Source organism: Nilaparvata lugens, chromosome 5, assembly GCF_014356525.2.
Source record: "Nilaparvata lugens isolate BPH chromosome 5, ASM1435652v1, whole genome shotgun sequence".
Lineage (NCBI taxonomy): Eukaryota > Metazoa > Arthropoda > Insecta > Hemiptera > Delphacidae > Nilaparvata > Nilaparvata lugens.
In genome coordinates, this window is record NC_052508.1 from 52,825,004 (window position 1) to 52,897,092 (window position 72,089).

The 72,089-nt window shown below is 35.0% G+C and overlaps 3 protein-coding genes across 3 annotated transcripts; 1 reads left to right on the forward strand and 2 right to left on the reverse strand.

Annotated features, from left to right (window-relative positions):
• Window positions 1-22,596: 22,596 nt before the first annotated feature.
• On the reverse strand, window positions 22,597-29,901 carry LOC111057490 (protein extra-macrochaetae). Its single transcript, XM_022344919.2, has 2 exons — window positions 29,338-29,901; window positions 22,597-23,814 (listed from the first exon to the last, which is right to left on the reverse strand). Exons 1-2 carry the CDS (start codon window positions 29,734-29,736, stop codon window positions 23,749-23,751), a joined length of 465 nt encoding a protein of 154 aa, XP_022200611.2. The 5' UTR covers window positions 29,737-29,901; the 3' UTR covers window positions 22,597-23,748.
• Window positions 29,902-38,780: 8,879 nt separating this feature from the next.
• Window positions 38,781-39,449, forward strand: LOC120351638 (putative uncharacterized protein DDB_G0279653). Its single transcript, XM_039429536.1, has one exon. It carries the CDS (start codon window positions 38,781-38,783, stop codon window positions 39,447-39,449), a length of 669 nt encoding a protein of 222 aa, XP_039285470.1.
• A 2,297-nt stretch (window positions 39,450-41,746) lies between these two features.
• On the reverse strand, window positions 41,747-45,373 carry LOC120351424. The gene is made up of 4 exons (XM_039428705.1): window positions 45,222-45,373; window positions 43,751-43,907; window positions 42,671-42,916; window positions 41,747-42,078 (listed from the first exon to the last, which is right to left on the reverse strand). The coding sequence occupies exons 2-4, from the start codon at window positions 43,824-43,826 to the stop codon at window positions 41,972-41,974; spliced, it is 429 nt and encodes a 142-aa protein (XP_039284639.1). The 5' UTR covers window positions 43,827-43,907; window positions 45,222-45,373; the 3' UTR covers window positions 41,747-41,971.
• Between the last annotated feature and the right edge of the window lie 26,716 nt (window positions 45,374-72,089).

Genomic DNA, 72,089 nt, shown 5'->3' on the forward strand with positions numbered 1-72,089 from the left:
GTTTCGAATGAAATTCCGCTTAGTTAAAGAGTTTTTTTAGTGAAGGAGACAGAATAAATTCATGTTTGGAAAAACACAATTTAAATTAAAAAAGATGACTCTGTTTTTTTTTGAAGAATGAATGATTATTCCAGAACAGTAGAGAAGTTAAAATTTAATTGAATGTGATTTCATATTACTTTATAAATCATGGAATTCAGCCCTGAAAATGTTAGTTGAGGCGTTTTTCTCTAGTAAAGGAGACAGAATCGGTGTGGAATAAATACATGTTGGAAGAATGCGATCCAAGTAAAAAATGCTGTCTCTGTTCTCTACTAGAAGAATTATAGATTGATTATTCCGAATCAGTGGAGAAGTTCAATTTTAATTGAATGTGATTTCATATTATCTTATAAATTATTCAAGTAGATTGTGTGATCAGATACCTGATGACAATGAACTGGTATAATTGGCTAGTTGGCAAGTCGACCCAGAAATATTTCAAGTTTCTCTTCATTATCAGAGCTGTGTCTTGTGTGGGAGTCAGTCTTTCGTCGCATTTAACGTGGTACAGTATCATTTGTGTTCATTGCCCCACAGTTAGTGAGAGGAGAAAGACTGTCAAAATGTAAGGGAGAAAGAAGGAGTGATACAGAGAGGTGATGAGAGAATAAAAGAGTGTGAAAAAATGAGAGAGTGATTGCAAGCCAAGAGCCAAGCCCAACAGGTGTTAAACCGGACGGATGGACAAATAAGTGACTCATCCGTGATTCCAATTCCAACAGATGTCCGTCCGTCAGGTAGAAGGCGTTTCCGCCCACCAATGGATTAGAAGTCGTCATCAAATTCCTGATTGCGACGTTCACTGATTACCTGGAAGAGCCCGAAATTCGGTCACTCCTATTAGTTGACTGCTTTCTGGTACATGTTATTAATAATAGCTTGGTATGGGTTCCATCAGTTTTATCCTCATTCGAAAAATTATTTTCTGTTGAAGATTGAACAACTTGATGACCAAATTAATGAGCACGATAGCATAGAGTATGTTGTTGTATTAATACTCCTGTTGATAATCAAATAAAAATCTTATGCGAATTGCCCAATAGGTAAGAAATCTTGGAAGTTGAGAAGAGTGGAGAGTTGGAAACATTTGCTTATTATAATAAGAAAACAAATATATTGTCAAACTTCACTAAAAATTTTTTAGTGAAAAAAGATTTTTAGTGAAATTTGACAATATATTTGTTTTCTTATTATGGAGAGATTTCACAACATCACCATCAATTCTACTAATTTTATTTGCTTATTAGTTGTAAACATTTAAAAATTAGTTGACTGTAGTATAAATTAGAAATGGAACTGTTTTGAGCTGAAGCCTGTGGTACTATCCTGAAAGCTGTGTTATAATACTGAATAATTGAATAGATGAAACGACAGGTTTTTCAAGCAACTTAGAAAAAAATAGTGATTTGATGATAATGTATTCAAATCGATTCATTGAATCAACATTCTTTCAAATTTTTATCGCTAGAACTGGAATTGGACAATACAATTCTACATTTTTTCACTTCACGATTTTTAACATGAATTATTGTCAGTTTCAATCTAAACGTCTGCAACTCCGATAAAAAAGTATATTTGATTGCAGCCCTACGCTTTAAATTGAAATAATATGAGATATCTCACTGCAATAACAATATTACAGGTTAGAAAATATTATTCGATTTTGAGTAGCTTCACAGGAATTTAATGTGAATGATACACAATGTCGGGATTCAGGTACTAGTTTACTTGGTACAGACCTACTTAGTATTTTGAATCTTGATCATAGTAGGTACTTCTAGACTAATACTGAATTTACTACATATTTTATACTACCATACAAATACACACCAAATCTAATAGATACTGGGAAATTAGTAAATGCTTGTAGATAAATAGTACAATCTTGTCGAAGATGGTCCTCGGACACTTTTTATCCAGCTCATCGCACACAAGTAAGTACTCTACCACTTTTCAGATTTGATTGAGATTTTGTTCAATGACTCGTGTGAAGGGCGCGGTCACAGAAGGGCGTGCCCCTGGCCCCAGGAAGTCAAATCCCGGATTCAGTCTCTCGAGCATGACCATCAACCCAAGCGTCTGCCCTTCACCCTTTCTGTCTGTCATCCTCCGGAATCGTAGCACTTTTTCAAACTAGTACGCATGCGCAAGCCTCAGCCCGTGAAATGAACCCAATCTGACAGTCATTCATCAAAAGGTGATACACAAATGCCAAAAAAATATTCCGTCAATGCTTCGATGAACAGCGGCTTTCTCACTGGATGTCACAAGCCTTTGACTAAATTACTCAACAAATCTCATTCACATGTCACAGGGTTTGTCCAAATTACTCAACAAGTTTCATTCACATAACACAGGGTTTGCTTTTATTACTCAACGAATTTCATTCACATGTTGAGAGTCACCCTTATTATAGCGGAAACAAGCTCCGAGTTATTAAAAGTTATTTCATTCATTGGTTGAGTAATTATAGTAATGTAGTGTGAACGCTACTCCATTACGAATCAATTACTCCCTGTCATCATGAATAGAGATAATTATAGAATGATTGTTATGCGTGGGATTCCTAGATTGTATCCCATTGGTTTTCATTATTGATATAAAATCTTATAATAATAATCAATTACAAGAATCCTCTCAGTGTTATGGAAATTTAACTTATTTATTGGGATGTTTCATGATAACTTCCATTCAATATTTCTCTCGTGATATTGTGAGTTTTGTAATTGATGAATATACTGTTCAATTCTAAATTGCAATAACTCTGATTTGAGCTCTTTCAAAGTCGATTGCTATCGCGCGTTTGCGCCTAAAGCATGGATTTATTTTTTCCCAGTGTTTCTCACTGATAAAAGGTTTGGTGTTTTCCTTAACTCAAATTTTTTTTGTTTGTATTATATTATATATTTCTTTATTATATACTTATTAGCATTTATATAAATGCAATATTTATTTTCTTTTCATCTTTTTTTTTTTTAAGATTACGTCCTAAAGACTCCAGTCATGGAGTATAAGACAAGTCATGTTATTACATAATAATTCTAACACTAAGTAGTTCAACCTAGTTTAGGTTTGAAAGGAATTCTTGTACACTATAAAAAGCTCTATCAACTAAATATTTTTTAATTTGTTTTTTGAAAATCTTCAAATCATCATTACTTTTCAAGATTTGAGGTAGCTTGTTATAAAATTTCCTACCAATATAATCTGGTTTTTGTTCAAATAACCTACTATTGTGACCCATTATATGATAATCTGCTCTGTTTCGCGTATTATACTCATGAACATCTGAATTCTGGATCACACCACTCGTTTTCACATGCATTACAACTTCATATACATACAAAGATGGCACAGTTAATAGACCAAGCTTTTTAAATAAAGGCCTACAAGAGTCTAACCTATTCACTTTCTCTATACATCTGAGTGCCTTCTTTTGAATCTTAAACACCCTGTCCATATTTTGTTGAGATGAATTACCCCATACTAAAATAGCATACCTAATATGAGATAGTATAAGTCCATGGTAAGCAGTTAACAGTAGTTTTTTATCATTCAGCCTAGCAAGCTGCCGCAGGACAAATACCCAGATGATATCTTATTACATATCCTCTCAATGTAAGGATGCCATGTTAATTTCCTGTCCAATAAAATTCCCAAGAATGCTACTTTCTCTTCTTGGTCTAATTCATTTTCCTCTACAAACACATTTATTTCTCTATCCTCTACTGAATTATATTTACTTTTGAATTGTAGGAATTGACATTTCTTACTATTTATTGTTAATTGCCTTTGCTTCAAGAATTGGACAATTGACTGTACTCCAGTAAAAGCATTTATTTCTAGACTATCTAATAAATAATTGTTAAAGATAAGCGATGTGTCATCAGCAAACAACAGAGCTCTGTGATCTTTTAACTCTTTTGGTAATTGGTTCACATACAACAGAAACAGTAAGGGACCCAGAATTGAGCCTTGAGGTACTCCAGCCTGGACCTCCAGTTTTTGAGATTTAATTTTTACTATTTCATTCCCATCCACCTTGGTAAGCTCAACACACTGGTTTCTACCTATGAGATATGATTCAAACCATTTTAGTTCTATACCATTCACACCTACAGTTTTTAGTATTTCCAATAATATTCTATGGTTCACACAATCAAAAGCTTTGGATAAATCAAGAAATATTGCGGCTGCCTTCTCACCTGAATCTATTATATCTATTAGTCTTTCAACAAGGGATACTATTGCAGTCTTAGTAGATTTCCCTTTCTGGAACCCATGCTGTTCATCACATATGAAATTAATTTCTTCCAGGTGCATCAATAGCCTATTTAAAACTACTCTTTCAAAAATTTTACTTATTACATTTAGAATACTAATGGGTCTATAATTTTCAACTCTTTCAGAATCACCGCTCTTGAAAATTGGCAAAATTTTTCCTTGTTTCAGATCATCAGGGAAAATACCCTGCTCTAGTGAAGTATTAAGGAGATGCAATAAAGGGTCCAGTAATTCATTTTCACATTCTTTTAAAATTTTGCTTGAGACCCCATCCAATCCTACTGTTTTTTTGTTATTCAAATTTTTTATTATTCTTGACAACTCATCTCTTGATAATGGATGAAATTTAAATACCTTTTCAATTGGCTCAGCATTTAATGTAGTTGTATTATAAGTATTAGTGTTCAGTGACTTTTGGAGATTATATGCAACCTGTTGATAATACTTATTGAAAAAGTTACAAATGTCTATACTATCATCCATATAATTTCCATGTTCATCGATTATCCTAGGGACATTAGTAACTGTATCTTTTTGAGCTGCTCTCCTATTTCTATTAATTACCTCCCAAACAGCAGAGTTAAAATTGGTACTAGTTGTTAATATTTCAGCTGTTTTCTTACACTTAGCTTTCCTCACTTCTTTTGCATAGTTTTTCTTTAGACATTTGTATTTGACTTCACTCGGAACATCCCTCACTAATTTAAATTCCTCATAAGCTTCCCTAACAATATTTCTTTGAGTAAGAATATCTTCAATTATCCATTCATCTACTTTGTTTAATTTACTTTTTACTTTGACTTTTTTTATTGGACAGCATACACTAATGTGAAATCTTAGAGTATCAATGAAGTGCTTATATTTGTAATTTAGGTTACAACTGTTATAAACACTACTCCAATTTTCTTGAAGCAGTTCCTGCTTCAAACAATTTATATTTCCTAGCTCATATTGCTGAATTTCTTTCACAAAGTTTTTTTTTCTGCTTGGATTCTGGCCCTGCAACTTAACATCTAAAATTTGATAGTTATGATCTGATAGATCTGAGCTACCTAACCTGACATTACAACCTTCTATATTTGTGAGGATATTATCAATAATTGTCTGTGAAGTTCGAGTTACTCTAAATTTCTAAATTATTCATATTAATAATATCTCTAATAACCTCTGTCACTTTATCCTGCCTGGCAAAATCGGTATTGAAATCTCCTACTACTATAACATTTGTGAAACGAGCGGTTGTAATTTCCAAAAGTGTATGGAGCAGCTCACAAAATTTTTGCCAGTCTCCATTTGGTGACCTATAGATACCTAACACTGCTAACACTGCTACCTCAAATCGATCATCAATTTTTAACCTTAGTCCCGTCACCTCTAAATCCATCTCAACAGAAAATCTCTTAACAAAATCCAGTTCATAAGTTTGGGTATGTTTGGCATTGCTAGTGAATATACATACACCACCACTTCTATGAGCTATTCTACAAAATTCTGATCTCAGTGAATAGCCTGGAATCCTAACTTGATTTATTTCCTTTATTTTTAAGCCATGCTCTGTGAAAATAACAATGTCAGGATCCTCCTGTTTAAGAAATACTTCTAATCTGTCAATTTTGTTGTGAAGATACTGAATATTTTGATGATAAATACTAAAAACCTTACCATCTTGTGCTACTCTATCTCTAGCATTTGTAGCTATTTCCCTTTCCCTGTTTTGAGCCAATTTACTAAAAAATCGTTATTTGTTTTGACGTGACAACGTCTTATAAATTGGTTTGCCGGGTGACACTTCAAGAAACTGCGTTACGTTCCCACGTTATGCGCTCACAATGAGAGCGAGTGAGAGCGTTCGTTTCGGTTCACGGTCGTCTGGAAAGAGCACGAATAGGAGCAGTGGCGAGCAACGCAGCAGCAACCACTGAACTCTATACTAACGTATAGAGTATTTAGTATAACGTAGTTAGTATAGAGCTCACTCACAGCAACCCGAAGGCATTCACCTGGAGAGAGAGTGAAACGGAGCAATCTCCTGCGACTGCGCCATTACTTAGTGAATAGGCTATGTGAATAAGTAGGCCTATTTAAGTGAATAGGTATAAGTGTAAGTATAATAGGTATAAGTGAATAGGTTATGTTGTAGTAATCACAATGTTGTGGTAGTTTTCAATCACAAAAGTAGTATAAATCGTTTCTCAGCCAATAATAATTTGTTTAACTTGAAAAAATGAGCGCTACTTGCTATGTAAAAAATTGAATCGAGCACAGTTAGCCCACCTAAGAGCGAGAGAGACAGAGTGATTTTGTTGAGGATGTGTGAAGGTGAAAATAAAATTTTGTTAATATGAAATTCAGTGAGAGATTCTTTGTATAAATTAATGTTTCAAATATAATTCTTTGTATAAATAAATGTTTTAAATTGTTACTATTATTTCATCCTTCTTCCTACTTTAGGAATGAATATTCACATTAAAATTATTTTACCACTCAAAGTCGTTGTCACGTAGAACTTTCGCCCGTATACCAACTTTACAGGCAACTATGCAATTTTTTTTTTGACTGTTTTTAAACCAGAGGATTGCAAACTGCTTTCAATCAGCTCTGCCAATCTATTACAAAAGATTACTTTGCAAGATCGATTTAGATGCAACCCATGATTAGTGAAGTTATGTCTTTTCAGCCTTTCATTTAGAAAACAAATCCCCAGTTGTTTAGAATTCTTATTTTTTAGGCTGTTGATTGTATTATGGATTGATTTGTTTGTCGAATTGATTGCTTCATTTAATTCTGGCCTATCAAACCTATTAGGAATAGTACTTATTATTAAGTTTGTTTTTTTGCTGAGTGGCACAATTTACTTGATTTTTTCTGTTACTTGAGGAAGATGATTCAAGTTAGGTTCATTTATATTATTTGAGCCACCCAGTACAATTAGATAGTCATTTTCATCAAAGTCTTTAGTTTGTTCCCTAGCTGACTCTACAACTGCATTAATTGATGCACTTGGCTTGAAAAAACATTGGACATCAAATTTATTTTTCAATCTTTTATCAAGGAGATCACTGCAATCACGTCCATGACTGGACATCAGTAGCAGAACTCTCCCTTCCCTATCTTTATTTCCCTCAGCTATATTTTTGGTTGCTGTCTTCAAAACCTCACTGTACGTTTTATTTCGACCATTTTCAGAGCATTTCCCATCATTTAGGTTAGATTCTATTTTTTTGCATTTGGACGGAGGTTCTATCATACATTTAGTATTATCAAATTTAGATTTTAGTTTCTTTATTTCCTCCGACATTAGACTACATTGATTTTTTAGATTTAGTATTTCTTTTTTATGGTCTTCATCTTGTAATTTTATAATCAGTTCCAAAGATTTAATTTCTTCTACCATCCCTAACCTTTCTTCCTCAGACGTTTTTAGAGTTACTTCTAATTGGTTTTTTAAATTAGTGTGGCTACTTTGTAATTGAGCAACTTTTTCGGCTAAAGTAGTTTGAGGAACTGGGGTTTTTGGTTTTGGCGTTTTTGAATTTTGGTTTTGGGAACGCGTAAGTACTCCCGCTATGTTTACATTTCTATTAATAACCTTCGGTGTTCTACTTGAGCTCATCTTCCTATCTATATTAATTATTATCTTCCTAATTATATTACTTGCAATAATAATAATTAATTTATAAATGATAGGATTTTAATTTGGTTATAATTTTAGTCAAGTAAACTATCTATGTTTATTTTTAAATCTCGAAAACCTAACCTCAAAATAACCTCTAAACGATGTTTGGCTTATAAAATAGAATTAAGAATTAAAATCTAAAACAAAATGATAAAACGTGATCAAGAAACAATTAATAATGAAATTAATACAAAATTTGTACTTATCCGTGACTATTTATAACACAAAATCTTCCAAAACCCAGGAGCGAAATTATGTATGACTTTCATTCACAACCTCAAGGTCAATCTGTATACTTGTATAGTCTTGTGTCGAATATATGTTATTACAGGTTATGATATTGAATTTTGTATTTGTTACAAGGAGCAGGTAACCGCTTCGCAAAGGTCCAATTAAAAACTTGATCAACTAAAATCTTGATGAATTAAAAACAGGCCTATAACCACCAGTATCGGTAAATTGAGAGTCTATGTGCAAAATTTCAATTATCGGTAAATTGCGAATCTATATGCAAAATTTCAAGTTATTCCATTCAGTAGTTCAGACGTGATGATGCGTCATACGTGAATTAGCTATCCCTCACGTGTATAAGTCAATTGTTTCCTTTATTATTATACATAATATAGGTCAAAGCACGTATTTGACGTGCGTCACGTCATCCATTGCTTGACATCAATAGCTTCAAATGGAAATACACCCTGTTTTCTACAGCTACACTATAACTATTGTAGATTTTATAAGTACTATTCTCACTAATATATAAAATAGAAACAGAGATACTGTCCCTCGACAACATTCCCACCATCGGTTATCGTCAGCAGATGATAATAATATCGCTGCGGTGGCAAAAGCTGCGGGCAGCGGGAAACGCTCGACCGGAATTGATAAGAATTGAACGCAGAACGGTGCGATGCGAGATCGGTGGGAAAATAATTCGTGAATGGAGCCGCGTTGCGTGAATGGCTACTAGTATACAGTAATATACTGTATATATTTGGTATATAGTAATGTATATGGGCTGTCTAGCGACGCGTGACGTTCGTGAATGAAAAGTGGAGGCAGCGAACAGTGATTGCAGGGCGGAAGAAGCTACATCCCGGAACATGATAATAGGCTGGGCCTGGGATGGGCATTCGCTTGGAAACACTCTCGTTCGTGCGTGCGTGCCTTACTGTGCTATATTGTTTCACTTGAATTGCATATCTACAAACTAGTATCATCAACAAAAGATAGAATGAGCTATTTTATGCTATCTTTAATGATAATATTATTCTCTCAAGTTTTTTTTCTCTATGCTGGTAGTATCAATCAAACTAGCTCATCAAAGAATGATTTAGGCCTATTAGCGTCGTTTTTTTGAGCAAGTGAATTGCTGATAGAATAACTACTGCTAGATGCTGTTGTACTTGATTGTGAATTGAAATAGTGTACTACATTACTTAATAAATTACTTATTCGCTCTCGTATCAATTGATGAGAAGTAATTTCAATTGATTGAATAACATTGATCAATAATATAAAATAATTTCCTTGGAGATGGATTGATTGTTCATATTTATTTTTCATTTATTTATTGAGAATACATTACATGAAAATAATAGTACAACTCAAAGATGTTTACAGCTTAACGCCAAAACAAACCTCATTTACATCAAAAGTAAGATACAAATATTATTAGTGAGTGCTACATGAAACGGCGAATGTATATCCTACTACGAGAATATTTAATAATGGTGAGAAAAAATATGATCAGTGATGAAGTGAAATGTCTGAATGTCTTCAGTTTTATGTATTTACTGTAATATACATACTATTCTAGTTCCTCTATGTAAAAATCGCCTACCTAAAAATCCAACAAGCCATGATGATGCAATAAAATGATGTGAAATAATATTTAAACTGAATAGATAGTTGCTCATATTGTTTTTTGTGGTAATTTTCTAATAATTTATTTATCTATTTGTTTCTTTATCGAATCAGCACTCAAATCAATAGAAAAAAGGAAACTGAATAATAATTGAGAAATATACTGGTTGAGTTCAAAGCCACTGATCAATTCCATCGGTTTTTTTACGTTCAGTAAAAACCTGATCACAGATTAGTGATCACAGATGAACCACAGAATGGAAAGTCGGCTAGTACCTTGACGCCATAATCCGTCATCTTGAAAGAAAGTGTAGCATTGTAATACAGAAGTAGTTTTAATTTCTACAAGATGATGCAGTCATGTGTCGTGGTCTTGGTGCACTCAAATCTTGGTTAGATTGATACCTTCCATTTTGTGTGTATTCTGTGGCTGAACGGTTGCTCATTAGTCATGACAGACAGATGTTTCCCCTGTTGATCATATTTTGTAAACAAAACTAGAACTTAGCCTATTTCATTGTAATCAATTAAAATGGAAAACCATCAGGTGATTGGAGCTGCTTTAAATGCTTTGTAATATATTTTAAATGTTATTGACTTTATGTAGTCATGCATTTCTCTGCTCTCAAATACATTATAATGAAGTTCATTATTTGTAAACATCCTCGTATTCAGCCATGTCTGTTTACGTTCAGCTAATCTATTTACGTTCTTTTCCATTGGATATGACGTATTTTTTCTTATCAGTTAGACCAAAGACCTTGAAGAGGTAAAAACGCACAATGGCCTTCCCATAGCTTTTACTTGAAATTAAAGGTTCCATTGAGGTATTTTAGCGCGAGATATTATATAATAATATATATTTTTGTAATATTATAGATCACAGAGCCACGTTCAATCACCGGTCTCATCGTTCACTCAGTGGCTTTGAACTCAACCATTGAGAGAACGGATAGTTGAAACGAACAAGAAGTTATGACGTAACATGGACGGAATTTACTCAACAAGAATTCTCTTCCCAATTTTCAACTTACAACACTAAACTACAACCTACACTAATGGAAACTCGCCGTTTTCCGTTAGGCAGGCTAGCTTTTGTTATGTAAAATCTGTAGAAATGATTGCTAGCTTCTTGTGGCGACCTCGAACGAACACCTGTGTCCGTGTCAAATCGTGGTTTTCGTTCGAACTGATAACAGAAACGAGAAAAGTCAGTCTTCACTCGTCGTATGACCTGAGAGATGCCATAAAAATGCCTCACTTCGCTCGCTCAGTGCGCGGCGCTCTTATCACAAGACTCTAGTTAATCACTGCAGAACGTAACCACGATACGAGAGAACATTAAAAGTGTGCAGGTGTTCAGATGTGTCTTGAATAATACCGGTAAAAACAGGCTTCTCTACTCAACTTACGTGACTGAGGATTTCTTCTGCGGCCGGCACGCAGAAACGTATAATCAACGATCGAAGTTCTGCCATATTTTTCTTCCATTCGTGGCCAAAAATATCTCGGTGTTCGTTAGTGGTAGATTGAAGCTTTCAAAATTTATGGAAAAGAATGTAGTGAGCCACAGCCAAAATAATTTACGTCCTATCGTTACAATGTATCAAATACTGTATTGGTTTGCAATATAATCAAATTTATAAGTCCCTAATGAAAAATAACAGAGGTGAGGACTGCATAACATGATTGTAACGTGTATAATTGGACACTTTCATCAACAAAATCAAACTCGTTTTTTACATAAAACAGTGATAATATTGTTCTATGATATTATTAAGTTTGAAACCAATTTATAGTTCCATTCATTTTTTTATCGATATCCTTCCCATTAACCACACTGAAATCGACGTTTATGTAGGCAAAAATCATAAAACAAAAATGGATTTATTATCATTCATCATGGATTATTACTCATAGTTCAACCACAGGTTAAAACACTATACTAAAGGATAGTTACCATTTAACAATAATTTGTGTTTTATTTTTACAAAAAATCACTAATAGGGTGAGAATAACTAAGGATAGCTTGCACTTTTTCCCTTCCAAATTTAGATTACATTAAAAAAGCCAAAGGGGTTATAATTTCACTTTTCTAAAATTTAGTCCATTTTCACTAATAACAGTAAACTAAATAACCATTTTCACTAAATAAACTGTACTATGAACGTCTGGGTATATCTGAATTGGCTCATAATAGCTAATCTATGGGCTCCATCAAAGATAACAATAAGCTATCACTGTATTCTGTTTATCTACGGTTCAACTGAAGCATTCTTTAATTATTCATTTATACAATAAGTACATTATGAAGAAGCCTTATCTACATTACTTATTTTATGATGTTAACAAAGACGAGATAAGCAGAATTACTGAATTAATTTCATTTGGAGACTTCTTCACCTTTCTGTCTCAAAGAGAATTCTCGATACCAAAGATGCCAGAATTAATCAATTCTGTACTAATTATTTGGTGACTTCTCCTCGGTTCTGCCTCAGGCACCTTACGTCCTGCTCTGAAAAGAGTTTCAACCGGGAAGTGACTGTTCCATTCATCAGCCTCGGCCCCGTGTCCCATTGATTCTTCACCTCATTCACATTTTCGCCGCCAGATCGCTCTTCCGATGCGTGCCTCTGAACAATGGATCTTCACGCCGAGTACGCTAATTATTCCGTGATTCCCCGTCAGGCACCCCCCAGTTCACGGTCTGCAAGCCGTAATGGAAAAAATGGATGGGAGCTCCAAGCCCCGTAACCGGGTAGCCAAGCCCTGCTCCTCCTCTTCCTCCTCGCGTTGCAATTAGGACGACCGATTTTGATTTTTCTTGTTGATTTTAACGCTCATTTAACATACGTCCTCCTCTGGCCACCGTACTGTTTTCAGTAGTTGGCCGACATGCTCTGAGATTCACCTTGCACCTGCTTAATTGTTGGCTTTTTTGTTGTGCTTTGTTTTGTGGACCCTGGCCAAACGTTATCAGCTCTTTGTTTGCAGTTGCAGTTTATTATTATCTGTTCTTTTATTGGAATTTCTAGTTCTCAACTGGGAGATTATTGGAAAGTAAACAAACAATTGTTCAATTCTGCAGTGATGAATTGAAGTTATTGCAGGTGTTTCAATGGTTCAACGATTCACTAAGAATAGATTTCACTACTATTTATTCATTAAATATACTAAGTACACAGGGGATGCATACAAAAACATTAAGCTACCCTCAAAATAGAAATAAATTCTAGAGTTATTATAACTTCTAAACTCACGTTTCGTTCCTCTGTACATGGGAAAACAAACAATAATTGTCATATCATAGCAATGTAAAATCTTATTTATATATTCCCAATGTATTAAATCAATTCAAGAATATGAATATGAATTGAAATTATGTAAACTCTTCTGAGAACGTGTAAATTCTTAATCCAAGCTCTAACAGCATGGGGTACCATGTTTCCAATTAAATAAAAAATCATAGATCAATAATTGAACTCAATACTAGATGCTGAATAACTCAATTAATAAAATTATAATCTGCTGCACCTGCCTCTCCTGCTCCTCTACCTCTACAGTTTAATTGAATCTCTCTGATGGAGCTTCTTAATACCGGGATCAATTCCCAATCTATTAATCATTAGTTTTAACATCAGGTATGAAATTCAACCTACAGCAGCCCTATCCAATCATGGGTTGACTGCATTTTAATGTTATTGTTTCTTCAAGATAATATTCATAATACATGATTTTGAATCTTTCAATGTACAAAAAAAATAATTGTAAGAATGATGTTGTTTTTTTGGAAGATCATAACAGAACCTGTTCCACTTGAATCTAGATTTTCTATTAATTAAAAGAGTCTAGCAATCAGGAACAGCTTTGAATGGAGCATTAATTAAAAGGAAGCTAATGGAATGAAATAATCATCGGAGTTGAGATATGGGATGTGACTGGAATACAGTACACTTGGATTAATTCAAAGTAGGAATTCAATTCAGCTTTGAATCTAGTATTAAGTAACTAGTAATTCAAGTTATAGTTGACCGGGACCCAATTCAATGAGGAATAGAAATTCAGATAGAATCACGTTCACAATCTACAATCACGGTGCACAAACAACCAATCAATGTCAGTGGTAGGCTTTAATAATGTTTTAGGTTGAAAAATTTATTTGAAATTGTTCAAATTCAGAAGGAAAATAAAGATTGAGGAGATGAGTAATATGAGAACGAAACTGAGGAGATAAAATGTAATGGGAAAATAATTATCAGCTAACTGATATAATTGTTTACTATGAGCTGTAGATATTATTGAATATTATCTATCAAATGATTCTGCTTCAAAATAGTATGGCTTCAATATACAATTCAAGTAACATAATTTTATGCTTTTTCTCTGATACGGTAGATATTTATGTGTGTATATGTATACGGCCAATGTTTACTTTGTAACCAGTTTACTAAGCCAGTGATTGATTTTTGTGTTTTATGTAATTTTCTGCAATCATTGTGCTTGACCGTGTTTCAATTCGAATGCAAATCCACAATCCAGGCTATTATACGGATCAAAACATCAAGCATAGCAAGTAGGTGATAATACGTAAAATGTGAAAAAAATGTGAAAATATAATACATTTTCCTCACCTAATTCGTCTTTTACTTGATCATTGGATTATTTTATAAAGTAGGATTTTAAATAATATAGAACACATTCATTACGTTGGGAAAATAGCAGCCATTCAGTTTTTACTGTTTTATTATGTAACCACTGTTTTTCAACCAAGCCAATTAGTCAAGTAGATTTAAGTTTTTAGAATTTCACTTCTTCTATATCGAGCCTGTCTTGGAAATGGTGTTTGAATGTCAGAAAACTAGTTTTCCTCATTTTACGTTATCAGGTAAAAACTGTGTGCGCTTATAATTAGCTGCTAGTTTAGGCTAATTATTACGATCCACGACTTCCATCCCATCACACTGTCTCGACTTCTTGTCAAGTGGCAAGCACCTTCGTTTAGGTAAACTTAACTTCAGTCTCTTTGTGACGTTTGGATACCGTTAATTGCCGTCTTTGGTTGTAGAAGATAAATCCTGGCCACTCCAAGTTGTAGCATTCAGATAGGCTATTACAGAAATTCAAGCCGATGTCACTCAATCTCAATCACTCGTCACTATCTTTCCGTAAACGGAGGATGCCTATAAAATAGAGTACACGCCATGTAATTGACTCGAAAAAGTGTACCGTTATCCTCAGAGCACGAGCTAGCAACAAAAGAATGTTTGTTGATTCAGTGCGTGTTATATTTTCAACAGAGATGGAATGTTTGATTCTCTGAAACCATATTTGGAATGTTTAATTTTTTGAAGAGCGTTTGAAATATTATGTAGATTGGTAGATAATGTGCGGGTTGTGGACTACAATGGGGTAGCACGTTCATTTGAGTAACTAAATAAAAACAGTTTCTGATTTTAAAAAGTTAATTGTCATTCTTTAATTTGATTTGAAAAATAGCAAATATATTCGAATTGGAGATAAATTCTATAAATCACTCTGCTTTCTACTCCTTCATGCAGTGACGTAACTTACACCCCCGCTGACCCAGTGGCCCGGAGAAACCCGAGCCTACTAGGGGGTCCTTGTTAGGCATATATTTGACCCGGGCCCTGGGCCCGGGTTGATAGTATCAATTTTATTTGAATATGACTAATATCCTATGCACAATAATGAATAAAATACTGAAAAAATACCGAACTGAATTATTTTTCATCATGAAAACACAAATTGAAATTGTCATCCACTTCTATTGAAATTTTAATAATATTTCAGTAAAAGTCGTTGACTATTATTTTTATTTGTTTTTTCATTATGGGAAAGTACCACAACATCACACACAACACAACTGTAATGTTATTCACCATCCTCAAATCGAAGAATATTTATAGGCAAATTATTGAAGAATATAGCCTGATTTATCATGATAGTAATTATGAGAAAATAAGTATTGAAAGAAATAGGAGTCTACTTGATTAACAAATAGCTTACTTAATTGACAAATAGCTCTGGTATGCCTGTGCTATAGAAATATCCAACATTTTATGTGTAGATAATGGAATGGAGACAGTCAGGTCCTATTTTAGTATTTGTTAATCTCTGAACAAATATGGCAAATTTGATTATTGGAGTACGGTACCTCGTTATCGACTCCATTGCCAACACTGTGTAAACATTGAAGGAAAGAAATAATCTTTCCCATGGAACTCCTGAATGGAATTTTCTGGAATGAATCATGAATGATGTGATGGAGTAAATAGTTCAATGCTCTGTAATATTGTAGCAGTGCCATTTGGATAAATAATGTTGCTTTTCAATAGTTAGTCTTTTTTGGCTAGACGAATCATGCATGTCTGGTAGCCAGTGAATTTCAAGTTCGTTCTGAATTCATTTCCTGAGTTTTATTTCGGTAATAATGGTGAAAAAAATAGTTACATTCTCCATCATTCAACTATGGTGTACTATTGTTTCGTTAGTTTTTGGATAGCTAATTATTCCACTTCCAATTAATTTGTTCGACTAAGCAAAAATATTATTTTTAAGCTTTAGAATTGCAGGTTGTTTTGTAAAATTTACAAAAGATTAAATAACTGTTGATTTGAAACCTAAAATTAATAACCAATGTTTGAAACTAGCTAGTTATGAAAGGTTTTATTGCTAAACAAGGAAAATGGCAGATAAAATTATTTACTAAACATTAAAACACTTATCACTACAACAGTCGTTTATTTAGAGTATTTTCAATAATTGAATTTCAATGGAGCGTATAATGACACAGTTCTCATTAGGGTGTTTAATGATCGGTGTTTTCGAAAAAGTAGGTCATTAATATGGCCTTTCATGGTTTTCGTGAAATGGGCTCTGCAATTTTTTTGCGGGGGAGCCAGGTCGAGAAAGGTTACGCCACTGTCTACATGTAGATTGATATCATGATGGATGATAGAAAAATGAAAACATTGGCTATTTTAGAATTCTATCTATGAATCAAGCAAACACACTTCTAATAAGGGCGTGAATATGATAATTTTACAAGCTACAAATAGAGCATACAAAACTGGAACAGTACTATATACAAAATTAGAGGCCTCAAAAATAGTGTGAGAGCCTAGAAATGATGAAGAAAGAGTTGAATTTATTTCCTAGATTAGATATTGTTTGAAAACTAGAATTAGAATAGAAAAAATTGAGGAATTTCTCTAAGGATTCAAGACTACCTAGAATGGGTAGAAACCCATTTATAAGAAACCCTGAAGAAGGAATCGCTCGTAATCTGATTGTGTCTCACCTCAAGTGAAAAAATGCACGCCATCTAAAATATAGCTCCGGCTATAAAAAAGAAATAATAATGTGTTTGTAGCAATCGTAATCTTTCAAGATAAGATAGCAACCTTTATCTCCGTCATTAAATTCTAAACACTAACCTATTATATATGGAACGAGATGTGATTGGATGGTTGGCAAAGTGTAACTTGATAGAATGACACGAAAATCAAAATTAATTAGGCCAAGATAGACTAGCAGATGGTCGGTCATATACGCCTTGGAATTGGTGTCTTTTTCAAAATAGCAGCCACCAGCTTCTTACGATTACATTAGAAGCAAAGGGGAAATCGTTAAGATTTGCATTCTTCTCTTATCTAAATCTTTGATACCATTTTACTATCGACCCAACCCTAGATATGAGATTGCTGCTTAACGATTTCTTTACAATCCGAAAGCTGGCCAGTATTCGTTATCTTGAGTAGGGTTGTGATTGTGTTTTGAATGCCATATTATCTTTAGAATTTAATGCCAGGCAAGGTGCTCAAAATACTATCCCTTCTGATAACTAATCTTTTAAAAGAGATGTTACTATCAAAACCACAAGGATGTTACTAACCACTAACGTTTTTTGTCGCTATAGGTTCACTGCTAAAAAATAATTGAAGAGACACCTGCAAGGCAATAGAAATTCTTCATAACAGGAAACTATGTTTTATAATACCCAATAGAATTATTAGCTTCAGTAATATATTTTTGAATTGAAATTTCACGAAAATTGGCTTGATGTGAGCAACAGGCTGCAGCTTTCACAATCGAAGCTAATTTTTTCACAAATGCTTTACCATTCGCACAATATTCCAATCCTTATTTTATGATGTCACACAATTCCAAATGAAATGTTTGAAAGGCTTGTGAAATTATTAAAAATTTGAGACCAACTGAGCATCAAATCAGTAGCTGATGGTGAAAATCCCTCATAAAACAGGAGATTCATTCATTTCTCATAATCTCAATCCACGTTTATCAACCACGCATAAATTTCGAGGTTGAGTGGTAGAGAGGAATTGAAAGTCCTAATTCCGCCTAATAAATAAATTTTTCATTTAATTTCAATGTAGGGCTCACGTAAGCATCATTCCGATTCCAAGCGAAAGTGAGATATAAGAACAAGGTAGAAAAAATAAGTAAAGGATAGTCTTTTAAGCATTATTGTGATACAAGATACAAACACTAAATATAATCAGCATTTATTCATTTTTATGGAAGCACACATTTTCAAAATAATCAAAAACACTTAAAATCATTCGTTTTTTGATTCTCTTTCAAATGTGATGCCCCAATAATAATCGCATTCCTTTTAGTCTCTTATAAAAGAAGAGTTAGTACATTTAAAATATTAAAACTTACAACTTGTACAGCCATTCAAAATCCTAAAAGCCCAAACATGGAAGGCATGTGTGCTAATTCCATCCATTATAACTGCACCTGCGGAGCACTAAACAAACCTGTCGCCATCGGTTTGTCAAAATAGACATTCATTTTTGTCTCCTCTGCTAAAAGCAATCTAGCCCCGTTGGTCCGTGAAATGGTGCGAGAAAAACACTCTCCCATCTCCAACAACAATGACAAAAATATACCTGTAGTGTGAACTTCTAGCCTTTGAAAGCAATGGTCAACTGACATAAATATATGTATAGTATGAACTTGTAGTGTTGGACAACGATAACTGGCTGAAAAGAATATGCCTGTAGAGTGAATTTCTAGTCTTGGACTACAATAGATGGCTGGTGATATACCTTTGTATTCCTATTGTATATGTATAGTCCTTTGTAGCGTCCAGACAGGTTAATCCGTAGCGGCGACAGTGTGGCGCCAAAGCGCAGTGTAGCACTGGCCTTAAACAATGCTTTTGCCAGATATACACGCACACGTGTGACGAGTGACAGACGTGTTCCACAACTTTCTCAGTAAGAAACCGCACGTGCACACCATACGATGACGCTTCTGCCTAGAATATTGTCTTTGTATTGGCAAGTTGTTGGCGTCACTGTGTCGCGTCCAGTCTATAGAAATACACTTGTCATAGTTTTGTGAACAATCCTGACTATCAGGTATACACTACACTCCAGTAAAATTCACTTCTTACAGTCAGCATTGGTTGAAAGGCAATCATTGGTGCTCTTCATGAGGAATGCTGTCAATTTGAAATGATTCTCACTGTTTAGTCTATAGATATACACTTGAGGTAGTTTCATAAACAAATGTGACAAGCTATAGATATACACTAACAACCCCTTTGGACTGCAGTAATCTAGTAGTGCGATCATGTCTGAATAGATAAGGAAAGAATGATGGTGGCGACAATCACTGACATTCTTTTCCAATTACCACTGGAAATACCTGACTGCACTGGTCTATTTCCAGATAACCCATCACTGGACCATATTAATTTTGGTTGACTGGCGTTCTTTGTGTACTTTCAGAAATATATTCTGGCGATTGTATTGGCTTATCCTTATCCTAATCCGTTTGTTCTATTTCCAATACAGACTGACTGTTCTAGGAATTTTGTATTGTGCATTCTGATGTGAAACATGTGTTGTACATTGAAATTGGAAGCTAGGTTGTAAAAGCTAAGCATGAAACGTGAAGTGGATTTACTTGGTTTGGTGGACTCAAAGTGAAAAGCACAGAGTATCAAACACTTTATCTAATAATGGTCAATGTGGTATAAACTGAGTAAGCTCTGACTTCCATTGAAAATTGGAAATGAAGATATCAAACTTTTTCATCGACGTATGTCTCTCTACCACGAAGACTCAGTTGTACAAAAGCCTGTAAATTTCAAACGAGAACCAATGAAAAGAATCCTACTTTTCAAATAAGCCTTCTCTGATTGGATCTCGTGGCATTCAATCATGGTTAAATTTTAACAGGCTTTGGTGCAGCCGAGCAATCGTGAATTCAATTATATAGCTAGTTATATAAAGTTTTGCGAAACTAAAAGTAGCTACCAAACAAAATGAGGTGGAGACTGCATCGTATAATAGATAGAAATATGTACTTTTTGACTTATAGAGTGAATCGCTGAAATCACTTTTGCTTATAAAGTTTCAAACAATTATCCATCAATCTTTTGATCGATCTTGGAGTTTTTCATCTAAACGGACTGAACCACTGAACTTTTAGAAGATTAGTATGACTTCTCTAAACTCTCTATCGACCTCAGTGTGGGTAAAGTATATTTGTTCAAGATTAACGTATCCGACTTGAGTTGTGATTAGGCAACACACTGTAGCCAATTCAAGGTTTATCCTGTTCTCTTGTTTGAAGTTTGAACTACAATTTCTCTACATCTACGATCTACAGTTTGAATTGGATTATTAGTACTTGAAGAAAATACTTGAGTATTTTATGTGAACGATGAACGCATGGTTATGATAATAATGCATTTATTTTTTGGTATACTTGTTCCTGAAATCCATTAATTTAATTAATCCACAAGTAAAGTACTGCACTGATTTCCGGCATGATTTCGATGGTTCATTGATAATTAAGTTTGTCTCTACTTGGATAATATACTCTATAATTGGAGTACGGTACCTTTACGGTGCTCCAATCATTATAAATTATGGTGATAATACTGTATACTACATGAGACACTGACTTGACATTATCGACATTCTTTTAATTTTTGTAATTATGCACATGTATTGACTCACATGAGTGGATGGTTTCAGAATCAGATGCTATCAATTACAAGCCATCGTTTCTGAAATGATCTAAAGTTGAACCAAACTAGAAATTCATTATTTTTGTACTCATTACAAATTATATAATTCTCCTATTATATGCTCAATTATTGCAATAATCGGTATGGCAGAAATCATTATCCTATTTTATTAAGCAAACAATTTCTGTATATATATATATATATATATATATATTTATGTGGTTATATGGGTACATACTTATGTTCAACGGATCTCGAAAACGGCTCTTAACGATTTTCACGAAATTTGGAACAAAGTAGGTTTATGATATGAAGATTCGATTGCACTAGGTCTCAACCCTTGGATAACTCGCTGAAGGATATTAAAAGGATAAAAACATCCTTGAAAAAACAGCTGGAAATTTTGTTGTCTGTCAATAATGGAAGAGAGTGAACGAGTGCATGTGTGTGGGATCATCCAGCTGATCTCACGAGAAGAAAAATTCAGCAAGAGAAACTTATTTTCGTTTATTTCTCTTTTTTTAGAGAACATGTTTACTTCAAAAAGTCCAATATAGTAACTAGATGCTGCTAGTGATACATAGTATATTAACAAATATTGTAGCAAACATAGTAAATCTATTTGTAATTGATGATGTGTTTGTTTTTTGAAGGGTGAGTAAATTGTTATTTTGATGAGAGATAGTAGCTTAACCTAGATTTTGATTTGGACTATAGTATAAATTTGAAAAGGGACAGTTTTGGGCATAAGCCTGTTTTGCCTCCTCCTCATATAACTGTAAAAATAATTGTACGACTGAGAAAATGAATAAATAAATATAAACTATAAATTCAATCTTTAGTTACAAATTTTCTATGCTTTTACACTCCAGAGCAAAGCTCGGTCTCCAGATATTTTATAATAATGATAGTATTAATGAAATCACATGGAGTGATCTACAGTAACTATATTACTATATAGTTACTGAGGAGTGATCTAAATTAACAAGCTAATTATATTGGAACTACAAATTTAATTCGAGAATCCAGCAGTATCTTCTGTATTCAATAGATTCGACATGTCTCAAGGCAAACTTTGCTGATCTTGAAAATGATTCAAGCAGTTATTTTGAGATAGCAATTACAAAATTCCGTTGTTCAACACACAACAGAAAATGCTTAAATTCTTAAGACATCAGAAAATCATCTTCAATTTGATAGTCAATTATCAATTATCAATCATTCACAAGTGAATCAACAAGTTGATATTATTGTACCATAGGAAACGCATTTAAGTAATAAATTATGATGAATATAAAATTGAAATTCTGCGACATGTTAATATGACGAGATCAAAAATTTTGAAATTATCACAATTTGCAATGACAATGATCTAATACTGATTTAGTGTCTAGATTCTACTTTTATTCAATCATTAAAATAAATTATTAGGTCATTTGTGTAAATTCGCTCATCTATTTTATCCAATAGATTAGAGCAGCAAAGAGAATGTCCAATATTTTATATTCAATTTCTGCTTAGTTTCTTGCAAGAGTTACCTTATTGACTATTCTCGATTCTCAAGTGTAAAAATACTTGGAAGTTGAAAATGTTCAAGAGTTGAATGAACCCAATTCTACTCAATTCAATTATAATAATTGAATAAATTTCGAAATAAACATCATGAGGATGAGTCAACACAAGTAAAACAAGTACGTAATATGGAGATCAACATTTTTTATTCCAAATCCAAGACAAGTGCAAAAACATTTATTATTTTGTAGAAAAATCACAAAAATTAGGATATCTGTTATTTTTTGACAACTATATAAAATGTTTACAAAATACAGCAGTTTCAAATGGAATCTTCTGACATAATACAGGAGTCATCATGAATTATTCTGATATGATTACAATATTGGGGAAAACCGAAAACAATTTCAAACTATTGGGAATAATAAAAATTTAGACAAAGTAAGTCTATCCTTTTAGAAAACTCATAACATAATATACGTTCGTACATTATAATTTGTTTTTACAAAATAATATATCTTTCAATCAATATTAAAAAAAAAAGATTAGGTAAACTACATAACATCACAGACAACAATAACAATAATTATATATATTTTTTACACATATTTATACTTAATCTACAAACCGAAATATAATACAACTCATGAAGGACAAAGTTATCTATAGAAAAAAGGAAATGTCCTTCATGTACGATGGAATGATAATAACCAGTCTTATTAGCATTACTCAACACTTTACCAAATTACAAAAGCCTAATATTTTCCAAAATAAAAAAGATATTCGATATTATTACAATAGAGTGAATAAGATAAAAATAAAATAAACTGAAATTGACTATAACATTAAGGGAAATAAGAAAGCAGATTCTTCATGAGGTTAATTATCCCACATTTTTGGTCTCAAACCATTTCTCAATGTGTTTCTCGAAAACTCTCATTGAGTTTATGAACATTCCATGTCCACTTTAAATTTGTACGTGGAATGTACCATCAAGCCACCAATTAACATTATCATTGAACAAGAATAATTATAGAAATATGTATTACAAACTATAAAAACAAACAAATCAAAAGCAATATAAACAATTATTTTATAGGCTGATACCAATTTGACAAAGAGAGGAGTCGACGTATTTTTGGTTGATTGTTGATATCTTCCATCCGGGTGAGATAGCATATCATTCCAAAATAGATAATCAAATAAAACCCTCGAGGATAATGTACACTAGCCTACAAACGAGAAGCGCCGGCGGCGATCCAGAGTGAGAGAGAGTGTCTTCTTCCTCTGTTGTGGAGATCACAGTGCTGCTGCTTCTGCGGTGGTAAGTGGAAAATTAACACGAGACTGGTCTGGTGTCTGAAGGCGGTGTCGCAACCTTGTCTAGCAGGAGGACGGGGGCCTGCAACATAAGAGAAAACAATTTATAAGACTTACAATTCAACTGATACATAAAGCAAACTAAAGTCAAAATGGAAAGGATGTTTTTGGAAGGTGTTCTATCAATAGTAGGCTGAGGATCAATACATAACTATTAATATTGCAGAGGATGAATGGGGAAGAAATATCTTGATTTTTAGATGATTTTTTCATTTTCGTTCCGATCTATAATTATTGTAATATCCATGTTGATCAGCACAAAAATAAAAAAATCGCGAACTCCCAATATTTAACAAATAACTAAGAGGAATAGCACAATGTTACCATATTTTTCTCTCCCTATCATTTTGATGATGTACTTATTGTATCAATCAATAAAGAATAACGAATTATTGTATATTTCAAGACACGTGCATAAAAAATAGGTGGATGTATGGAAATAGTTCCAATTCAATTCAGATTTGATTAATAACTTAGATTATGATCGCAAAGCTTGACTATCAGTAGTAGGCTGTGTCAATAACATTAGAGATGTGTGGCATTATTGGAGTTCTTCCTTTTTTGAACCAATGAACAAAAAATTTACATTTCAAGCGTTTAAACCGGAATTTGAACATTACTAACGTAAACAGGGTAGCTCCAACGGAAATAGTTGGCTTTGGCAATACATCTGCATGTAGCTAGTAGCCAGCTGTAGGGTGATTCCCCTATTTTTGTACCCCTAGACTGATAGGGGCGAGAGTAGGAGGGGGGATTGATAAGTTTCATGAGAGCGCACATGATAAAATAAAACAGGGCTGTATCTACTGGCAGCATTGTTTGAATGGTGGGCATTGCTGCTATAATGTGAGAAATGCTGACAGTTTAAAGTGAATCTGAACAGTAAGCGAGCAATACGCGACAGCACCTGGGTTGGGGAGAGAGTGAGAGAGAGACAATTATTATTGGTACAGCACTCCTAGAGACATCTGCACTGCCAACACGTGTTTCATACAAACGGCGTGTCCTTACTTCCGTTGACGAGCCCGCACAATGGAACAGCTGGTCAGTTATCATGTGTGATACCCCCGGAATTGTTGAAAAGTTCAAAGGGCAGCCAAGAATGTGGGACAAACAAGTCGGTTTTTTAGTTTGTCATAAAATTGGCTTGTAATTTTATTGTGAGAATATGTCTTGGGAATTGAATAAATGACTTTTATGTCTAACAACACAATAGAGGTGTTACGAGAGTGAAAGAAACATTTGTACTGAATTTTATAAAAAAATCAATAGTGATAATGATCTGAAAAACAAAATCTAATGGGAAATTGATTGTTGGACTCGAATGATTGAAATGCCTGAGATCATCAAGAATTTAAGAGGATATTGGCGAATTTTAAGAAGCAGTAGTGAGAATACTAAATTTATTGTATAAAAAGTTATGGGTTCTATGGTGGGAAAGTACCTCGTTAAGGAAAGATAAATTCAAATTGAAAGATTATTACCGATATTCATTGAACAAGCATAGAAAATTTCAAGTAACTTATACATGAAGACATAAATAAAATTCAATTAAATAGTACAGCCTAGTCATTGCATTGATTTCGCTATAAAAATAAACTCTTCAGATCCTATAAAAATCACTTTGAAATGGAGAATTACAGGACTGGTCGTCGGCTCAGACTATTCATTAGGCTATTCTTGTCTGTACGTCAATGAAACTGCTCAATTTGACCTTACTGCTTCAACTAACTATCAAGGCAGACTTTAAATGCTAACGAGTCCCTCACAGTTCCGCAGGTGTTCAGAATCGACTACTTGGCTGGCATTAACAAACTCGGTTTTAGTACAGCATATAGCTACTATGGTGAGATTCACTTTCAACTGTCGGCATCGGTTGAATGGGTAGAGATGATGTTTCTCTATGAGGTAAGCTGACAGTTTGACGCCAATATCACTACAGCCTTTCCTAAATTGAATAATGTGAATGGGTATTCAACGAAAAATATAGAAAGTAAAAATTACATAAGTGCTGGAGATTGAAGAAATCTTGGGAATTGGTTGAAAGTTTGATTTGTTCCGTTATATAAGAAGTGAAGCTTCTTCAATATACATAGTTTAAATAGGTACTGGTATAGGTTCTCAAATAGGCATTTCAGAAAAAAGTGATTTGCTTCCTTATTCAAAACGCAAGTAAATTTATTGGAGAAGTCGATTTCTAAGTAAACAAATTATCAGATATTCAATTGTGAGATACCTTACGCAAAATATAAAGAAGTTGAACTTTAAGTAAACAAATAATCAGAAATTCAATGGAGAGATACATTTTTCAAAGAATATTTCTTACAATAACTTGCATCCTCACTATTCTCACTGATTTACTTATTCAAACTCAGACTTTATGGATTGAAGATAAGCATCTCTTCAACAATCCCGCCACATTCTAGTACTCTAGAGGTAAGACAAATTTATTTTCCCACTACTACACTACACAGCGTTCGTGTGAAGCTGCAGTACTTTCCAAAAGATAAAAATAACAATGTGCGCCGTCTCCTCGAGAATAATAAGTAACAAGCATGACAAACAATTTCATGTTCCTCATTCAGAATGAACACGTGCACTGAGATACTGGGAAAACAAGATGAGAGAGAAAGAGATACTGAGAAGACAAGACAGGAAGAGAGATATCGAACTTTTTCCTGCTAGAGAAAGCGAAACGATATGATGAGCGAGGTTGATGGATGAGGAAGAGAGATAAAAGAATGACAGAGAAGTGCTAGACAAATTTTTGAACAGAGTGGCCTTACTAGGAAGGACGTTTCAAGATGGGACGGGGAGGGAGGGAATCCTTATCAGGATGACCTCTAGATGCAGCTGTGCGCTCAAACACAGAGTAAATGTACATATATATTTTCGACAAGTCAAGAGCTATGGTGAATTGAAAATCTTGCCGGCTATCTGAACTCACACATACATACACACGCACAGCGCCAACCGGTTATTCACAATCAACAGAAGTTTAAAAATACAATCAAATTCTTTTCAAGCGCCTATACGTCATTGATAAATAAATTAGTTGTCAATTATTGTGAACGACTCAACTAGTTATTTTTGCATGCAGCTTATACGATTTCAAATGTAATCAATAGTTTGTAGATCAGGCCAAGTTATTCAGAATACTAATCTGTTTATTCAGACCAATAACAATTATTATTCTGATTTTGACATATTTACTTCCAAACTTTGCTTACAAAGTAAGATGTAATTCATCAAATGAGATCTTTTTTACAGTAAATTATGTCTATTTATAAACGGACAATAATGAAAATCAGAGATATGTCAGCTACTTTCATATTATATGAGCTTCTTAAAGTATAACAGTAATTTGAATTTAGTTTTACACATTTTAGTGAACAACTAAAATGTGAAATACATACAGTAACAACGGGATCAAAACATTCCATTCATGTTTGCGATGTAATAGGATCAAAGAATCAACCCTTGCTTCAAGTGACATTTATAATAATTATAGGGAATGAAAATAGCTTGCTGTAGGCAAGGATATTTGTGGTTGATCAACTGTTTCTCAGAATAGCAATTCTGTAATTATGCGGTTCACTGCCTACTGTGGAACGCATCAATGAAGAAAATATTATGAGAAAACAATTTGAAAGTGAAAGTACACAGATTTTGGCTTTCGTTGAGTATTGATGCATAAGTCTGAGTTGTTTCAGTGATTTCACAACGCTACTTGTAAGAAATAATGAGGAAAACATTTAAAAAACTCACAATAATTTCGGTTTTAAATGCGGGCGTGAGCTCAATTTTTATCATTTGTCAATAAAATCAAATTTTCAATTGACCAATCTGTAATTGTTAATATTAAACTACTGCAATTCCTATTTAGGAATGATCAGATGTTTCTGATTCATGTACTAGCTAAACCGTTATTAGTTTTTGTAATGTTTGCTCTCATTGAAGGGTGGGAATCATTGTGAAATGTATTCATTGAGACTAGGACATCTGGTTATCGCTAGAAAACCAATAGGGGTTTGAAGAACAGGGGTAGTTATTGAGGGTTGTATTGCCTAATCGACACCTGTTAGGGTGCAATCGTTTTGCAGACGTGGGGAGGCAGAGTGTTGAAATACAGGGGTGGCTAACTGAAGCCTGTAATAAAAAGCCTTTTATGATGCATGCTTAAGGAGGATGTCTCATTGTCACTACTGTGGGAACCAGACTACTTATAGTTTAAGGCTAATTTTCTATTGTTATAATATGAAGTATGAGATCTGATATTGTATATGAATGGTAAATCCTTCAAGAAGTCTGATCATAGCAAGGAAATACTGTATCAAATATATAATTAATAAAATTATGCATGTGGATTCTATGCAACATCCGATTATCTTTTAGATACATATAAGCAAATGACAATACACATTTCCAGAATAATAGAATACTGAATTTATTCACGAAAGAGGCAATTTGATGTAGAACTAATGATTTACTAATGGTGACTCAAGATGTGTTATCAGTCTTGTTATGAGTATTTGTAAACATAATAATCTTATCTCTAAGTTTATTGTCTTGAAGGAATCTCAATGAAATGTTTGAACAGTGTGTTAATATGATCAAGTAAACTGAAACAGTTTAGGACAGTATACAAAGACTGGTCAGAGCCGGCAAACAGAGAACATTTTAATATATCTGAGAGTTAGACTCAGTTGAGAATTTGATGAAGTTGAAATCATGTTTTATGCAATTGACTATACTTATTAATGGAATTCTAACAAATTGATAGTTGTTATAACAGACATCCTTCAAAGACTAAGAAAATTAGTTGATTCAAAGTAGATCTATCAAATTGAGGTATTTATCATTTTATCAATAATGAATAACATATTAATGGAGCTCCAAATTACGTTAATAATTAGTATTATAATGGGCATCCTGCAAAAGTGAAGAAAATTAGTTGAATTGAAAGAAATATCGTTGGCAGAGTGACAACCGGCTAACTCTCTTTCCATGTTAGAAATTAATCTTATGAAATTCTGCAAAATGATAATGATAACACGAAAAACCGAATTGAATTATTCATTACCCTAATCATGATTCTGATCTTGTAAATTATCAGGCCGAAGCCTGAGTGCAGGATTGTTTCAGAAAAGAGAGAAACTGAATGAGAAAACAGATTGATTTTGAAAATCAAAATAAAAGTTGACAGTTGAACATCATCAAAAAGATCAACAATAATATTCATTATTATTTAAAAGGTATACTGTCCAATTAGCAAATTTTGAACAAATTTATTTCAATGATTCCAAAATATCATTTCGGCAAAAGTTGGATTTTAGTCACAAAATATACAAGGAAACTTGATCAATGAAAACTACGAATATTTGATCATTCACAAGTTATGGCTCTCTAGTTTGCAAAGCTTTTAGGAGATAAAATCGATGATAGCAAAAATATTATTATCATTAAGGTCGAAAATGAACTTAGCCGGTTAACACTCTATACAAACAATATTCTGCAATAGTATTTGATGAAATTATCAACTAACCGTTGAGGCTTCCTGCGTGGAACACGACGACGCCGCTGCGAGGATGGTGTTGGGCGCCAGGACTCCAAGTGGCTGCCGGGGAGTGGCGGGGGTGTTCGGCGAGGATGTCGTCAATCCACCGGCTGCGGAGTTCCTGATGATGGCTGCGGCGGCGTCCTGGACCACAGTTGGATGGGATTCCAGAGCGTACTGCAAGTCACAAATGTAATCAATCACGTACTGTATCACTTCCAACTTGGAGAGACGGCGGTTTTTCGGCATGAATGGAACGAGTTCTTTCAACTTGGAGATGTACATTTGGATTTCCTCGTTCTCGATATCGCGATGTCGGGGACGCTGGACGCGACCCGTTGACACGGTTTGGTTGGTGGGGTACACTGGGTTCGCGACTGCCTTCATTTTCGTTGAAAAGATTGAAGATTTTCAAAGAAAGTTAAACTTTACGTAGATATTGAGGAAAACTCGAGTAGGAACGAACAACACAACTGAACTGAACTTCACAGCGTGACGAACGGAGCTCGAATGCGCTCCCCACTCCGGCACATCGGTTTTATAGCCGGCCTCCCCTCTCCAAGCCGGCCACCTGCAAAACAGCTGTAGTCAATGGCCGCCGCGTTTTCCCGCCGCCAGCGCTAGTGTCGCCGATTCTCACGAGTCTCCCTTCCTTCTGAGAACCGCTTTTGACACCTGTACACCCCAAGCCCTTCCTGGCAGATTCACTTTTTGTTTGTAAATAGTTTACTGGTTCTGGTGCAATCTGGTGCAAAGAAAGGTGCCTTTCTGAAGTATGTTTGCAAAATGCTAGCTGTTTTTTAGCAAGGGGGTTTGCCGATACATAACTATAAGCTAACGCCCTGACTCTTTTCAAAAAATATTTGTATAGCATTTCTAGCAATCCTCAACAACAATCCTAGGGGAACAACTCTAAATTTTGTGGATATTGAAATTAAGAACATATTATCTGCTATTCGTTGTTATAACGGGGCTTTGAATCCTATCTCGTGTTGTACTCTATTTTATGAATATGCTCTCAGCATTGCTACCTATCGATGAAATGCTTTGGATATTCTCAATTTTGTTGGATCATATCCTTACAAAATATGACATTCTCCATCCAGTAAAACCCCGGATTCAAACTTTCATAATAGAGCCTACTGGAACTCAGTATTGAGCTTTTCAATAAATTACACCCCATATATCATACCGTCACTCTAAATAAATTAAAAATGTCTTTAAGGACATGGCTGAAAAAGAAAGCCTTTTAACCATTTTAGGAATTTGGAGATTCGGATTTAAATAATTCAAAATTTGCCTAAAACTAAGTAGTCTATCTAAATCTGTTAGTAGAGTATAAAAATATGTACAGTATAAATAATATCAATTTTGATAGCAAGTAGTAAGTAGCAAGTAGGTTTTTAGTATTATCTTTGACAGGTAATTCAGGTTTCATTTCTCTATAGTTTTTTATCAGCCACACATTCTCAAGTTTCATTTCAGCTATTCATTATCTCTCTATTAATTCATTCATTAAATCATTACAAATAGAAACGTTTGTAGGTACTGTATTATCATCAATAATCCCTTTATCCCCTTACCTGGGCTTGAAAGTACTTGTGGAGAGTTTCCTTAGTAAGTAAATAGGCCTACTGCTGTTACTCAATCATTTACTTCATCCAATGATATTGTAACAATTTCACTATTATTCTATTGCCGCTATTATAACATTATTATGTAATTACTTTATGCTTGTGATAATTATATTGATTAACATTAGATTGTCAGTGGAGTATCCAGTAGGTGATATGGGGATGTATCTTCCCCCCGAAATGGAACCTGAGTTTTTTGTGGATGGATCATCATCATCTTCACTTCAGGAATTAGGTTTATTAATGAACCTGTTCCGGTACCCATCTCTTTCTTGGTCACCATACATCTCTTTTTCCTGTAGGTCTATAGTTGTGGACTACAGCGGGAATTCTTCCAGGTGGCATTCTATCCAAATGACTGCACCAGTTGCGTCTATTTTGAATAATTCTTTCATGTAGAGGAGCAACCAATAAAACCTGTCTTATATCAGTATTTCTGATTCTATCAACTCTAGTGCAGCCAAATACACTCCTTAGAAACCTCATTTCTGCAGATTGAATTCGACTGTTCATTCTACGTGTGTGCATCCAATTCTCACTTCCATATAGGAGAGTCGGAACTGCAATGGTATTATAGAACTTTATTCTGGTTTCTTGTCTTGATTTATTTTTGAGGTTTCTATGTATAGTGCCACATATTTTCTGAAACTTTGAAATTTTATTGTATACATCAATATCTGTATCATATGTTACATCATTAGTTGAAATTTTTCACTTGTTCTATTAATTTTCCGTTCAATTCTATTCTGGTTCTAATTGGATATTTTCCTTTGAATGCCATTGATTTGGTTTTCATAGCTGATATTCTCAAATTGTAATTTTTAGCAACTCTGTCCTGATAACTGATAACTGATTTTTGTAAGGATGGATCAGCCACAAAAATTAGCATCTAATTTTTAATATTATTGTTAGAAGACGATAAATATATAAGGGATGAGATAATAGCATTGCAAATAGCATAATTGAAGCAATGGTAATAATAATGAGCTATTTTCTTAAATACAGTGAGTGATCTAGTGCGTAACAGGACTATAACAAGGGATAAAGAAACTACGGATTGCACTTCTAAGTTAGTTCACTTTTTACCATCTATTATTATGAAGAAATTCAATATAGCTTATATGGCTCTAGTTGATCATAGTTTATTCAGTTTCATGCAGAGCTTTGAACAAAGCTGGATAACAGCTTAAGGACTGGGAAGTGCGTAAGGTCTGGATAACAGGGGATAAAGAAACTACGGATTGCACTTCTAAGTTAGTTCACTTTTTACCATTTATTATTATGAAGAAATTCAATATAGCTTATATTGCTCTAGTTGATCATAGTTTATTCAGTTCCATGCAGAACCTTGAACAAAGCTAGATAACAGCTTAAGGACTGGGAAGTGCGTAAGGACTGGATAACAGGGGATAAAGAAACTACGGATTGCACTTCTAAGTTAGTTCACTTTTTACCATCTATTATTATGAAGAAATTCAATATAGCTTATATTGCTCCAGTTGATCATAGTTTATTCAGTTCCATGCAGAACCTTGAACAAAGCTGGATAACAGCTTAAGGACTGGGAAGTGCGTAAGGACTGGATAACAGGGGATAAAGAAACTAGGGATTGCACTTCTAAGTTAGTTGACTTTTTACCATTTATTATTATGATGTAATTCAATATAGCTTATATTGCTCTAGTTGATCATAGTTTATTCAGTTTCATGCAGAGCTTTGAACAAAGCTCCAACAGCTATTTCTAGAGAGTAGCCCCGAAAATTTTACTGTTATGATGAACGGGCGCAGTTTCTACCATGGACAGGAGGTACACATGGACACATCCCCCTAATATTTGAAAAAATAATGTTTTATCCCACCCCAAAAATACAATGTAATTATGAACAATCAAGTAAAAATCATGATAATTTGAAAAAAAATGTTTATCAAGTTAAAACCAAGCCTATAAAGTTGGTTGAAATAGTGCTTTATTGAAGCCAAAATTTAAGCATTGTTGCTTGTTATCTATTAATGAGTTGATTCAGCAAAATCTATATTTTTTAAACAATTGAATGAATAATAAAATTCGACTCCATTCCATTCTATTTGTCATTTAATCAAAAAGCCTATGACATTTTCAAGGCAAAAACGAAATAATAAGTGGTCTACTGATCACCAAAATAACTTGAATGGAATGTTTGTTTTCAAGTGGAAATTGCGTAAAATCGCACCAAATTGGGCCCAGGACGCCCCTTCGGTGGGGGATATTCCATACCCCCCACACACCCCGTGTCACCCTCAACAAACTTTAGGTGCTTCCTACTTTGATGCTATAATCCCCCCCCCCAATGTTTTTCTGGCTACGCCACTGTAGATTGTAATAGATAAGTAGATTGATATCGATTATTTCTTGGTCTGACTCATTACTCTTTGAAGCTATTGATATAAAGAAATTAGATAATCTATCATTTCTCATTATTATCATAATCTTTAATAGCCTAGCTTGTTACTAGCTATTCCGTGGCGCTATAGGGAAATGAAAATCATAATAGTGATTTATAGTACACCATTGTGGCAAGAATTCAAGTGCTTTGCATAGACTGAGAGTGATGTAAACAATGATTTAGAGACAGGATTTATATTTAGATTTTCCCAGGTATTCTTAGTATAGTTACGAGTTGCATATGGCATTGAGCGGTCGCGGCGCGGCAAAATAAAATGGCTTTCATTATTGCAGCATTACCGTCTCGTGAACTGCAGTGTCTCGACTTCGACTCGGATTATCTATAATTTCCAAGGTCGAATAGCACGTTGATTGCACCTGCAGTAGAAAATATATTCATTCAATATCTGACCTCCTTCATAGACTTCCTACTCGTCTGCTTGAAAATATCCATATAACTTACTTTGATATTGTGATATATTTCCAGAATATTAAACTGCTAATTGCACTGATATTGCTTTCTAATTGAAATTCTTGACAATTATTGTCTTATTCTTATCAATACCTGTCTTATTGGACCAAAGCTCTTTAATTATTCGATTATTGGTCCTCAAGAATTATTTAACAGAATGTTACTAAATTTTTGTGTTGAAAGATTTATATACGTGTGATGAATCTTTCAAATAGATCTCATGAGAAGAGAGAAAAAATTGTGATTACCTTTTAAAATGAAAGAATTTGCTAAAGGAATAGTTAGCGACCGAGCGATAACACTTACTTATCAATAACTGTATATTAGATAAGAGTACCGTTCTGTACTGAATATTTTCTAGGAAAATTATTCAATAAAATTATAATTATTTTGCAAATAAAGCACAAATTATTTATGAATCGCTCACTGATTTTTGAGGTTACACTTTGTTTACTATCGATCAGATGTTTTTAAAAACAGTTCGAACGCAGCTGACTGATTCAAAGTATTGTCAAATGTCACGCTGGCTTCACGTAAGATATAATACCATCTCTAAAAATCAAAACTATCCATAAAGGATCAAGAATTTCAAATAAAAAAATAAAATGTATGTGTTATCGTTGAAATTATTTATTATTTAAGAAATTATATTATATGTCAGGTCTTATTGTAACTAAATGGGTCATAGCATGAAATTATATTATTGATAAAATGGCAGAAATTATTTATAACAATCTCAAACCTAATAAAAATTGTACAAGAGTATTAATTCATTAACGACTTAATTCAACTGAACCACATGGTAATTAAATCTCTTTGGTAGGTCTAAGCCAATCACAGTACATAGAAATAGCACCAAGACGGTGATCGTTTGAAAGCAACACATGTTAATCTATTATCAGACACCAACCCTGCCTTATCAGTTACACTAGCACGTGTACATTGTATGAGAGGAACTATGTCTAGAAGATTAAGCAGTTTTAAGAATTACATAAATTAAATTATTATTGTAATTAAAGGAATTGTATTCTACTACTTGCCACTGACGTCATGTTTACGTCACAAGCGTTCTACCAATGGCAAATTTTTATGCAAATTATTACATTGAGATTCTGAGAAGCAAGGTCTAGCCTAAAAGCTTAGAGAAAAGAGCAGCACTTCCCTTTTGAAATCCTCACCGTGCAGATCTCTTTTATAGTTACCAAAGACCTATTTGTGAAAACTTCTTGTTCGATTTTAAATGTTCTATTTGTGAGCCGATATTTTAGGCCAATTTATTTGTTATTCGTAAATTTCTGTTCTCATCAATCGATAAATTTAAAAGCTTAAAGTAAATTATCCCTTAATTAATTCGGTGAAGGAGATATTTAAATTAAAATTCCCCACGTGCTGAAACCGAAGCCTGGATTGCCGCCGATCAAACGATTTTTGATCTAAAGAAGAAAACCACGATTACCAAGGAATTTCACGTGAGTTATAAGTTATAAGGGGCCCCAATCTACGCTTCGAAAATATTTCAGTGCAGAAAGATATAAAATTTTCTTCGTTAAATTATTGGCCACACCGACAAGCGCTTTAGCATTTAAGAGTCTAGAATTTATTCATATTAAATTTATAAGAATTTGTAGTTGATTAACTATCCTCCGCTGCCTGAACCACGACCCCGAGCATTTTTTTAAAAATATTTCATAATTCATTTTTTCTCACTATTTTTGTTTTCAAAACTGTTAAACTTTATCAATTGTAAAATTCTGTTGAATCACGCATGGTATCATGCAAGCACAAGAATTTTTTTAACTATTCTGTTAATGCTAAATTATTATCAACCTGTAAATCAAATTCTGAACCTGCACTGTATGATTACATATTTTATTATAATATATTTCAGTTTTGTTAATTCGCTTTCTGAGTTCGATTATTTCTTAAGCCTGTCAATTATTGTGTCTGATACGTTCTATCATCATCAAGAACCGATCGAATACGATCATTGGAATAATTGAATTAAGCTGGATACTGGAACAGGTCTAAGTGGATGTAGCGAGTGGGGTCAGATCGAGATATTTATTCTTTGTCCTTACCTGCTCATATATCAGCTTTTATCTGTTACCTACCTCGACTTTGGAGCGAACACATCAATTGTACAGCAGATGCAGCCATAGATCATATAAATTCCTACAATAGAGCTTAAAACCCGACAAGACTCTGTTCTCGAAATATATTCTGAACGATATTTGGTCCAAATACCGTATTTTAATCCTTCAGAACTTATTAGAGACGCAGTCCCGTAAATTAGCTACATCGGGATTTTTGCTCGACCTGTATGATTTTGTATGCTCATTCTTCACAGGTAATAATTTTAAGGTATCCGTATTCAGTGTTTAGCGATCGCTACACTACTTATACAAATTTCATCACAATACAATTTGTCATTAGAAGAATCAAGGGTGAGCGAGCGTTTAGGCCTCCCGCGATTCCGACAATTGTATTGAATCTTGTAGTGAATCAATCAGTCTGGTGTACACTCAGCGTCCACACACGCAATTACAAAATTATAGCCGCTACACCATTGACTCAGTACAAGATTCACTCTACATGTGTGAAGCCTTCAAATCACGCTCCACATGATTTTGGCGCCCAACAGTGATAGGCATTGAAGAGGTGGATAATCGACTACGAGGATTATTTAGTTGCTCAGTATACTATAGCGCTGACAACGGGAAAATTTGTGAAAAATTCATGGTTGTGAATTTCTTCGAATTTAGTATTAACTGTTCACTGTTATATAAAATAACAAGTCGTACCATACCCAATTTTTGAACAGAAAAGAAATTTATCGATTGATGAATTTTTAGAGAAAAAATCGAACTCAGAATTTTATTATTGTGTTATTCGAAAATTGGTCGTACTATAAGTCATAGGTATAAGAGATATCATAAGAAAGGTCATATTATTTGAAGAATATTAGGTCTATATTGAAACAATTTATAAATATTTACAGAAAAGAGGATTGAAGTTATTTACATTTTTAAAAGTTTTTAAAACATAAAGAGGGAAGTAAAATTAAATCACGGATATATTGCGGAATAATTCAAACAAAACACTGCCCCTTTTATATAAAATTGTGCAAAGAACACTAGCCTATATATTGAATTGCGGCAAGAAATTATAAAAGTAAGATATTTATAATAATAGTAATAATAAATTATAAGAGGCGTACCTGTATTACCGCATAAGTGTTCACTGTGTATCCTGTGTGTCCTTGTCATTTTTATGTTAACGATATTGCTAACTTGACTCATTTTATCACTGAACACATTGCTAAACCACTTTTTCCGTATTTCACTCACTACGAAGCTATCACAATTTCTATTGGATTTCTTATTAATTATTTTATATATCACAACACTTTCACGTTTATTCACTGCACACTTTCGTTGCGCTATTTTTCCGCAAACTATGGCAGGAAACGACCAGGTCAATCCAAGTCTGTCGAACACCGAAGACATCTCACCCGATTGTTCGCCGCCATCCGCATCTGCCGCCGCATCCGCCGATTTCCATCCCAATGTACTGGATGATTTATCTTCGACGCAGGTGGAGGAGAGCTGCATTCTGGTGGAGGATACGTTGGTAGCCCAAGAGCCGGAGGATGAAACATCAGAAGAGCACTCAGTCGATGACGTCTCAGAAACAGGAACTCCCATTTCTCGCACCATTGCTCGGATAAAAAACCAGCGGCTAACTGATAACCATGCACCCGCTCCCGCCGTTGACTGGACCCTCATCCTGAAAGAAATAAGGAAAACCAATGAAGCAATAAATAAAACAAATGCAGAAATAAAAAACTTAAATGAAAAAAGCGACCAAACAAAGGAAGAATTAAAGGAAGACAACAAACAATTAAAGGAAGATAACAAACAGGCAAAGGAAGAATTAAAAATGGAAGTTCAAGAAGCAAAGAAGGTAAGCGAACAGGGTTTGGAGAAATTGAGTCAGCGGATGGATGTAGCATTCCGTGACACAGATAAAACCATCAAAAAATTAACTGAGCGTCTAGATAAATCCATTGCAGAAACAAATAACCGATTGGATCAGATATCACAAGATATGCATACGAAGGTAGTCAACGTCGAGGTCACCTTAAAAGAACACATACGCGTGGAGATGGATACTCTGAAAGAGAAAGTAGTTGAGCAAGCCAAACAGCATTGCACCAAAGCAGGAGAGCAGATAACTCAGAGCGTGCAGGCCAAACTAAATGAACAAATCTCTACATGTCAAAATGAACACGAGGACATTATACGGCGAGTAGAAGGGCAACTTGAACCCATTACATCCAATATAACAAATTTGAAGAGCCATGTTAACACCCTGAATGAAAAGCAAACTGCTATTAGCTCTCAGGTGGACAGCTTAACTATACAATACAGCGACCTACATAGACGGTGTGATACTGCCGCTGAGCAAAGGAAGAGTGTTGATGCCGAAGTCCGAAAAAGATTTGAGCAGACGGATACCCGAATCACTCAGATGGAAACCCGCATAAGTCACTCTCGAGCCAATCTAGAACTGTCACCGCCCTCAGAGTCGTACAACACCACCACAATTTTTCAAAACCTAGGACATTTTGATGACACTCCGGCGTCTATGCCCCCAAAACCCTTCGTCGAACAACTGAGATCTGTTCAAGAACTTACCCCCACACCCTGGCCCATATGGAAATTCAAATTATTTACTCTGTTGTCTGGAGAACCATTACTTTTCCTTCACGGACGCGCCGCCGAATTAATAGTTTATCCGAATTCATAGATGCTTTCCTAGAGCAATATTGGGGACAAGATCGACAGCGAGTTATATTATCTGATATCGTATCCTGCAAATATTCACCTCGAAATGGCCAAACATGCACCGCCTTCGTATCAAACATCAGATACCAAAATTCACAACTGGATACACTTTTGCCGAGTTAGCACTCACTCAGATCATTATCCGGAAGCTGCCTTACCCCGTACAGATGGCACTAGCGACTAGTCATGTTAAGACCATCAAAGAATTGGAAAATCATCTCCATGAAATCCAAGCAGTACATCGCGAAGATTACAACTTCACTGTGCGACAAGAGCATCCGCATCAAGATCACCAACCTCAACAAAATACTTCTCCCTTTTCTAACGCACGTCGTCCCTTTAATTCTGCAAACAACCAGGATCGCAACACAAATTTTCAACAGCGATTAAATAAGGAAAACCAACCAGAAAATAGGAGGAATTTCCAGAACCACAACCAGCAGTCTGACACAAACAGGAGAAACGCGTACTACCATGACGGACGAGACCGTATAAACCAACACCGTAACCAATACTCCAACAACGCCGCGCATAGCCGGAACAACAACTACAACCGGATGGGAAATGCGAGCGCAAATCAGCATCAAACGACGCCCAACGAAAATCAGGAAGAAAATCGGATATGGCTGAGAAAACACAAGGTCATCAACGCCGCAGAAAATCTGACTATATGGAAATCACCCACCACAGTCGTCCATCGCCTGTCTACACGCGGAGAGAAATGATAATCCATTAGCAGAGGAACAACCGCCAACTGAAAATATTGATCCGTCACTCCCGCCAGTCGAAATAGTCCAAGGCAAGAAACCGAAACTCAGAGGAATCTACCGTCGTTGCCGCTCTATACGGTTTAAGCCTACTCAACCTGCAAAAATGAATGAAATGGAAAATCTAGGCAACCTCACTGCTCCAGATACAGGAAAAGAACCTACATGTCTCACCGCGCTATATAATAACATCAGAGAAACCTTACTAGAAGAAGAAAACTCCAGCATCCAAGAAATACATGAACATTTTCAAACCTATGTAACCATACAAATAGCCAGCCTACAATTCAAAGCTCTCATAGATACTGGATCACAAGTTAGCTTAATCCAGAATGATTCTTATTCCCGCCTGAAAAACATAACAGAAATAGCCACATTACCGTTAACCTCAACCTACCTATCAGGTGTCACACCAGGACGTCGTCTCCGAATATCTAAACAATGCCTCCTGGAGATCCAAGTCGAAGGAAGTGCTTCCCATACTCCTTCCTGGTATTACCTGCAAATGGACCACACATTATTATTGGTGCTGATTTCTTAGCCCATTATAACTCAAACATAAATTTCAAAAATCTCGAACTACAGTTAACTGACAATAGCAACCGGACTAGTATCAATACTCAGATAGTATTAAAGGCCAATGCGGGAGACGTACGAGTAGTGAGATATCACATGGTTGAAGACTACATTCCTGAAAAAGAATACAAGGTGCAATACAGAGAAGGTGAAGAAAGTGAAATGATGAGTCATGATTCAGTGGATGACTACAGCTTGGAAAATGAAACACCAGATGATACTGACATTCTGATGGAAAAGTTACTGAATGAGATTGATAACAATTCTGAATGGGGGCTCGCTATCAAACAATCCATGAAAGAAATGTTCATAAAAAATCGTGCAGTATTTTCAGAACAGCCGGGATTGGCAAATCATTTTCAGTGTAAATTAGAGGTCAAACCACATGAGTCATATTATAGAAAATCTTATCCCATCCCTTTTGCGCACCGTCAAGCAGCAGCTGCCAAAATAGATAGGATGGAAAGACTAGGCATTATCGAACCATCCACATCGCATTATAGTTTGCCTATTACCTGCGTTTCGAAGACACTCCGGCGTCTATGCCCCCAAAACCCTTCGTCGAACAACTGAGATCTGTTCAAGAACTTACCCCCACACCCTGGCCCATATGGAAATTCAAATTATTTACTCTGTTGTCTGGAGAACCATTACTTTTCCTTCACGGACGCGCCGCCGAATTTAATAGTTTATCCGAATTCATAGATGCTTTCCTAGAGCAATATTGGGGACAAGATCGACAGCGAGTTATATTATCTGATATCGTATCCTGCAAATATTCACCTCGAAATGGCCAAACATGCACCGCCTTCGTATCAAACATCAGATACCAAAATTCACAACTGGATACACCTTTTGCCGAGTTAGCACTCACTCAGATCATTATCCGGAAGCTGCCTTACCCCGTACAGATGGCACTAGCGACTAGTCATGTTAAGACCATCAAAGAATTGGAAAATCATCTCCATGAAATCCAAGCAGTACATCGCGAAGATTACAACTTCACTGTGCGACAAGAGCATCCGCATCAAGATCACCAACCCCAACAAAATACTTCTCCCTTTTCTAACGCCCGTCGTCCCTTTAATTCTGCAAATAACCAGGATCGCAACACAAATTTTCAACAGCGATTAAATAAGGAAAACCAACCAGAAAATAGGAGGAATTTCCAGAACCACAACCAGCAGTCTGACACAAACAGGAGAAACGCGTACTACCATGACGGACGAGACCGTATAAACCACACCGTAACCATACTCCAACAACGCCGCGCATAGCCGGAACAACAACTACAACCGGATGGGAAATGCGAGCGCAAATCAGCATCAAACGACGCCCAACGAAAATCAGGGAAGAAAATCGGATATGGCTGAGAAAACACAAGGGTCATCAACGCCGCAGAAAATCTGACTATATGGAAATCACCCACCACAGTCGTCCATCGCCTGTCTACACACGGAGAGAAATGATAATCCATTAGCAGAGGAACAACCGCCAACTGAAAATATTGATCCGTCACTCCCGCCAGTCGAAATAGTCCAAGGCAAGAAACCGAAACTCAGAGGAATCTACCGTCGTTGCCGCTCTATACGGTTTAAGCCTACTCAACCTGCAAAAATGAATGAAATGGAAAATCTAGACAACCTCACTGCTCCAGATACAGGAAAAGAACCTACATGTCTCACCGCGCTATATAATAACATCAGAGAAACCTTACTAGAAGAAGAAAACTCCAGCATCCAAGAAATACATGAACATTTTCAAACCTATATAACCATACAAATAGCCAGCCTACAATTCAAAGCTCTCATAGATACTGGATCACAAGTTAGCTTAATCCAGAATGATTCTTATTCCCGCCTGAAAAACATAACAGAAATAGCCACATTACCGTTAACCTCAACCTACCTATCAGGTGTCACACCAGGACGTCGTCTCCGAATATCTAAACAATGCCTCCTGGAGATCCAAGTCGAAGGAAAGTGCTTCCCATACTCCTTCCTGGTATTACCTGCAAATGGACCACACATTATTATTGGTGCTGATTTCTTAGCCCATTATAACTCAAACATAAATTTCAAAAATCTCGAACTACAGTTAACTGACAATAGCAACCGGACTAGTATCAATACTCAGATAGTATTAAAGGCCAATGCGGGAGACGTACGAGTAGTGAGATATCACATGGTTGAAGACTACATTCCTGAAAAAGAATACAAGGTGCAATACAGAGAAGGTGAAGAAAGTGAAATGATGAGTCATGATTCAGTGGATGACTACAGCTTGGAAAATGAAACACCAGATGATACTGACATTCTGATGGAAAAGTTACTGAATGAGATTGATAACAATTCTGAATGGGGGCTCGCAATCAAACAATCCATGAAAGAAATGTTCATAAAAAATCGTGCAGTATTTTCAGAACAGCCGGGATTGGCAAATCATTTTCAGTGTAAATTAGAGGTCAAACCACATGAGTCGTATTATAGAAAATCTTATCCCATCCCTTTTGCGCACCGTCAAGCAGCAGCTGCCGAAATAGATAGGATGGAAAGACTAGGCATTATCGAACCATCCACATCGCATTATAGTTTGCCTATTACCTGCGTTTCGAAGAAGGACGGCTCCACCCGACTCTGTCTCGACGCCCGCCAGCTGAATATGATTCTCGACGACGACCGTGAAGCTCCCGCCCAGATCGATCAGGTGTTGCAGACGTTCCATGGCAAGACCATATACTCCACCGTCGACCTCAGCGCCGGATATTGGCAGGTACAAGTGGCCGAAGAATCTCGAGATTACCTGTCCTTCCTCTTCAACGGCCGAAATCTCAGGTTCACCCGACTTGCCTTTGGGATCAGAAACGCAATGGCTATATTTATACGCTGCCTAAGACAATCAATTGGTGAAGACATTTCAGATTTTTGTGCTCTTTACGTTGATGATGCAATTATTTCATCACAGAGTGTGGCAGAGCATATTCAACACCTTGATGTAGTATTCGGTAGACTAATAAAATGTGGTATGAAGTTAAAATTATCAAAATGTGAATTTTTTGCCAAGAAAGTTAAATACCTCGGGCACATCATAACTGATAAAGGTATCATGCAGGACATTGACAAATTAGCAGCTATAAAAACTTTCCATCTCCATCAAGTCGTAAACAGCTTCAACGTTTTATTGGTTTCCTACAATTCTATCGCCGCTTTAACAAACAGATGTCTCATTATACGGCACAACTGAGTCATGTTTTATCATCCTCTAAACCATGGACATGGGGGCTCAAGGAAGATGAAATTTTCAACCAGTTGAAGGATGCTTTTTTGAAAGCTGTTATATTGAATCATCCAAATCTCAACCAACCTTTTCATATAAATGTTGACGCATCGGATTACGCCTTAGGTGCGGAAATTTTTCAATATGATGAGAAAGGAGAAAAAGGAGTCATAGCATTTTTTAGCAAAACTATGAATGCAGCCCAGAAGAAGTACACAGTCACGGAAAAAGAACTACTAAGCATTGTCGAAGTATGCAAGAAATATAGAACGTTGTTGTTAGGCCAAAAGATTTTTGTTAACACAGACCATAAGGCCCTGACTTTCTTCAAAACAGCCAAGTTAACCAACAACCGACTGTCTAGATGGTTTCTGTTATTACAAGAATTTGATCTGGAACTCACTCACCTGCCAGGTAAACGAAATCAAACTGCTGATTTCTTGTCCAGAGAAGGAAGTGACACCTATGCAAATGAGACGACATTCCAATGCTATGTAGCCGAAGATCAACCAGTGCCGTTACCCTTCAATATATCGCCGCTCCTGCACACCGAACTCCTCACATCTGAAAAATTTAAAAACGCACAATCAATGGACAACAAAATCACAGATCTCATTCGCAAGTTATCCAACCCTCCAGTAGAAGAACATCAGTATCTACAACGCTATACTATCTTCAACGACCATTTATTTTATAAGGCTAATAAAAACTCCGATTTTTGGCATCTAGTCATACCACACACCCTGGAAAAGGACGTAATTTTGGAAACACATGAACGAATTGGTCACTTTGGTATAAAGAAAACAATACATGCCCTGAAAACGTGTTGTTACTTCAAAGGTTTGAACAAAAAGGTTACACAGTTAATAAGAGCCTGCGACATCTGTCAAAACAAAGCATAATCGTTTTCACATAGCAGGAGAAATGATACCTATTTTACCCTCACAACCACTTGAATTAATATCAGCTGACATCTATGGGCCACTACCTCAGTCTATACACCAAAAACGCTTTATTTTTGTCCTAACCTGCTTGTTCTCAAAATATACAATGTTCTTCCCTATTGGTAAAATCACTGGTGAAAAATTAGCCAGATGCATCACCGAAAGATGGACCAATGAAGTTGGTAAACCACAGCGCATATTGTCAGACAATGCAACCTATTTTTGCAGTGCCAAGTGGAAACAAATTTTAGAACAAGCCGGCATTAAAACGTCAAGAGTCTCGGCGTACACTCCCAGTGCAAACCCAGTGGAAAGAAAAATGAAAGAAATTTCAAGATTTATGAGGGCATATAGCAGTCACCGTCATCAACAATGGGTCAAATATGTACCGTTCCTAGAACACTGCATTAATAACTGTGTAAGTGACAGTACGGGGGTACACTCCCCACGAAATTATATTTGGCACAAGAAACGAATCATTTATTCAGAGCCTAATCAAGTTTCCAAATCCGGATAAACCTAACCCAAACTTATACCAACTGGTTCGCAATAGGTTAGATAAATCCGCAAAACAAAGGAAAAAATACCACGACAAGGCTACAAAGAAATTCAAATATGAAGTCGGAGATGAAGTACTGGTAAAAGCACATAAATCTTCAGATGCCCTGGGCAAGTTAACTAAAAAATTCTTCCATCTTTACACAGGACCGCATCGAGTGACCGACGTTTCACAGCACAACACCGTCAAGATTCAAGATTCCGAGAACGCCAATAATCACTGGTGGGAAAACGTAATAATGTGAAACCCTACCGAAGAGCCTAACCAATAAAAATTTCAACTCATCTAATAAACAACAATTCACTTCAAGGGAAGAATTGAAATCAACTTTAAATCAAGAAATAAAACCGAAAACAACTTCAAGAATTTACCAACCTGATCAAGCCATCCACCTCGTGTCAGAGTCATCCCTGAAACAATCGCCTGGTATCATCTGCACAACTGAAAAATAGAAACAAGAATCATAGCATCCACGGAAAATAATTATAAATTAGAAATAACATGAAATTAGCAGTGAATAAGAGGAAAGAAAATAAGCAAAGTTTATTTGAAAAAATGTGTAAATCTAACCTTGAAATACAGAATCGATAGAAAAAATCTATTCAGAACCAACGCCTGTTCGATAATTCTCTTCGTCCCACCAACCAATGTGTACGAAATCCTAGAGTCAATGTTAATAGAATCAAAGCAATATCGTTAGTTAATTATTGTAACCCATTATTTAATGTGGAATTATAAGTAAAAAACACAAACAAAAAAAAATATATATTTATGTTAATTTGCACGAAATGCGCATGTTCTGTGTTATATGAATGTATCTCTAAAAAACTCCAAAGAAAATGAAATTCTTACCTTCAAATGTGAAATTTATTACTGTTGCATCAAAAGATCATGAATTGAAATTCAAATTGATAAATATAATCTTAAGGACTTAATATTTGTAACCAACATTGATAAAATCAAGAAAGCCATTTCAAGTGTAACCCTGTTTGTACGCAACGTACTAAGCGCAAATAAGAAATTGCTCGAGTCAAACGGTAGACGATTGTCAAGTCACCGAAGTAAAATCACACTCTCACCCAATTTATGTAAAAGCCAAACCAAAGAGTCGAAACTTGTAATAACCATGAAAAAATGATGAAAATCTATATTTGTTGCAAATACTGTTCAAATCTTAAGAAGTAATATGTGAAATCTTGTATATTTGTTATAGTTATGAGTCTGCTCATAAGCCACCCGTGAGTGGAAATTGTGGAGTTGTTTTAATGAAGGATCCAAAGAGACCTCATTAATTATTGTATTTCGATTGTATCCAATGGAAGGAACAATCAATTATTTATTTTCTCGTAGCCAAAAGTGCACGATATATTGTTTTTAGTGTTAAGTGTTGAGTTTTCGTAGAAGTAAGGAGATGAAATAGTGTATTCATCACAATATCGGATTTTTCAAATAGTCATTGTTTCGACTCGTCTCCCAATTACCTATTTAAAATATCCTGGGGGCTTTTGTGTGATGAATCTTTCAAATAGATCTCATGAGAAGAGAGAAAAATTGTGATTACCTTTTAAAATGAAAGAATTTGCTAAAGGAATAGTTAGCGACCGAGCGATAACACTTACTTATCAATAACTGTATATTAGATAAGAGTACCGTTCTGTACTGAATATTTTCTAGGAAAATTATTCAATAAAATTATAATTATTTTGCAAATAAAGCACAAATTATTTATGAATCGCTCACTGATTTTGAGGTTACACTTTGTTTACTATCGATCAGATGTTTTTAAAACAGTTCGAACGCAGCTGACTGATTCAAAGTATCGTCAAATGTCACGCTGGCTTCACGTAAGATATAATACCATCTCTAAAAATCAAAACTATCCATAAAGGATCAAGAATTTCAAATAAAAAAATAAAATGTATGTGTTATCGTTGAAATTATTTATTATTTAAGAAATTATATTATATGTCAGGTCTTATTGTAACTAAATGGGTCATAGCATGAAATTATATTATTGATAAAATGGCAGAAATTATTTATAACAATCTCAAACCTAATAAAAATTGTACAAGAGTATTAATTCATTAATGACTTATTCAACTGAACCACATGGTAATTAAATCTCTTTGGTAGGTCTAAGCCAATCACAGTACATAGAAATAGCACCAAGACGGTGATCGTTTGAAAGCAACACATGTTAATCTATTATCAGACACCAACCCTGCCTTATCAGTTACACTAGCACGTGTACATTGTATGAGAGGAACTATGTCTAGAAGATTAAGCAGTTTTAAGAATTACATAAATTAATTATTATTGTAATTAAAGGAATTGTATCTACTACTTGCCACTGACGTCATGTTTACGTCACAAGCGTTCTACCAATGGCAAATTTTTATGCAAATTATTACATTGAGATTCTGAGAAGCAAGGTCTAGCCTAAAAGCTTAGAGAAAAGAACAGCACTTCCCTTTTGAAATCCTCACCGTGCAGATCTCTTTTATAGTTACCAAAGACCTATTTGTGAAAACTTCTTGTTCGATTTTAAATGTTCTATTTGTGAGCCGATATTTTAGGCCAATTTATTTGTTATTCGTAAATTTCTGTTCTCATCAATCGATAAATTTAAAAGCTTAAAGTAAATTATCCCTTAATTAATTCGGTGAAGGAGATATTTAAATTAAAATTCCCCACGTGCTGAAACCGAAGCCTGGATTGCCGCCGATCAAACGATTTTTGATCTAAAGAAGAAAACCACGATTACCAAGGAATTTCACGTGAGTTATAAGTTATAAGGGGCCCCAATCTACGCTTCGAAAATATTTCAGTGCAGAAAGATATAAAATTTTCTTCGTTAATTATTGGCCACACCGACAAGCGCTTTAGCATTTAAGAGTCTAGAATTTATTCATATTAAATTTATAAGAATTTGTAGTTGATTAACTATCCTCCGCTACCTGAACCACGACCCCGAGCATTTTTTAAAAATATTTCATAATTCATTTTTTCACTATTTTTGTTTTCAAAACTGTTAAACTTTATCAATTGTAAAATTCTGTTGAATCACGCATGGTATCATGCAAGCACAAGAATTTTTTAACTATTCTGTTAATGCTAAATTATTATCAACCTGTAAATCAAATTCTGAACCTGCACTGTATGATTACATATTTTATTATAATATATTTCAGTTTTGTTAATTCGCTTTCTGAGTTCGATTATTTCTTAAGCCTGTCAATTATTGTGTCTGATACGTTCTATCATCATCAAGAACCGATCGAATACGATCATTGGAATAATTGAATTAAGCTGGATACTGGAACAGGTCTAAGTGGATGTAGCGAGTGGGGTCAGATCGAGATATTTATTCTTTGTCCTTACCTGCTCATATATCAGCTTTTATCTGTTACCTACCTCGACTTTGGAGCGAACACATCAATTGTACAGCAGATGCAGCCATAGATCATATAAATTCCTACAATAGAGCTTAAAACCCGACAAGACTCTGTTCTCGAAATATATTCTGAACGATATTTGGTCCAAATACCGTATTTTAATCCTTCAGAACTTATTAGAGACGCAGTCCCGTAAATTAGCTACATCGGGATTTTTGCTCGACCTGTATGATTTTGTATGCTCATTCTTCACAGGTAATAATTTTAAGGTATCCGTATTCAGTGTTTAGCGATCGCTACACTACTTATACAAATTTCATCACAATACAATTTGTCATTAGAAGAATCAAGGGTGAGCGAGCGTTTAGGCCTCCCGCGATTCCGACAATTGTATTGAATCTTGTAGTGAATCAATCAGTCTGGTGTACACTCAGCGTCCACACACGCAATTACAAAATTTATAGCCGCTACACCATTGACTCAGTACAAGATTCACTCTACATGTGTAAAGCCTTCAAATCACGCTCCACAATACGGATATCTGTTATTTTGATTCACAAAATATTCCTAGGTGTTACGTTGTTCATGACCTGTTCAATTTGTTGAGTGCCAATAATTACAGTTATATGCATTTATATTCAATTACAGTATATGCATTTGCTAGGTTAAAATCATTACAATTTCGGAAAGAGAGGGAAAACAGGAGCTAGCCCAAAACTTCTTCTCCTGCATTCAGTTCATTGAATTGTTCAAATTAAACTTGTGTTAATCACATGAATTTCCACAAGAGTAAATGAGTATGAGTAGTCTCGAAAAAACAATATATATATGAACATTAACCAATCCTACAAGACTCTGTAGAATAGAGTTTCTGCTGATGTGTTGAAGTCATAATTGTCTTTCTTGTTTCCAGTACAAATTCAGAATTCAGGTTTGGAACATCAAGTTTATTTCAATACAAACCATGTTCTTCAGTGTCTTATCTGCTTCAGACAGAGATAAAAATTCGATCAACATAAAATGGCTTGACAGTTGTTTGATGGTTTCTAGTAACCAACAAGAAATAGGGCTGAGAAACGTATGAACCCTGACCCTACAGTGGATTAACGATTTCAAGGACAAGGTTTCTTTATCTCGAACTGTTCCGAGTCACAGTCAACTGATCTACTATTATATTGACTGTTAAATGACCCAGCCAACCCACAGATAGTCTGCTTTATCTGTTGTCAAGATAATATTACAGATAAACTTGATAGTCAGCTAGAGTGAGATCTACTTAAAACTGTCAGCATTGTTTGAATGGGAAGCATTGATGCTTCTTTGTAAGGAATAATGACATAGTGCTGTCTTTGACATGATTGTGTTACCGTGGTATGTTATTGGTTATTGGATTTTTCAAAATTGTTTTGTTATCAGCTAACATAGATTGACAAATTTATGAGAAACCTTTATTATTCTTATCATCAATATAAATTTTGCTATTTGTGGAATTACATCAAGTTGTCTAATTTATTAACAATTTGAATTCTCGAAATTGTGCTGAAAGGTAGATGGTGAATCAAACCTAATTTTGATTAATGTTATTCACCTTGATCCTCATGATTAGTAGATAGCATAATTATAGGAAGCATACTCGAGTATTTGCTGTAATTTCAATAACATTGGTCGTAGGATAAACCAATCGCATAAGTTGTCTATGCATTGATGTAGCAAGCAGTCTGTAGAGATAGCCTGATTTATTGTCCTTATCATGTCTATTACAAGTTCCAATAATTCACAATAATGAATAAGATCCATTGTGCTAGTCTCAAATCTATAATATTCATAATTAGTATTTAAAGTTTTGTCCCAATAAGAAAAAATGTAGAATGGAGTAGCATTATGAATATTTAAAAATACTACTACAAATGTTTCACATTGTATATATTCTTTAGTTTTGTAGATGGATCTACTTTAAATCTTTAAAGTGTAATATTTATTTTGTCTAAGTTTATTTATCTTTGTAACTCGTATATTTTTGTAACTGGGCACCCGCCGAAAAACCTTCGGGTTTGGCAGGACCCTCAATTGTTTGTATTGTGAATAAAATTTTTTTTAGATTTGATTTGATTTGGATATATTATGTATAGTTACAGTAAACAGTATTCATTTATGATAGATATTTTTTAAAACTATTCTACCAATAATTATTGTTTAGTGACAGATTTAGTGAATGATCATAGACAACTTCTTTACCGATAGCAGTCAAGGTCTCCTCCAACAACTAAAAGTTGGCTGGCTTCGCGAGAAGACACGACTACACGTTAAATATAAATTGTTTTGTTTATACAGAGCCGCAAAGTCGACGAAAAAGAAGTGAAGACCTTGATTTTGGCGCAATTAGTGGTCTCTGAGATCGGCAGACGTGAATGAACAGGAGGAGAATGGAGGAAAAAGGAAAAGTCTCCTCTGGTATTTTCTCTTCTTCTCTTGCTCACACAAACTCTCCCCCTCATTGCTTCTCTTTCGTTTTGTTCATCTTTGTTTCGCGTTTCATGCACCTGCATCACTGTGAATCGCCAAAGAAGCTCCAAAGCACTAGCAATCGCATCGCATGCCTGAACAAACCTGCCAGGTATTAATGAGATGGCTACATGGACCAATCCGTGCTGTTCTACGAAAATGCTGGCTTTGCTGTGCTATGCACCCAGAGCGCTTCTTTTTTTGATTCACCAAAGAGGATAAGGATAGGAATATTTCTGTTTCCTTTGGTTTTACCTTCACTTACATATTTCCTTGGAACTTCTTCAAATAATTTTATACTATAGTTTTATCTCATTCTTTCTTCTTCTTCTTCTTCTTCTTCTTCTTCTTCTTCTTCTTCTTCTTCTTCTTCTTCTTCTTCTCCTCCTCTCCTCTCCCGCTCATTTCTCCTCTGAAAACTTCCAATATACTGTCTCCACTTATTTCTCATCCTTCTCATTCTTCTTCTTCTCTCACAGACGCTTTTATTTCTCTGTTTCATCCCTATATCTAGTCTTTTTTATTTATTTAATTTATCTAATATGTTTTCGTCCTTCTCAACCACCCCTTTTGTTTTCCAGTCATCCTCTTCCAAATTATTTACTTATGATTCTTATCCTTTTCACCTTTACTCTTCCTGATTCACCATTTTCTTGACATTCTTCCATTCTTCGTTCTTGTTTTTCCTTCTCTTTCCAATCTATATTATTTTCAATTTATTCTTGTTATTTCTCCCATGTTTTTCATGAAAGAACAATGAGCTGAATACATAAATGAGCTTCACATTAGTTTTATTACTAAAAGAAAAGTCATCGTACATGAAATACACTATTTTCTTCCTTTCACAAATTATTATTATTTTCTCCCTCACCCGCCATTCTCTTCCCTCCTTTCCAATCTGTCTCTCCGACTCATGAACCTCCATATTCTATCTTTCCCTTTCAATTCTTATTCTCTCATTCACCTCCTTGTCATGCACCTCCCCATTCAGCTGCTGAAAGGAGGCAGGAGTAGAGGCATTGATCTAAGCGCGCATCGTCCCTCCTTATTTGGCAACAAGTTAGCAGATTTACAGCCTTCTGCTTTGATTTTGGCACTGATTAAGGCGCGAGAGAGGATACTGCTGCCTTTTCGGCTTTATCTCCAACATCCGGCGCTTGTTATGTTCTAGCTCCAAATGATATTATTCCAAATCTGGCCGTTACAACCAGCAACCAGCTCTCCTAAATTTGAAGAATAGTCCACATCTGTGTAACTGATTAGTGATCATTCGAATTTTAATTTGGTAAAAACATACAGCGAGACTGATTCTCACTCCCTACTTTCAGCATTGGTTGAATAGAAAGTATTGATCTTATTTGTAAAGAATGCTGACAGTTTGTAGAGAACCTCATCTTAGCTCTGTAGATGGCTTCTCCAGTGTTTTATAACTTCATCAATAGATCCAATCTTTTGTGGATAAACAAACGTTGATAGAGCAAGAGAAGCTACAAGGCAAGGGAAATGATAAATTCAACTAATTTAATCGTCACCTGTGCATAAGAAATATAATTTGGTTGGATATATTGTACATACTCTGATAGAACAAGAAGAACAACATGCAGGTGAATGATAGATTTAATTTAGTAGACATCCAATCTTTGTAAAAGTAATAATAATAGAGCTTCTATTCTCATAATAAAATACTATCATGGATGAAATACGATTGATCATGAGGCACCACAATCAATAATCAATATAAATCCAAGCAATTTACTTGGTCATTCTATGTACTGTAGTAACTATAAATTCCATTGAACCTCCTAATTATTGTATCCAAATATATAAAAGCAGACATGCAATGATTTTGATATTATTATTGGATTGTCATTTGATACATTATCATCATTTGAGAGGAAATTCATTTTATAGTATTCGCTCAATACTGTAGCTGAATTGAGTTGATTTCATTGGAATTGAATTGAAGGGAATTAATTATTATAGATTGAAATTAAAAATCTGTAAATTCGTTTAATTTCATTTCGCTCATGTTAATCATTTGAATCAATATGATACTGTATTATTTGATTTTCACTTCTGAACTTGTGGTCAATCTCAAGATTCTTCAAGAGGACCCCAATTCCTCCAAGGTAATTCGACAAAGATAACGAGACCAGCTGCATCCTTTGAATGCGGCCAAAGAAATGCAGGAATTCGCCGAAGAAAAGAAAGGTGTGAACGCTTCTTGGTATGACATCCCCTACATCTGGTCAACCCCTGTTGGCGGGAGGGGTGGTAAGTCACCTCCCAAGGGGCTCCGCCCCCTAGGGGTCACAATCCCCCGCTTTTATGACTTTACAGCAGTTCACGCCTCTGTCAAAATGTTTGACCATTCAAGAACAAGATCCTCCTCAATGAAGAGGTTAGTGGCTGACTGATTGTTCGACCTCAAGACGTTTCTTCCAAGAAGTTCTGGCTTCTTTTTGTTGTTGGAACTGTAGTCAGTGTGTGAGATGGTAATAAAGGAAAAATCGAAGCCAACAATGAGATTGGATGCAGATACTGCAGATGTTCAGCTGGTGTTTTGTTCGTAATTCGTTCTATTATTTTCAACACCCTCATCGGTTGTAGATCGGAACTGTAGTTGTTGTGGGACTGTTGTGTGGCAGGATTTCTTTTGCTTGGAAATGTGTTACATTTTGTGTGACATGTGTCCAGTTGAATTTAAAAAAAATGTACTCATGAAAAAACTAGCATTAAAACCAATAAAAATGTGGAACTGTAGTCGAAAAGAGGCCAGTGAGATAATTAAATTATATTAATCAATTATACTATAATATTGTTAATTATAATGTGAAAATAACTAAACTGGAACTGGATTGCAATAGCCTACAGCTATAAACAAATAAAATATTTGTCTATCTTTGAAACATGCGACCTATTAGTACTTTTGAATTGAATTGTATATAATATTATTAGAAATAGTATATTGGAAAAAGGTGCCAATACTCAATACTTTTGGAATTCAGGAAAGACCCTTTAAATCCACCAATCCAATATCGCGAGTCCAATACAATAGTTTACATAAATTTGAAAATTGATAGAACAGGATAAGTACCGTATCATTTACGTATCATTGAGTATACAGATGGAAAAATGAATGTGATTTGTTTAATTATAATTATCATTGAGTACCATTCAAGGGGCGCGATTAACGCATTTAAGTAGCTTACTGCAATTACGAAAAGCTAATATAACTTATTAAAAAAAATTATATTTCAAACCCTCCAACAGCATTACAATTATTACACATGGACTATCATAAAAATTAATGGAATTATAGGACTTTTACAGTTGTTGGTTGTAAATTCTTATGATTACTGTATAGAAAATCACGTAATCAAACCTTCAAGCATAGAATAAAACAATCTAAGTTTTCTCTGAGTGCAAGTTTCCTCTGCTCCAAGGTCTGACAAGAAGGTAAGGAACAAAAAATGTACCTCATCCCTCAGAAACTTTCAACTCGCACATCCTTGAAAACTCTGAAAACATGGACACAATCAACCTCTCACAGGGAGCAAAACAAACTTTCAATAGCATTCATGAATGGAGAGCAGAAAGCAACAATGAACTGCGCTGACCGGAGTTCATTCATGGTTGGAGTCGAGTAGAGTAGAAAAGTAGTAGAGTGGCCATCAAAAGGCAGGTGACCGGAAGTCCAAGAATTAAGAACGGAAAGAACCTCCTGATACCTTGTCTTCATTTCTTGCAGTTCTATAAATAAATATACCACCATACTACTCTTCACTATATTGTATACTAATCCTATACTGTAATCAAAGAGCAGGCGTGTGTCTTGGAGCGTGCTTAAGTATCTCCTTCTCTTTCCATCTTGTGCTTTTGGTTGAGCGTCTCTCTTTGTCTGTTTAATGTGCACTACCGAAGTTAATTCCATTCATTTAGGGCTGAAATGCCTACTGACCACCAACGACTAGTTTGCTTGAAGCATCGGTGCTTTTTGTGATAAGTGCTGCTGTGTCGTAATAAATGAATGGAACGTTGCTCAGTACACGCTCGTCCATTCATGACGGTTGAAGCTCTCTTTCTCACTCCCTCTCCTTCTCACATACAGTCTGTCTTTCTCTCACACTCTGTGTCCCTCTAAATCGTTTTTATGTATCATAGATTAAACCATTTTATTATATCACAGTAATTTTTCACATGGATTTCACATCTTTCAATAAAAACACATTTCTCACATTTTTCAAATCCTCAGCACTATAACCTCATTCACATCCATAACAGGATATCAGCAATACCAGCATTGGAAAATGTTGACAATATTATTCGATCAACTCACTGGAAAATTGAAACTATAGTATTCTTCCCAGATCCATTTCCAGTGTTCAAATTAAGAACTCCAATTCAAACGGGTATTCGATGAAGTTATAATTACATCTACGAATATTCTAACTTCATCACGTCGGAGCTTAAAAAATGTGGATTGTCATCTTTCATCAAGTTCGTTCCATCCAAGACCCATGTATGAGAAAATGAATGTAATAATGACATGATTAGCAGTAGAATCTTTCCAAATTTCTTCACGTCAAAACTTGAAAGTCATTTGTTTAAAGAAGGCATTCTAGATCTACTCTTCTCTACTCAGTTCACGGTATGACAGACATGATAATTATCGTAATTCTTAATATTACTGTAGTACTAATATTAGTATCAGCTTTATTATAGTGCGCTTTGGTAGCCTGAGAAGTTAAAGAATCCAGAATTTTCATTCTTGACAGTGACGACTGGATTCTCTGCATAGAAGCATCACGGCGAGTTTCCATGTATTTTCCTAATTTTCGATACCGCTATGAAGATTGCGGCAGCTATATTTCTGCCTCTGTTGTCAATCTAGGTTACCATAAAACAGAAAGTCTGAACAAAGGCAGGAGGAAGAGGAAGGGGAGTAACAAAGATAAGAAGGAGTAGAAGACGACGAAGAAGAGAAAGAGGAAGGTTGACGAGGAGGTAAAACCGCGCATTCGCTGCAGTTACACGTTGAACGCAATCTGTGTACATCCGGCCATTATTAACAAATCTCAGTGAAGAATTTCATTGGAAGGTACACTGCTGCTGGCTGCTTGATTACATATCTGGGCCGTTTCACCTTTTTCATTCATCCTGTTCTTTATAGCGTCCAGTAACGGGCAGCCTTCCTGTCCACTATCGTTAACAACAGGAATCTGAAAAAAGCCACAAGAAACAAGTGGAAATACAAGAAAACGAGACTGGTATTACAACTGAAACACGCGCTCTGTCACCGAAATTAACATTTTTTCTACTAGATCGATAATTCATTTCCAATCCTTCTAATGTCCACTCCTTTAAATTGAGCTCGGATACCCCAATCGTGTATAAGGTCCACTATAGAAATCCATCATTAATTCTACTAATGTCTCTCTTAGATTGGACTGATCCAATTCGGAAACGACTTATCAGCAGTTGACACAAGCTTCCTGTAGATAATGAATGAATGTCTGTCGAAAACGGTGGCGTTTTGATTTAAAAACTGAGATTTGTAACACGGTCCCAGATTACTGAATTTTCAATCAGTTAATATTGAAAGAGTGTCGTTTTGTAATTACTGATTTAAATCTTGAATTCCTCAATCCTTCATAATAAGTGAATGGTTTCCTTGTGAATAGTACTTCCAAATCAAGTACTTTATGCAATATTTACTCACTTACTGTAAGGGTATTTCTGGATTTCAAAGTAATTACATAATGATTTATTGTCAAAATTGAATATGATATGTTATTATTAAAAACATCACTCTATTATAATTTATATTTTTTATCAGAGTATGGTATGAGATCTTATCTCATCATTGTGAACAACGGTGCTAGCCGTAAATATATAAAAAACTTGTCTCTGGTCAACCCACACAGTCAAACGGCAGTAGTAACTTTTACTAATCACTTTCCCTACCAATCGCATATCTCTATTCATCATTACATTCATACTCCTCAATCACTGGACAAAACGACAATAACATTGTGAATGTAGAGTGAGTCTTCTGTTGAATTTCTGATAAAGCAATGAATGGACTTTGGCTTTCTCCAGAGATTTAAATGCTAGAACTTTACTCACACAGCTGAGAGAACAGAGGTGTGAGAGTGCAGGACACTGGACTGCAAAGCTGGAATATTCATGATAAATGACTTTCAAGAAGCCTTTTCTTGTCGCCACCATAGAAATAAGACTAGATATAGGGATACCAAAATATATAGCAAGGTCAATACAAGAATCAACACCAGTTTTTATAAGCTGCAAACTGAAATCGCTTTTAACAGCGACTTGAGCATGTATACAGATATGCTTTACTTGAATCTCTCCAGCTCTAAACAGGGACTTCAACAGTGAATATCTATATAGATATATTGTTCTTGAATGTGAATGGGTTTGTCATAAGTAGGCCTTGGACACTGTGTGGCCGTGTTTGTGTTTTTTGTGAGAATGAATTTTTCCTTTTTGCTTCATCTTCTTGTCTTTTACAAGAGTGAAGTCCTATTTTGTTGAAGATGGCAGACAAGTGTCAAAAGTGAAGAAATGTAGAGTCTTGAGGGATGCTCCAATACCCCATCCGGCAGGTGGAGCACGACCACCTGACCATACCCTACAAACCCTTTCTGTTCCGTCAGGTTCTTTCCACTTTTCTTCTCTTCCCTTTTCATTATTTATCAATACTTTCTTTCTCCTTTCTGCCAAACCTCTTTGTTCTGTTATTTTCTTATCACTTTTCGCAGCCTCCTACTTTTCCATACTTTTTCTTTCCCCCTTGTTCTTGTTCTCGAAGCAAATCCATTTTGTCTTTTAAAGTTGAAATTTAACCATTTTATCTTCTTTCTCCCCCTCCTCCTCCTCCTCCTTCATGAATATTTTGCTCCACCTGGTCTTGACACCCTGTCGTTGATTCAAGCTCTCATAAGTTCTTTCCTTCTTTTTTCTTTCTCTTCCTCTTGGTCTTTCTTATTTTTCTTCTTCTTTTTTCTTCTTCTCCTCCTTTCATTTCTTCATCTTCTCTCTGCATTCGATTGACAGGGAGCTGGGTAGTAGTCCGTCACGGTCTTCAGACATTTAAATCCTGATTTCTAGAGGGAATGTGCCATTTTCGTATGGAAGTGGCCTGGTTATTTACATGACTGTGGAATCTATGGCAATCTCATCTCCCTTGCTAAAGATGGTGTTCTTATAATTCTTGTAATCAATAGATGATTGATTGATTGCTCTATTATTTATGCAGATTACAATATATTATCCTGATGGGACATAATGAGAAAACTCGGTTAGATGCAAAACTCGGTTCTCGCGTTGGTTGAGTAACCCATTTGACTCTAGCCTCCCCAACCTCAGTTGTGTTTTGAAAATACTGTATTCGCAACTTTCAGGAGACTGTATCATGATTCATGTACTCATCAGTTTCGAAAAAAAACATGAAAAGTAGAAAAAGACGAAATTTTATTAAAATAGTGGTACTGCGAGAAAGTGAGAAAAGAAGTAAAAATAAGTTCTTGTAGACGACGAAGAGTAACTGAGAATGCTTTTTACAAGTTGTTAAACATTGGTTAAGAATGCGATGAATGGCTGGAGATACTCTCTTAGTAGTACTTACAGTACGAAAGACTATCGGCCCAATTTCTATTATGTCCCCTGCTTAGGCTAATGCAAGCAGCTCCTCTTGAGGTGCTTAACAAGTACGATAGCAACGATATCTCCTCAAGTAGACTTACAAGTCATTGACCTCGTTGGACAAAAAGCTTTCAGTTAGAAATAATTATCTTCAAGTTTAAGAGGATGCAAGTTAGATAAGTGTGGCTTACCGACTTACAGGTAACAGGTAATTCACCTCTATCAGGTATGTAATGCTTGTTGAGTTCCAACGTGTGTGTCTAAAATATAGCTATTTATCTTAGTATAGCCTACATGTTGAACGTCGGTAACAGTACTTCACTACTGCTTCAGTAGATAAAAGAAACTAAAGTGAGATTTGCTTTAAACTGTCAGCTTTCCTCATAAACGACACTATTGCTTCCTGTTGAATTAATACTGATAGTTTTAAGTGAATCTCACCGTAGTAGGTGCGACTCGCGACAATTGTTAGAAGACAATATCGCTTATCTTAACACTACAAGGTGCACTCTCTCAACATGTAAAAGCTTTACTTTCTAAATCACTCGCGTTCAAAGAAAAGGCAGTGAGATGGTGAACAATGTAACCAACAGTTGACAGTAAGAAGATTTCTTGCAATTTCAAAAGAGTTTAAAGAAATTATTTATTTATTATTTTTATAAGAAAGCACTGACCGAGAGAAAAAAAAACTAAGAATATTCCTTGTACTATTCCTTTCCCAAATTTAAATAACCTTTTAAAAATCCAAAATAAGGTTATGATTTTACTCTCCTAAAATTTACTCCATTTTAATATTCAGTTCCATATTTGACAGGAAAAAATGAAATAAAAATAAATTGTTTGAAATTCAGAGAATATAGACTGAGTGTTCTTGAAATGAAAGCATACAAATTTATTATTGGGTGAAATGAATAATTATACTGGTGTTCCAAGAAAATAATAGATCACCCTACTACCATGGAATTATGAAAATCTTGAATTATATATTACCGTCCACATTTATTTATACATACCGTATCCAACCTCCTCATGTTTTTTCATCATTATTCTTACATTTATTTTAATAGAACTGAATCATAAAACATTTTTAAAAAATGTAAGGATGATGAAATTCTACAATGTTTTCCTCCATCTGACTGCTAGTCGTTTTTTCTAATAGCAAAAAGTGATGAAATTCTACTTGAAACGATTGAGTTTTGATAGTACCAGATTTACCTTTCAATTCTCTCTCTATACTCTTTTCTACTGAAAATCATTATTGAATTTGATAATTATTAAATTCGGTACCATATAGCATGCATGTAAGTGAGCATGTATTATGCTAATGGAAGCAACCGTGAATCTATTAAGATGATTGAGTCAATTAAGTTAAGTAAATGACCCTGACTCAGTCACTCGACAACTGGCGGGCCATGATTGGAATTGGAGGCCCAGTGTGACTAGTCCGTGATGGACCATCTGTCATCTGTGCCTGCAACTGACTAGCAAATGCTACTAGCCATGTGCTTATTTTTCAACAGTAGTTCACAAATACCAGACTAAACAAGAATGTCTATTTTGAAAATATTTTTAGCTTGAATGTGCTGAATATTTTATTAAATAAAAACACTTGAAGCAATCAAAAACGAAGATTTTTTTAAGTAAGGCTACACCGGTTTCTGTCTTTCCACAATTTATTATCAATTTTCGGTGAACTTAAATTGAAGTATGCTACAGATACAGAGCAGCAAAAGTTGCAGAGTAGGCCAGTGACTATAAACCAGAAGCATTTGAAGCAAGTGCACTTCACTACTGCATGAAGTATTATTATGAGGAGCATTGTGTACCCGTAATTTAGTAGCCTACAATAGACCCACAAATTTCAAACTTGCAAATCGATATTGTGATTGTAAACAAACATCTATTGCAAAACTTTAATTTTTTTATATTAATCGATACTTTTTTTTCATAAATTCATACAAATTTACAAAGACCTTATGTCTGATATCTTTCAGTCAACGTCACCTCATTACCTCTCTTGCTATCCCACTTCCAAGAGATCTCCATCCATTAATTGGATTCATTCTATTCAATTCACTTCAAATTGCGTATGGCACATGACTTTTGAAATTACAATTTATAGATGAAGTTCTTGATGGATGTTCGTTTAGATTGCAAATATGAAGTACGATTAATAAGATTCATAATGAATTTACGTGAATACAGCCTCTAGTAGCAATCTTTGTATAAAGTAGGAACAGTTATTCATTATTTGATTCCATTTATCTACACGTGCATGCTTCGATATTACAAATATGGGATATGAGATATTTCATCTATTATGGAATAACATTCCTTCAACGAAGTATTCAATGGACATCTGCTTGGATTACGGTACTATCGAGTCCGATTAATAATATTCATACTGTATTTATGTGAACATCCATGGTGGACTTCCATAAAATTAAAATGAATTTATTAAATTCTGGTCCGACCGGTATTATGTTTACCGCCAACGACTTCACACGCAAATACATGCGCATGCATACATCATACATTATTTTAGCTACATCAGACTACACACTGAGTTATGTTCAAGACACTTATTTTGCCATTACCATAGATGTAAGGCAATCGCAGCTTTGAAAGGGAAACAGAGAGAGAGAGAGAGAGAGAGAGTAGGAAAGAAGGGATTTAGCAGGAGCAGGATGGCAAATTGTAATTATTTTGCAACCTGGTATTAATCATTAGTCACCGGATGCTTATCGTGAGAAAGCGTTCGATACTCGATTAGTGATTATCGATTATATCCGTTCCGATTTCTGGTAAGTAGCGGAAATTGTGGAGGAGAGCATGGATACAATATTGAGATATGGTAGTGGTTCAATCTCTTGCAGGCTCCATATAGGTACGGTAGGCCTACACTGTGAAATCCGATCCATTTCCAATTCGAAGGCATTTGAGCCGTATTTGGAATAGTATCTTTCAATTTTTCCTAATGAACTTAAATTGGGAATGTGATAGTATGGGATCTAACAGATAAATTCAATTAGCAAAATACTATTACCATGGTCCTTATCCTAGTGCATCACAGTTGTCTTTTCTGTAACATGTATAAGGATTTACAATAATTAAGCTTTGCTAGACATGATACCTGATTATCCATTTCTTTATGTTAGGTATATGCACCGCATGCTGAATAATAATTATCGTTCAAATGAGTGAATATTAGCGGATTCAAATAATATTAAAAGTAGATATATATTCATAACATGTGTGAAATGTGAATATATATTTTAACACTTATATGACTTCGACAGCATACACAATTTGGAAAACTAAACATTATCTCATTTATTCTTGAAAAATGGTATCAACAATTTCTCGAACTAGCTACTTAGCAAAATTCTATATCATTGAAACTGATACTGTAATAAGGTGCCTACAGATATACGCGCGGCGAACATGAGCAATTCACTTTTAATCAGCTGATGCCAAGCTTTTTATTTTATTTATTTATTCACACACACACACACACACACACACACACACCACACACACACACACACACACACATAAGATACATCAATATGAAATTAAAAATCAATTACATCAATAAAAAAAAACATTACTGTATAAAATAAATAACATAAATATGAGAACACATTACAATATTAGAAGGCAATTTATACATGTTATGTGGTGAAGAAGGGTAGAGGATCAAAAGTTCTTCCAACTATGGCTATCCATGTCATAGGAAGGCTTTTGATCCTTGGAAAGGATTGGGAAAGGGATGTGATAGAGCACAGGTAGGGGAAGTGAGCGCACTAATCAGAAAAGTTCTCTGTTAACTTATTATAGTTCTCAAAGGTAGAAGAAGTAGTTAATTTTGATCCAAGCATTGATATCTGTTTTTAATTTTTTTGTTATCTTGGCACAGCTTATAATTTGTTTTATATCTCTATCTTACCGTTTCTGTAAAAATACAGATATAGTCAGCTGATTAAAAGTGAATTGCTAATGTTCGCGATGCGTATATCTGTACGCACCTTTAGATTTAGGAGGCGGTACAAAATATTCAAATGTCTGGATTTACATTTTAAAATTGTTTAATCTTTGATTAATTCGATTTTCAAGATGTTTTGTTCATCAATTTCAAAAGAAGAACTAATAATTTCAAAAATTAGAGTTTAGGTCAGCTCAAGGTTCTAAACCTTAAAACCCAATTTTGTTGTGTGTGGTATGAAATAAGATAATTAAAGTTAATTCAGATAAGTATTTTCATTTTAGTCTATATAAGCATCTTTATTTGAGTTCTGAATATATTTCACTCCTGTTTGCGAACAAGAAATTTCTTAAGCAAATAATATTGTATTCAATAATCTTTAATAACTAACAGTAACTTGTATAACGCAATTTGTTATGTAAATGTTGTGATCGAATAGAACTTGACTTTACTTGAATTTTCACAATAGAACAGGTAAAACTTCCAAACCTCTCTTGAATTACAAATTTTGAGTAGAAACCCATAATTTTTTCAGATGAAAATAATAAAACTCGAAACCTATTCCCAAAATTTTCAATTACAATGAAATTCAAAACCTAGATTTCACCAGATACACGTCCAATTGTCAACCATACTTTTTAGAAGACAACCCAATTAATGTGAAACGGCCACATGGCCATATACGTATACCACACATGTGATCCAGACCCAGCTATTACTTAATAGACGGCTTCATGCGATGACAGATTGCCTTTGAAACGTTATAATATTATACTCTTGTTCCATTGATCTAATGCCATTGTTGTGGCTGTTGAATGGGGAAGTTCTGCACCCATTTGGGGCATAGCCACCATACAGCTATATACATATACAGCTGCAGTTATAGACACAGACACGCTTAGAGTTATATTTGTATAGTTGTATGTTATAGCTACAGCCACCCCTTCTACAGATCTATATTCAGTTCTATTCTCACAGTTGGTGAGACCAACTGGTGGTTTTCTGCACTGATTTGTATTTATATGTGAATGTATTGATGGTTTGTGTCACTTCCACTCCCAGATAAATAAACAAGCATACTACATCTACAGGCCTAATGGTTTATTTTGATATTATTTTTCAGCTTTAGCATTGATCACTCATATTTTGATTGATACTACAATGTTGATTGACATACAATTTTTCCTTGTCTCGTTCCTACTGGCCTTATCAACCAAGATACACAATTTTTAGTATAATGCATATTTGGACTGTAGATTTCCGTAATCTTTATAAAAGTGTTTTCATAACCTTATTTGGACTATTTTTATCAAAATTGGGGAGAGAAACAGTTTTGGGTTTATCCTGTTGATTCTCTCCCAATCATCAATTTGATATTGTGATTATGGAATGTAATAAATAATTAAATAAATTACTCATTTTATTTTATCATGAGGTTTACATAATTTCTTTGTATTTTTTAATGTTCATATCGAATTTTTCATGTAAAAGGGCTTATAACATGGAACAAGCCCCACAACGATCGACTTTAGAGATCGATTTCAAGATTTTTCAGAAATTTTGGCAATTAACAAATTTTAATCGCAGAATAGGCTAATCAGATTTTAACTAGTAACTTAACATCACATTATAGAAAAATTATAGTCTAGTTATAATTGTATACAATTGGATTAAATCTATGCTGATTATGTGAGAGTTTGAAGATTCTATACTCATAGTGACTCTTGAGTCTTGACAAACTATTTACACTTGACAGAGTTTGTTCCTATGTAGAGTTTGATTTTTCTGTGTCTCAATCCATAATATTTCTGGCTCCATAACTCATATTCAAATCTCTCCGATGTGTCGACAATGCAAGAAGTTCACTTACAATGTTTTTTCTATTTAATCTATTTACTCACAAAGTTTTCTCCAAGTATGTTTTTCTCGGGATTTAACTTTTTCAAGCACGATTACCATATCTCCAAGCGTCATAAGGCGTTGTTTGTGAGTAGCGAGCCATACGGGCTTCTAGACCATTTGTTCCCGTTTTGATGTTACTAATTGAATTGGACCGACAAATGCTGCAAGCGGCCTGCCTCCTCATACTATGTGGAGCCAACTGACGACCCAGTGAGAGAGTAAGAAAGAGAGAGGGTGTGTGTCAGAAAGAGAGAGAATGAGTGAGTGAGAAAGAGAGGGATTGAGAGAGTGGAAGAGGGTAAATGAGTGCGTGTACTTTGGGCAGATGTGACAAATATTATAAAAAGGGTGTGTACACTCTGAATAAGTCGATGCTGTTGTTAGATGCAGCTGATGTTTATTGTGAATTTGCTCTCAGATTTGTGCTAATATGAATAAAAATAATGATTGGGTAGTAGAAATACGCAAAATATTGTTTATGTTTCTCCTTATATTTCATTGTGAATTATTGCCAAAGTCTTTAACCTCAAAAAAAATTTACAGTAAAAACCGTGTGCAACTACATTATGTAGAAGTAAGCGACGTGCTTATGGTTCTCTCGTTAGAAAGGTGGCTGCTCGATGTCTGTTTCGCTAACTGACAGTTAGTTATAAGCTTCAAAATCACTTCCTCTTGATTAAGGAACCCATCTAAAACCGTAGTTTCATTCATCTTTCATCATTATCACTTTCATCATTATCATCCCTTACATTACACACGCACAAGCCCAGAGCTCAAGTGAGCATCATGCTCAGTAACAAAGTTCTAAAATTCAATTTTATATCGTACTTGAATATCTCCCATTCAATTTGCTTGCTGAAGAAGAGTGTTTTATCCTCAATTTACTTGAAAACTGAAAAATGCTCAGTTATCAATTTACCTCCCACTCAATTAGCCTATTCACATTCAACCATGCAAAATCATGTTCATTTATCAAGGGCCATCGAGCCAGAGTTGCAAGTGTGAATAATTACAGCAATAATAATTTATTATAATTATATTCAATTCAAGTCCAATCATTCGTAATTGGTGTAAAGAGGACTCCGGTGTTGTTGAAGAGAACCAGCAGTGTAATTACAAGGTTGATCAGACTAATACAGCATTTAAATTGATTTATAATTTCTCTCCAAGAGTGGAATTGATCAGCATGCAAAAGAGCAAAGGAAAAAGAGATAATTGGAGCATAATAAAGGATGATTCCTGAAAGCTCCTACATTGAATGAACCGGAGAATATCCTAATAGTTGAACTCTATAAAATAGATGTTACTGATTAAATCACGTAAAACGTGGAGGATTCAATGAAAAATTAATATTGTATGGAAACAATATGATATAGTACTATAATTCAATTGAACATAATATACTGCAATGCAATTATTGTGTAAAATAATGAACTCATCATTTAATAAAAATGAAAATGTTATAGTCTAAATTAGTGCCTCATTTCTGGATACTGGAAATAATCATACTTTCTAGCTGGAGGAACTGTTTTATCAATAAAAACCTCATATTTTTTGAGATAGAGAATGTGTATGAGCTATTCGAATAAACTGAAATTGGTTTTATTTTCTGCAATGTTTTCAACCTTTTAAATGTTGGAAATAGTGAATTTGATTTAATATTACGCAACCATCTCAACCTCCCGATCAAGTTGGCAGGCAGATGCTTGTTGGGAACAGTTCCCACGAAGTCCAGGAAAGTCGTGGTCTACATCTGCCCGCTCTGGAAGGAGAGAGACCCCTGGAAGGAGGAGAGAGTTGGGGTTACGGGAGTCGCTCTCCCGGCAGTAGGTGAGTGCATGTCTCTCTGCACATGGCACCCATGGTCTGCAGTCGGATATTTCTGAGGGTTGTGAACTATTTTGGCCTCGCAACCCCTCGTCAGGACCTAGCATGCCCATATACAAGTTCTATGTGCAGACGTCTTGTTTCGCAGATGCTCTCTCTCCCTGGGAATATCGTCACTACTTCATCGTTCGCTTTTTCTTTCTCAAACGTCGACTTCCTTCTGCCGCATTTTCTCCTTCTTCTTCTTCCCGATCAAACAGCTGAAATTACTGCCCTTTCTTGTAGTTTTCAAAGTGTCTTTTGTTTAGCGCAGCTGCATTACGTAGCGTTCTCAAAATATTTCTACTAGCCCATATTCTGTCGACTTCCTCACACATTTTACCGTAATACTTTCACCGAATGACGGCGTTTAGTTGAGGAGAGGCAAGTAAGTGAGTGGACTGTGTACTGTTTCTCAAATTTTTGACGAAAATTTTATTATTAAAAACAATTTTTTGATGCTAGGATCTGTAATTCTCTAAAACTTTTCATTTGAAATAAGCTGGACTTTCTTTTTCAATTAACAACAAACTTTTATTTCGATGATTTGATTGTTTCATAAACTGATTCTCAAAACATGAATTTCAATATTGATATAAAAACTGATGTAGCTACGAACGTGATTTTTTAAATTCATATTGATTTCTTCTACTTTTCTTGTATCTAACAAGTAGGACAAGAATACAAATTGAATAAGTCGTATTCCTATTCTATTAGTTTGGATTCTATTATATTCAACATTCAACTTCATTCACTCTTGAAACTAAATAATATTCACTGTACTTCTTTCCCTACTGTAGTCCTTTGTACTGTATTTCCATCCCCTTGAAATGAAATGGTATGCCTCAAACAAATAGCAAATATTCAAGAGAATCAAAAAATATGTTTGTACAAATGTATTCTTATCCTTTTCTGATGGAAGGCTTTTTAAACCAGTTACTTTCATGTAGTCTAATCAATTCCAAATCATTGAGAATCTGCTAATGAATATTGTAGATTAAAACTACTTTAACTTAAGACCTCAACATTAGAATTGAATCACAGGATGTTGTATTTTCTTTTGAAAATAATTTTCAAATGAAATGAAATAATTTCATTCACACATAACTTGAATTGCAATTCACATGTCATCGTCATCAACATTAGCTGTGGGTTGAGTAATTCTCATTTTCCAATTCCGATCACCAACAAATATCAATTTTATATGTCATAGAGAGCCAATCAACGTTATCCCGCCTACGAAAAAACAGTAGTCCGAATAATCAGAATCTACCAATTTCTGTTACAACCGTTTTCTCTTTCCGTGTCAAATGAGAGTACAGACTCCTCATAACACACATATGACACATAGAGGGTATGGAGCACACATGCAGACGCATGTGTCGATCGCAGATGTGTGCTGAGTACAGCCCCCGTACAGAGAGCAACGCGACAGCTGATGGCAGCGCGATACAAAACCAAAAACATCCAGGTTGCACCCGTGCTTCGACGCCCCAATTCACCCCTTAACTATATCTATATACACATCATGCATGTTTGACCCTCACGCATGTGTGTAACTAACTCATGCACCGGGTAAGTACAGATGTGTCTTGCCATCGTCAGCGTGAACTCTCACACACACATTCTCTCTATCTCTCACACACACTATCACAAATGACGTGGGGTCACGGGTTGCCTTTAAACATCATCTGTCTGACCCTTATTGTCATCGTATGTGCCCTTTTGTTGAGTGTGTACTTGGCTGTTGACAAACTGTGTTTATTGAAATATGTATAATGATGGTTGGCTATTTAGCGACTTCTGTGTTCAATAGTTGCAGATTCTGTATACTGTATAGAGATTAGGGGTGTGTTGTTGGTTTTTTTATATGTTTCATATTCATTTATTTAATCATGTACATATTGAACTCAGGTGAAAACAGGTTCGTCCAAAACTGGTTCAAACCTTAATTTAGAATACACAGTCTAGAGGTTATGTGAAAATGTTACCTTAATTCACACACTATTTTGGGTACAAAAAATATTTTTGTACTAGAATTCTGAATTTATCAGATCAATTAATTTCCAAATACGAACCCAAACAAGAAAACCTCTAATACGGTCGAATACTTCGATATTTAGGGACTTTAGTATACTATATTTCTTACACAAAATTTGGTTGTATTTGAAAATAAGGAGTATGCTGTTAGAAAATCTAGTAGAATACTACTTTGACGAATACTTTAAATTATATAGTTCCTTCACTAAAGATAGGTATATCTTGTTTGCTACACTGGTGAAATTCTACCAAATGTTGTTGTTGTTCTTCTTCTCATTTTGTTTCAAATATCAAACAATCATTTATTTAACACCTCTTGAAACAATCTTATTGTATTTATATTCAAAACCTTTTCAACCTTATTCTTATTGCAAGAATTATTCTACTGGACCAGCCCATTGCAAACTTATGATAGTCCATTGTTTTTGAAATTTGTATTTGTCGTTGTATGTTTGTTGTCGACATAATGTTTGGAGCTTGTGCTCCAATAAATAGTTCTATTGATAGTCCATTCTAAACTGGCCAACCGATGTCAAGGCGGTCCGCCCCGTAATTAGAATCTGATTTGTTTATTTTCAACCAGGGGACGTCTGCCAAAAATCAGAGTTTATCGCTTTGTTTACTTTCGCTACTTGAGAGAGCACTATGTCTTTCGCTTTTTGAATAATTCAAGGGACGAGAGTCAACTACTCACTGTAGCAAATCTATGCAAGAAAACTCAAAACGGGGAATAGGAAGTAAATTTCTCATGATACCATGAAACATAGAATGGTGAATTTCCTGATTCTATACTACGATTTCTCAATCGTATCCTATTCTTGAAAGGGATGAAATGAATCACTTGACCTATGATAAGCGAATGACAATTCTACATACCCCTTTAATAGGAGATCACTGGATGACACCAAAGTTGAAAAAAAAAATATTAATATAACAGTTGAATTTCATTGTATTCATAGTTCAACATATTGAGAACATTTTCCATCAGACAATATTATAAGACATTAAATCAAAAATTGCTAGTTCTGGTAGATATCTGATGAAATACATGAAAATGACACAATACTATCATGAAGTACAAGCACTTTTAGGAACATCTTTCGAATTGAATTTCATTGAATTCAATTATTATCTTTATTACAGGTGGATTTAGATTATAATCCTCTCTGCCACACAACCCTATTGAGTGAGTATAGGAGAAATTGTTGATGGTAATGAGAGGTAGTGATAAGTTCGAGACTTCTTATTCATTTTTACTATTATTTCACAATTTGTCATCTCTATTACAGTTGAAATTATCTTATATTGTCAAATTCTTTCTTCACCTATCAATTCACATTGTCTTATAAAGAGTGTCTGTATGAACTACAATATTAGAATCCAAGAATAAGGACATCGACACTAAAATTCATTCTTAGCGTTAGAATACAACATTGACTACCTCACTCAATCCGAAGAAGAGGAGTAAAAACGCATTGTTAGTAGTGTTAGTACATCATTGAAGAAAGAATCCATCACAGATGCAATCAATTTCAAGTTGATTCAACTGAAGGTAAGCCCACTTGAACTCTCTCAACAATACCCATCAGCAACAACAATCAAGTAAACAATTGTAACGCTATTATAAGTAGGCAGGCAGCATATGTCCACATACATCTGACAACAATTCCAACTGGAATCAACTAGGACAACGCTTCTGGGACATATTGAGGTGATATGGTATGTTTTGAAATAATGAGACACACAATGAGTGAAATGATAAGGGTTGTGGTTGGGGGTGTGGAAGACAGGTGTTTCGAACAAAAGATGTGTGTGTACTCGGGGAAATCACAGTTTTGGTCATCAGTGGTTGTCAAGAGGAGCCATGCCTACACAGACGGGCAACGTATCAGGCGTTGTGGGTTTATATTGGATGCCCACAGGCGCGTCTGTCCGTTTCAATTCGTCGTCTATTTGTATTCATAAAGCTTGAGAAGCTTCCTTGGGGAGTGTGGGTGGTCAAGGTGGGTTGTCCGTTCAGGATGTCCTCTGAAACAAAAATAATACGGGCAGAAAAGTAAATACAGTTGTGGCTGACTAGCTACACACACACACATCAGCATGTCAGGCGGTGAAGTGTTGAAAACCACATATGGTTGGCCCGATTGCTCTCAAAATACGGTGACAACTGTTTGTGGTTATTGAACATTTGTGCAACACTCGGCCTACAACTGTTGGTGATTTATTGCGTTAATTTTGTTTCAAATAAGGATGATTCTGTTTGAAAACAGGTGGTCATATACTAGAAACTATACCATACACCAAAATGCACCTAATCATAACTATGTGTTCATAGTGCAATTTACAACAATAATTATCGAGTCTACCTAGTCACAGCACATGATTATTATCATGATCATTATACTCGTAGATAAAACATTGCTCTCACAACTATAAGTTACATAACATATTATGTAATTACCAATTCATCAGAATTATACTATTTTTTTATTATCGTACTCACTTATTATTTTAATGGGTAAGGATAATGCTCAGTAAATCATTTTCAATTACAAATCCTTAATCACTATCAGTATTATTCATTACTTAATTATTACTCATTCTATTAATGTTGTGACTTAATCAATGTAGTTATGAATGTAAATATGCCAGGAATATTATCAGTTCTCTTAAAAATATGACAATGAATTGCTGATTACATACAACTTTAAACAATGGATTAACTTTGTCATTGTTGACAGAAGCATCGGAACAGTTTGTAGTCAGAGAGTATAGATTTCGATTATTTTGATGAAATGAGATCATCACCATAAACGAATTATGTTATTGTAGATAATAATGAAATTGGGTTAGCGACTTCTCAGTCATTGGTGGAATCATGTCCGTCAGACATTATGATGGTATGCTAATAATATTGTTCCATCTAGTCATCTAGTGGAATAATAACGTACATTGCTCACAATCAGCACGGATTAAAAATGAAACAATGATTATTATCAGTAATTTCTGGAAATTAAAAGCCAGAATAAACACTAATTCACTCACTCAATAGTTATACCAGCTTAAAATATTACGTTATACCTCAGTTTTCTCAAGATTGCATGTACCAATAAATCAATAAAATATCAGATAATAATTTTGCCATATCTATGGTCTATCAATTGCTATCAAACATGCAAACATTTCAAGTGACTTTGCTAAACTTTGACAAGTAGAATACGGGGGCCGCTAATCAAAATTCAAACATAATCCTGGGACAGTTCACACGATCAAGTAAATCAGATCAGCTGCTGAGGATGCATTGCAGTGGGCAAAGCCAGGGCTACTTGTTTTAGGGAGGACTCCCTGCAGGGCTGAGGGACCGGGCGTGGGATTTTGGACAGCTGCTCTCTTTGCCTTCAATATACTGTAGTTGGGCCCTCTTCATACTATCAAGGTATATAATACACTCATACAGTGAACATACTATATACACATGCAGTACAGTAGGAGCAATGCCAGTTCAACCACTCTGATTATTAATTCGATTGCTGAATGTGTGGAATGCGCCTTTCCCTTCCCCATTCATCATGATATTGGATAGTTGCAGCTGCATCGTAGACTATGTCCGGTTACCAAAAAATGTTTTCTATGAGAAATTGTAGCATCATTCGTACCCTGTGGAAGTTGAAATGGAGTATACAGTTGAAATATAGAGTATTATTTTGAAATATGAGTTTTCAGATTTTCATTTAAGAAATGACTTGGAATATGGAAGAATTTTCAAAATTTTTCTTTTTGTTCTTAAGAAGAGATTTTGATCAGATTAGATTTCTCAATCTACTCTATATATTATTATTCTTTTACTATGCAGACTAAAATCTATGCTTGCTTATACAAAATATG

What these genes read in the sequence shown, in the direction of transcription:
- LOC111057490 (XM_022344919.2), bottom strand. Translation starts at nt 29,736, where the DNA reads ATGAAGGCAGTCGCGAACCCAGTGTACCCCACCAACCAAACCGTGTCA. An exon ending in CCACGCAGGAAGCCTCAACG is followed by an intron (nt 23,815 to 29,337) that starts GTTAGTTGATAA and finishes CTTATGTTGCAG; the next exon opens with GCCCCCGTCCTCCTGCTAGA.
- LOC120351638 (XM_039429536.1), top strand. Translation starts at nt 38,781, where the DNA reads ATGCACCGCCTTCGTATCAAACATCAGATACCAAAATTCACAACTGGA.
- LOC120351424 (XM_039428705.1), bottom strand. Translation starts at nt 43,826, where the DNA reads ATGTCGTCTCATTTGCATAGGTGTCACTTCCTTCTCTGGACAAGAAAT. An exon ending in TGATTTCGTTTACCTGGCAG is followed by an intron (nt 42,917 to 43,750) that starts GTGAGTGAGTTC and finishes CTGATCCCAAAG; the next exon opens with GCAAGTCGGGTGAACCTGAG. An exon ending in CGTCCTTCTTCGAAACGCAG is followed by an intron (nt 42,079 to 42,670) that starts GTAATAGGCAAA and finishes GTCCATTTGCAG; the next exon opens with GTAATACCAGGAAGGAGTAT.